Raw genomic sequence first — 72,089 nt, 5'->3', positions numbered from 1 at the left:
CCCCTGAGCAAGATGAGTAGCAAACTCTAAGAACACCCAAACAGACCATATGCATGTAATCAAGAGGGATCCAGGGGCCTTCATAATGATGATTTCCGTCAACTATGTTTTTAAATGATCATCATCAATCATTCATCAAAACATAGTTTGTACACGGGTATGTCATACGCCCGTTGATGTATAAACCAGCTTGTGCACATTTATCATAACCATGGTAGCCATTGTGATTCTTTGTGTTTTTAACAAAGGACCTGGCTGTTGTGTCAATTAATAAATTACTGTGTCCAATTTGAGCTTTAGCTACTTACCATCCAAATTAAAACCCTGCTCAAACTCGCAATGCTATGACAGTCTGACATTATCAGTTGGTGCACCCAGCGTGACAATGACATGAACCGTCAGCGACCAGCTGAGCAACACTTTTCTGCTCCGTTGGTTGCTTGGTACGCCAGGCCGTTCTGTAGCTTTTGTAGTCCGTAGCCTTAATGCACCATAAGGAACTCCTTTGCTGAGCTTGGTTTTTTTTGTTCCACAGAACAAACCTATCACTGGTTCTTTCATGGGAACACGGAGTAGCAGTTCTAGGATGGGCAAGCAACAAGCAAGTGGAGGAAGAAATGGAGGAGTTACAAGAACAAAACTTCCCACACACTGTCTCATCACTTGTACATCATTTTTTTTCAGTCATGAAGGTCTATAAAGTGAGTACAAGTGATGAGACATTGTGCAAGAAGTTTTGGGACAAGAGTTTGCTGGCAAGAGTTGGAACACAAGTACTTGGAAGCGATGATACCATGATAAAATAGGACTGAGACTTATCTTTATTCAGTTCTGTCCTCTGACTGTAACGACAGCTAGCGTAACGTCCTATAATCCATCTTGCTGAATTCCTATGGGTACAGTGTTGAATCATTTGTCACAGCGGTACTCATAACTCCTGCTCTGCTTGGGGGATAATGACTGAATAATTCGAGCTCTTTTGAGAAAAATGTTGCGAGGTGTCCAGGGAGAATGAATGGTTGTTGGGAAAAAAGGCTAGAAATGCTAGCTGGCTGAAAGCCATTTTGTAATCACACTGTCACATCTCAACCCACCCTCTGATGCCTCTCCTAGTTTTCACCTTTTCCCCATCCTCCTCCACATTGGATGTGCTCCCTATTCATTCTGCACTCTTTCATCGTTTCCTATTTTTTCAGATTCCTTCTCTGTCTCAAAACCTATTGGATAAACTAAAAAATGCAGTCATCGAGCTAAGGCTAGCAAGGGAGATAGGGAGGTAGCTAGTGTTTGCACATCTGGGTACTTTAACTTCTATCTTGACTAGTTAGCCTTCTAGCTAACCAATAGCAGTAATAAGTGGCTTATAAATATGCCATTACTGAATATGTTAGCTAACCTCACCAGAAAATGTCCTAAATGTTTTCCAATTTTTTTTATTTATTTTTACATTCAGCGTTAGCCTTTATGGCTAACGCCTCCATGCAGCTTATGGAGAGAACCTCAGGACAAGGTCCGTTCAAGAACCTGGCAACTGCCTTGCGTATTGGCAAAAAAAGGAATTGGAAAATATAACTTGAGACTTTTTTACTAACTGGCAGGGTGTTCTAGTAAGTTCAGCATGTATAATCTGCCAAACAGCTTGTATTTTACGAGCTGTTTGAGCTGGATCAGTGGTGCATTGTGGTGGAAGAAGACTATGGGAATAACCACCGCATCCGGTCTAAAAATTGAAAATGCATTGCAGTTCGGTGGGTACTATACCGAATATATACTGTTTATAACAGTATACCGAATTGAAGAGTGGTGATTCAAATATATCAAACGTCTTTCATGTCATGTTTTATGACAGATGTTATTTTTAAGTGAAAATAAGCATGAAAACTGCTGTATTTTTGATTGAAGTTTGGCATGAGTTTCTCCTCCCTAAATGCCATTATGAATTTATGAACTCGCAACCTGCGTCATTATACTCTACCTTGGTAACTTATTACTACTTTGCTAAAAATATGAGGAACTCAGCACTCATTGGCTCGTTTGCTGGTCTTACTTGTTAGGAGGAACATGGAGGGAGGATATTAACAGCCGGAATGTGCTTGAGGAGGGGCCAGGCCGTGTGTCTATTTTGATTTGTTGTTGTAATCACATTACTGAACGATGGAGGTCAGCCTTGAGTCAGAAAATACACATGGTACCTTTAAGTGTGAGGAGGGAAGAAGGGGAAGGGGGCTGTTCAATGGAGCGACGCATAAGAATTTATAAATGAATGAATGTGATGAATGAATTGATTAATGTATTCCCAGGGAACTCACCATCTCCCTGCTCCTTGTCTTCAAATTCACTGTCCCATAACTTCTCCAGCAGGACCATGTGTGTCAGCTCCATGACGTAATATGTGTGTGTGTGTGTGTGTGTGTATGCATGAACATTCAATCATGCACATTGCGAGGTCATCCACTCCCAGCGGGCTCATGGGCTAAGGTAAACTTTGACTCATTATTTTACCTTCTCCCACATACGTGCACACACACACACACACACACACACACACACACACACACACATACACACACACACAGTCTCTTACCAGTGGGAGGTGAGGGTAGCGGTCTCAGCCAGTACAAACTCAGCCTCATTACTGTACCTTCCCATCAGAACACACTTGACTGGAGATGAATAAGCCGAGGGCGACCACTGAGAGGAAACCATTTACAGTTACACACAGGTCAGCAGGTTCTGACCTCTTCCATAATCTATACCCGTGCATGGGAACGTCTACACTATTAGAACATATAGTAAATAGGCTATTAAGCATGTTGGGATTTGATTTTCCAAGGTCCCCATGTATGTGTGAATAGAATAACAATTAGGGTTATATAAATGTATGCAGCCAACAGTTCAGCATGTTAAGTAGACTGTATGAGAATATGTGAAGGAATATGGATTACTTACATGTATGGATAATGTCTTTAATATTAAAATAATACTATTTTATGTTTCAGTGTTAGTTCAAAGGCACAGGTTGCCGGGAGAAATCCTGTATGTCTAGCTATTAGGAATCCAACATGAAATGGGAAATGCTTCTCATCCCTCGGTCAAAAGTTTCACATTTGCAGGAGAAGACACAATGAGAAAGAGCAAAAATAGCTGAGTTTCCATTTCATTCAACAGATTTTATGTAAATTATGATGTATTGAATTACAAAAGCTGAATGGAAACGGCAAATTTCGATAAGATTTGCTCAATTTTAGAAAGAATCTTGGTCACACTTTATTTAGAAAGTGCTATGGTGAGCTAAAATAAGTTGTCACTCATGTACTTACTGCTGACTTTTTAAGTAGGTCAAACGTTTTGCCGCCTGCACAGTTAGTGGAAGTGGTTATAGTTGAGTTAATCTGTTTCAGCCGATGTCCGTCAGCTGTTTGAAGTTGGCAAATGCTAACTTTTCTTCTCCACTAAAGATAGGCTTAAGCTACGTTAATTTGTAGCATTTAAGGAGCTATATTAAGTTAAAGGTACCTGTTCCATGATGCTAACCAGCTAGGTTTGCTACTATGCAGATTTTAATGAAAAGAGATAGCGAGAGAATCGTATGCTACGTTAACGTTGTCACAAACGTTAGCTTTCAGTTGAGTTTTGACAGTTTGCTAAGCACTCATGCAACAGACACATCTGCACAGTTCTCAAACAAGTGTGACACTTTACGCCCAGACCTGCGTTGTCACCATAGCAACCAATCCTTAAAATTCCAAAGTCAGTGGAAGGACCGTTCTATCCATTCAAGTTCTGTGGTTTTCCCCCTCCACATTGCGGAGGCTGATGCCACAGATGTTGAGCTGCTCAGATAAACTTAGACCACAACCTGTCTTATGTTATTAAGAAGGTGCATGCATAATGGAAGATGAAGGACACACACACACACACACACACAGCTGCCATTTGCAGTGAGGTACTAAAACTAAGCAGTCTGGGAGATATGCTGATGAGCCAGTATGCTCACACACACACACACACACACACAGAGCCTATATTCAGAGGAAGTCATCATAACACCTTGACGCAAACTTCATTGTCATTGTTCATTGCGTCCAGAGATTTTTTTTTATTTACTGTATTTATTTTTGTATCATTTCTACTAGTTTTTAATAAATATTGTGGTGTATAAAAGCCCTTGCTGTCTCAGTGCAGATGGTTGGCAGCACATCACCACCTCCAACAAACTCCACCTGTCAAAATGGCTGCTGTTTGATAGACTACAGCAATATGATTCCCTGCAGAAATCTGCATAATTGTGAGAATTTGCAATATAACCCAGAGGCTTTTATGATTCCTCTGGTAATCTGTTACCCTCCTCTGTAAACAGAATTGTAGATTATAGGAGTGTGTGTGTGTATCTGCAATTTTATACTCCACATAGATACTGTTTATATGGGTTTCTTTCACAGAAACAGATACAATGAGGACAGGCATTTCAGACAGGGCATATTGTAGCATCACATTGCTTGTCACAAAACTCTACGGGCACACACACACACACACATACACACACGCACACACACACACTCTTGATGACTGGAAGCCTGCTCCCTCTGTAAGTAGCAGCGAGCAGGAAATTGCTGTCATTTGTTTTGTTTGTCCCTAGAGGGCCGCGCTCTCGAAGCTTGATCGGGGGGGAGAAAATTCAATTAACAAAAAGTTTTCGCACCGAGCCGAGGGATACACAGCCTTTTTTTGTTCTCAGTTACGCCATTTTAATTTAAACGTCCTCCTCGCTCCCCGCCTTTCTCTCTGATTTTCTTTTCTATATTGCTCTATGGGAACATACTGTGCTCACTCGGCTGTTGTCATTTCTTTTACGGCAGCTCTGAAACCCATTCCCAGCTTCCTCCAGAGTAAGAGCAAATCTTCTACAACATTAACTTCTTTCTCTCTCTTTCTCTCTCTCTCTATCTCTCTCTCTCACTCACTCTCTCTCACACACACACACACACAGGATGGCTTGAAAGCACTTACTCTTTGATTTACTATTTACTTTTTAGAAGACGTAGTAAATTTACAATGTTCTACTTCACTATTTGATCTTACTCTCTCTCTCTCTCTCTCTCTCTCTCTCTCTCTCTCTCTCTCTCTCAGAGTTTAGGCCGCCTACTGTTTTCTGAACACACATGGAGCCATGTATACACATATACACACATTTGCACACACACAAACACACACATGCACATGCAAGCAGCTCGAGTATAATTCTCCATGGGAACCTCAGTCAGTAGCTTCCAGACAACTTCCTGTTTCCCAAGAGATGGATAGGCTAATAAACTGTAAAACAGTGAGTGTGTGTGTGTGTATGTGTGTGTGTGTGTGTGTGTGTGTGTGTGTGTGTGTGTGTGTGTGTGTGTGTGTGTATGTGTGCACGTGTGCACATGTGCATGGCTATGCCCCTGTCTTTGTGTGTGTGTGTGTGTGTGTGTGTGTGCTCACTATGCAGGCCAATGCTCTCTTGTCAGAGAGCAACTGAGGTTAGGGGTTGCTTTACTTGCCCAAGAAAAACATGATGCATTATGCAAGCAACTTTTTAAGGTCAAGAAGCAGAGAGGAGGAAGGAAAGAGAAACAGAAACACAGATTAAAATAGTTGATATGTACACGTAAGATAGTGAAGGCTGTTTCCCACTAGGTTAGTTGGCATGTGTTGAGTATGTCTAGCCAAGCTTGCTAAAGCCCAGCCAAGATGTCAGCTTCACCTCTCTGCCTACAAAACACACAGCGTGCCTACTGAGCCTCAGGAGGGGTTATCTGTCTCTGAGGTCAGACTGAATAGGGCAGAAGTACTTTCACATACTCTGCTCCCTCTCCATCAAACACACTGCAAAACAGTCATTTAAGATTTGTATGTCAAAATACTACTGTATTATCACCTTTAAAAGTTCCATATTCTACACTTCCCAATGTTTTATTTTCTGTCTTGAGGTCCATTCAAAGCTGTGTGTGTGGTGTCATGTACCAAAAACACTCTCAATCCATTTCTACACGTTCATTTTCCAGCATCTCTCTGAGCCTTTCCAAGAACAGGCTGTTTCTGTCGCTGCGTCTTTAAGGCTCATTAATATTAATGACCCCTCTGTTCTGATTGGCTAACCGTTTCAAGAGTTTTGTTAGTCTATTATTTCTTACAAAAATGATAATGAGCGAACCTTTGTGACGCCATAAAGTTACAGAAGTCCAAACGGCTCGTTTTATGATCACAGAGGCAAGGGGAATCCTGTTTTACATGATATAGGACCTTTAATTATATATAATGCAATAGAATACTTAAAAGGTACTTAAAATGTAAATTAAGTTCTTGATTGGCACTTTTTTACAGACTGGTTCCTCCCTATGTATTTTAAGAGTTACTGAATGAACTTGTCAACTTATGGTAATGAATGTCTTTTTTCTTTTTTTTTTCTTTCAAAATGGACATAAAGCATTTTTGGAATGGAACTTCTTGTTTTTACGTTTGCGTGTGCTTTGTGTGAACTCCATGCGTGTCTGTGCAAAAATAGTGCTAAAAACAGCCATCTGTATACAAGCCACATCCTGCCTCTATAGAAAAACCCCCTGCCTATTACCTGACCAACAGTGGGATTGCATGCTAGGACACCAAAACATCCCACCACCTCCCCATCCTCTTCCCAAAGTCACATCATCATCATCATCATCATGAATAGGTTCTGTCCCTACTGCAGTCATGACATTTATTATTGAAAATCTGCACCAAAGGGTTTTCTTGGTGCCTCTGTAAGCAAAGGTGCATACGAAGTGCTGATGACGCTGTGACTTCAAATCTGACCTTCATCACATCTCATCCTCCTCTCCCTCTCTCATCTTTCCAATCTTTCTCCACCGAGTGCAATCTCATTAAACAAGAATCTCTTGAATAATCTGAGTAGGAGATTGTTTGATGAAAAAAAGAGCTGACACTCATCCAGTCATAACACGCGATTCCCTCAACCCGGGATCACAGTTGAATCTTCAGTGGTAATGCATAGTACATTAGGTCTGATAGGGTTCAGTGAACAAAATGTTAGGGGTGTGTGTGTGTGTGTGTGTGGTAGGTCTCACACAGACCTTGACCCTTGAGGGTTGACTCAGAGTGATTCAGAGTGATGAAAATCAAGACTCTACAGCTGTGTGCGTGTGTGTGTGTGTGTGTGTGTGTGTGTGTGTGTGTGTGTGTGTGTGTGTGTGTGTGTGTGTGTGTGTGTGTGTGTGTGTGTGTGCTATCCATTCTTCCTCTCACAAGCTTATTGCATTTAGGTTTCTTCATCTCTTGACATCATGGACAAACATCATATACTACATTTAAACCAATAACAAAACTGATACACTTTTTTTTTCTTTTACTACTGGAAACAGGTTCACAATCTCAATCTCATAAAACCAAATTCATACAGTGAACAAGCTTAAAATATGTTTTAAGTTTGTCCATAAACATGACTTATTGGAATGAGATGTGATAAGGGGTTAATATCAAATACAAACCACCTTTCTTAAGACACATACTGCAGTGTAATTTGCAAAAAAAAAAAAAAATTGCTGATATGAAATTCATTTGTCTAAAGAACAATTATGAAGGTTGAGTGTATCTTTCCAACAAAGTGAGGTTTATATGTAAAATCAGTATGTCTTTACACTGCTTGCACTGAGAAAATATGTTCAAAAAATAATTCAAATATATTGAATTGCATTCAGTCAAATATTGACTTGCATCTGTGACTTCAAATTCAGCATATGGGTGTGTGATTATTTGCTGTGAGTGTAAATTCCATCATGCAAGGTCTCAGGTGTTTTGCAGCAAAAAAAAAGTCTGTATAACAAAAGTCATCAGACCAAAACATTGACAAACTCAACAGGCGCAGAGGGAATGTGTGTGTAGTCTTCTGGTCCAGTGGCCATCACATGCAAAGCTCAGTGAACTGGACTGTGAACACACACAAACAAGTAAACTGCCAAAAATACCATTAGGCATCTCTCACAGTCTTGGGGATGTTTACATGTGTGAAGTGTTACACACTCGACTTACTTCACAGCGGATGTGCTCTGTGTCATGTCACAGGCTGTCAAAACATATCCACTCATACACACACATACGCAAAAATAATCAATGTTATTCCTATATTCCTATTTTTAACTGTGGTTATGGGTATGACAGGGACAAACCTTCACCACCACCAAAAAACACTGTTTATCACAGTGAAGGAGCTTTGAGGGTATTGTGGCTTTTATACAATATGTACCAACATCAGGTAAATATAAAAACAGGAGAGAGTGTTTTATAATCAATACAGGTGGATATTACCTTTCTCCAACAAAACCAACCCAATTAACAATCAATTGGAGTCTGACTTTGTAGACTCCCTACATCTTAGCTGGAGCTTTGACGTCTAAATCAATTTAATTTCAGAGGAGTCTTAACAGTTATCAGCTGAGGTTTGACTACTCGGTTTTTGAAGGCAGATACCGATATTTTTTAATTGAAGCTGCCGATATTTTGTGTCGATATTCAGTATCTATCTCTGTTTTATTCTTTAAAACTAACGAAATAATTTACATGTATTAAATGTTTCCCCCAGAATTGTATTCTTGGCAGAATGGAAAAGCCTCTGAAACAGTATTTAGACCATTAAAACTCTCCATAAAAACAAGCATCATCATCATTTTCATCATCATCGTCATCATCATCATCATCATCAAAAAATATTTATGCCTACTTGTGTGGAATCTGATCAAAGTGTCCCATTAGAATCAATGCATGTTTAGGCTTCCCATAGACAACCACTGTAATATTGATGAATTCTGTGATTTAGGATGATAAGACAGGTGTGTTTTTACGTAAAACTGCATTAATGACATGTTCAGGATCTGAAAGTATAGTTTCTTCTCCCAAATGTGTTTGTAAGCGGAAAAAAAAAAAGAAAGCCAAGAGGATCATGATAGAAGCAGACATGAGGAGAGCAGCACTGCAGTGTGACTCCATTAGATCAGACCTTCACACAACACTGAGGACATGAATCACTAATGAACTGTCATACAGCAGGGGAGCATGATGAGGGGCCTTGACCATGAATGGTAGTGAACACACACACACACACACACACACACACACAGCCATGGTGACGTGGCTCGTGGGAACTGAGGCTCGGCGACGTGAGAACCGACACTGACTTGAGGTCCTTAAACTCTGAACCTGCCTACAGTGGACAGATAGACACACACACACACATACACACACAGATTCCTCATTACTGAAGACATTTGGGGTTGATTGGTCTCCTAGAGCCGGACCTCTGAACCACTCGTTTCTGTCTGTGGTTGTATTTGCTTGTTAACTACCAGAATTACATGATCTTTGCTCACTGATGTATTACAACCCCCCAAAAAAATAATACTTTCAGAGACATTCATATATGTTTTTTTTCCCTTGAATGATAGTTTTAGATATAAATTATGAATTTAAATAGTAAAGATTCATGTCAGCCTGAAAAGGTGGTAAACTCTATTCTGAAAATTAAAAGTACTACAAAGCACACCTTGGGCTTCTTTCTTTGTGAAAGAAATTCATTAGCGACTGGATCTCAAAAATTGTCATCTTAGTAGCTCAGTTGCTTCATTTATTATTTAAAGGGTGTAACAGAATATGCAGAGACTTTATAAAAATGTTAGAAGCCCATATGAGAAGTGTCAGTTCCAAGATAAACCATTGGTTCAGTCATGCTGCCATTCAGGCTAAGTCTTCCATCTTAACAAATGGCAGCTCAGTTATCTTACATGGCTTCTTGTGTCTTCTTCTTCTGTTGACCTTTTACTGTCATGCGTCTCTGCTCACCAAACAAGTCATAAGTCAACAAGCAAGCCAAATGGATTATAAATGTCACACGCTAATGTTAATGAATAAAGATTTGATTGACTGATTGTGATGTGAAGTGTGCTGCGTATGGAACTGGTGTCTTTATTAAGTGATACGGAGCCCCAGGCAAATTTACCCACTGGGAAAATCAAAGTATATCTTATCTAATGAACATTCAACTCTGTCCTGTTTATCTCCTCATGTCATTACGTTTCATAATATGCAGTATTTTCCCCTATCACATCGATGTAATATTGAACTGAAATTGTGATTTAAGAGAACACTTTAGCCTTTAGTCTGATAAGATACCGTCTGATGGGGCTCTGTAAGAGAAGACATGAAATATTAGATTAAATGTTAAATGTTAGAGGTGATGTTAAAGGAATAAAATGACTTTTTGGGAGATTGGCCCGTTGGTCAACTTACCTGTTAGGTGATGACAACATAGACATCAAAATCACCCATGTGTCCCTGGTATGGTGGCCATTTTAGGACATCTTCATCTGACTTTGTCATTTGTAGTTTTGTGTACTTTTGATGTACTTTAGATGGACTTGCATCAGGTTTAGCTGTCTTTTTTGAGATTTAAGTGGACTTGCATCAGGTTTAGCTGTTTCTAAGCAAACTTAGATGAAGTTGTATCAGGTTTAGCTGAACTTTGTCAAACTTATATGGTGTTCATCAGATTTAGATGGACTTGAGTCAGGTTTAGCTGTCTTTTGTCAGACTTATAGGGAGTTATAGCAGGTTTAGCTCTACTTTGTCAAATTTAGATGGCATTAGCTGACAAAGTCCAGCCAAACCTGACACAGGTCCACCTAAATCTGACAAAAGACAGCTAAACCTGACGCAAGTCCATCTAAATCTGACAAAGAATATCTAAGAATGACAAAAGCAGCTGAGTATGTCCGGAAATGGCCACCATATCCTGGTAGATCATTGGTTCTGGTGCTCCATGCTAACACTTAGCATACACTATATGGAGTGTTTACCTGATGACCAGTTAGATTTAGGGATCACAGGTTGATACACTGCCCATGTTCTGACATCATAAAACACACTTGGTAGACAGTGCTTTATCTCATGTGGGACTTCAGAAAATCCTACATGCCATCACACACTGACACATCAGTGTCAGACGGTCAAAGGTAACAAGTTTAGCAGACTAATTACTCCACATTGTTCAAGTCACTCCTATACATTTTGACATTTTGAGAAATTTGAGAAAATAGTAAGAAAGTAAAGAGATTCCAGTACTGAACAGCTTAAGTGTCCCTTAAATACTCATATTCGGTTTGTTTGGTTGAGATTCTGTCTGAGGTATGTCTTCAGTGAACATACGCTCTCCACCGTATTTTCAGCACAGACTCATTATGTATATTTCCTATGTTGCTTTCCGCCTCGACATGCTCGACAGCAAATCAGTGTCAGAGGGTCAAAGGTAACAAGTTCAGCACTGGTGTTGTTAATTACTCCAGATTGCTCTCCCATGCAGCCCTTTGTTTCTTAACAAGTCTGAAAAATGTCACTGCCATTCATGTAATATCTTTACCTCTTTATAATATCAGCAAGTTGTGAGAGAAGTGAATACATCTCAGTATCAATGGGGATATTTCACATATACAGCAGAATAAATGCTGGTGTTGGTTGAATCTTTAGTTGTTTATGTATGCCAGGAGATCAAAACTAAGCCACGGCTTAGACTTCACAAGCTCTTTTGAAATTTAGGAAGGATGTTCCTCTTGGTTTTAATTGGTCCTAGGGGACAGATGTCGTTCTCCCATGGTGAAAGCATTCAGATGCACAGACGCAGCAAAATCTCCTCAGGCAGAGCAACTTAAAAGTCTAATTTTATTGTGCTTTCAATTATTTTATGACTCAGGATAAGAATAATGTTCTTCATGATATTTTGCAAATATATGTAGTTTAGGGTATTTTTTTAATGGTATTTATTGAATGAATTTAAAGACTAAGTCCTTATATTGGTCCCTGATTGGTCTCTAATTCAAATGAGGTAAACCTGCTGAGTGGAGGCTTTCCAGTTTGAATGCTGCAAACTGGCCTGATTGGATGTATTTCTGTAGTTCTTTAGTAAGCAGGACCAAGTCCAGTTGTGAGTTGGTCTGAAACTGCTTGTAAAATTTTTGAAAATGCAATAACTTTAAATTTAACCACTCAAACACAATCAAATTTGAACAATGTCTTCGTTGATTATCTTTGATCATGCATTTATATAAATAGAGGAAATTTGAATTCCCATAATAGGGCCCCTTTAAAGTCTGAAAACTTTAATTAAAATACTGGAATACATTTTGAGCGAATCTCATTCAAGAGCTGAACCGAAGAACAACGACACTGAAAAAAATATGAGCTATTCAGAGCCACAAATCACTGGAATGTGATAACATCATTCAATATTCTCTATGTGTCCACTTGGCCTGTGGTTCACCCCACTGCAAATTCTTTGACAGCCACACGACCGAGTGCCAACAAGATTTGATATCAGCACAACATGAACGACACAACAACAAACTAATATGATGGAACCTCATTTCTCCCCCAATTAAAGGATAAGGCTGGTGTTTTTTAATGCATTGCTTACTGTCAACAAATCCTATGAAAATAACAAAATCAACAATGATTTTGTTTTGCCAACAAGTCTCGTCCATGTAGCCGGTGCCAAATAAAGCCATGTCCCAGCAGCCATAGAACTTCATTGTATTAAAAATACTATTAAAAACCCGTCACAGAGCCATGCCGTTGCTCTGGCAGCATATTTCATCATCGCGATGCACCGGGCCGGCCGACTTTTTCCTCAAACAACTTAATAAGCCGGCTGTAAACACGTTTGCGATCTCAGGAAAGTAGTTCCGTAGCACTGAAAATAGTCCCCGGCGTAATGAAGAATTTGTTGCCATTTGAATTTAATTTGGTAATAACTACAACAGCCTGACTTTTCATGGTAACAGTTAGCGATTTTTAAAATGTAAACTATGTCTTTGTGAGCTGTATTTAAAGGTTTTTAGCTTACAATTGGAGCCAATGACTTCCAGGGAAGTCAGAAAGTAACGGGAGTAGAGCAAACGCATTGTTGATTTTGTTATTTTCATAGGATTTGTTGACGGTAAGCAATGCATTAAAAAACACCAGCCTTATCCTTTAAGTCCCACATTAGTCCAGTCCAGTTTCCCATTGACTGGAACAAAGGTGGTTTTTGTGTGGGACGCCATAATTAAGCATGTTGATCTGAGCATGTCTGACACCTTGCGATTCCCCGTTCCCTTTGTCTCTGAGGGGTTACGCTGCGGTCAGTGCAGTTTATAGTCCTGCAGCTTTGATTTCCCTGAGTGCGGTGAATGAAGTGACTGTTTTGACGTGGTTGTAGGATCAAAGTGCTCACTAGTTTGGATTGGTATCTTCTAGGCTTAGATATATCACACTGATATTCAGTCAGTGATGTCAGTGTTGCCCACCTCTGATATGGTGGATATGATGCAGTTTGTTTAGTTACATATTTATCGTTAGAATTGATCAATGCTACACTGGTTGTCTATGGGAAGACCTTAACCTGAACTGATTCTAATGCAACATCTTGATCAGATTCCACACAAATATGCATGAATATGTTTTATTATCATCATACTGGGTTTCAGTGGAGAGTTTTAGTGTCCCATAATGGTCTGAATGCTGTTTCAGAGGCTTTTCCACCCTGAAAAGAATAAAATCCTGGATGAAACACAAAATCACTGTGATTTTTTAAAATGTATGGCATGAAAATGGTCAAAAATAAAGGTATTGAATATCAGCACAAAATATGATATCATATATTATATCAGCAGCTTCAATCCAAAAACCCTTATTGATCAAATCTTATACTGTAGTCCTGACATTAAAAGTACTGGTGGTATTCTGGTTTGATTTGATAATAGTAGGCTACTTTACAATATTATAGAGGTCTGTTCGCATGACTAACATGTACATATAACAACATATCAATGAAATGTAAACATATATACAGGCAGTCAGTGAAGATAAACTGTGGATTATGTAAATTTATATCCCTACCCTTGATGCCCTGATGTAAAAAGCGCAAATACGTGCAGATAAAAAGCCTAATGGACATCCACTAGCATGGCTCTTAGGTGTGTGGGCTGTATGTTTCCCCCATCTGCAAATAAACACAGCGTGTGAATCCAGTTTATGTGCATTAGCTGGCCTCCTGACAGGCATTAGCATCTGATCTCTAAACCAATACACAGCTCTGGAAATGACTGAGAGGGGTATGCAGCGGGTCAGAGGGGAACACATGTACATGTATGTATGCACATTCACGAGTACACACACACACACACACACACACACACACACACACACACACACACACACTGTCATGTATTCTGTTTGCTGTGATTCCATCTGGGCTGAGGACCCCACTGTGCGGCACGAAGGCTTGTTTGGAGCAGAGGAATATTTGCCGGGTCTGTGGTGTGTTGAAACTATCCTTAGCTATCGTCAAGCTGAGTAAACAGTACAAAGGCATTCCCTGGGTCGCACCGCAGGCCAAGTGTGTGTGTGTGTGTGTGTGTGTGTGTGTGTGTGTGTGTGTGTGTGTGTGTGCACTGCTTTTATGAATGTTCCAAAAGTTTCTCTTTCCCTTCATGAACTTTAATGATGCTAAGTGCAGCATTTTAGCTTCAATAAATCGTTACCACATTAGTATAATTACCGGACCTTCACTGAGAAGACTGGCAGCCTCTACTGGCCTCTACACTGCTTTTTAGACAGGTCAGATTTGGAGGGAAATCTGCTGGATTGCTTTATGGCACAAAACAGGAAGAGGGCGCTGTTCTTCCAGCACAAGCAGAGCTAAAGCTTTCAGTGTTTCAGAGTTTCTGGCAGATGGTGGAAGAAGTGAAAGGCTGACTGGGGGTTATGGGAAATATGGTCTTAGTTTTGAGAAACTGGCACTAACAATACTACTGGTGTGACATACAGACCACCAGTCCATGGTTTTGTTTATGGCAATTATACCAAGATATCTATATAGATATAGATTTAGATTTTATAATGATATATTGATGTTTAAAAATGCTACACAAAGCACCTCTAAAGATTCCTTCAGATCTCTAATCAGTATACCTATGTGTCTATCTGAGTCACTCTGTAGTCCATTGAACTATTAATAAGATAGACAGAGAGGAGTTGTAAGGACTTGCAAAGGTCACCAAATGTCACCCAGCATGGTGTCCTTCACCTGTCCTTTAATAACATTAATATGCATGTGCTTGCACTTTCAACACATACAGTGCCTTAAATCCTGAAATAATACAAGATAGTTACAAGTTACATGCGCGCCTGTTCAATAGTGTTTCACCGTATGTTTTTGCTGCAGTGTGTTTCTTTTTAAACATAAAGAGAGTTGAATGATGTTCTGTATGATTGCGTTGCATTCAAACTGAGGCAGTAGACAATGAAAGGAAAACTGGGTATGATTCACTTTCTATTAGAGAAGAAGAGTCAGGGTTAAAAATTGAAATATTTTGAAACTACATCATTTGCAATTTGGTTGATTCACACATTCCAGTATCATAAGTGTGTTAAGTGTGATTTTTACATTTTTACTTTGGGTTGTAAACCAGAATCATTGTTAAAAAGGTCAGTTTTAGTATTACAATCTTATTAATTTCCAATATGTTTGAAAGAGCCCCATCTTTAAAGCTGAAAAATATGTTGCAATCTAGCTAAAAGTGTATAGCTGGGCAGCCTCAGCAGACCATAATCATAATGTAACACAACACACAAACATGGATTGCCTTTATAATCCGTGCGCACCTGAAATCTTCAGCCCTGTTACTCTGAGATAACCAGAGAAGGGGGGGACATTTCTGCCCCGCTTTGCTTTTCTAGTTAAAGGATAAGATTTAACATTTGTTCTCCTTGATTCAGCGTTGTGTATGAAAACGCCTTATCGTCTCCCCTCAGTACCTTTCAATCCCTCCCAGTCGTTTCCTTCCGAGAGGGAGGGAAAACCCAGCGGGACACCGGGCCTGTTCAACAATGAGTCTGGTTGCTGGAAGGTGGAAATCCACCAAAATGCAAGTGCTTCCCGCCAGGCCAAAAGCAATCAGAAACACTCATCTTTATGAAACAGAATATTACGATGTACACTGAGCAAGCTTTTCATTATGGCAAAAATGTTCGGGCATTGTTTGCTTATTGATTTGCTATTAAAGTGAACTCTATGGAAGCTGACAACAGGATATTGATTCTGAAATTTAAAGGAAGCAGGTTCGTGTAATTAGCTCTCCAATCTGGACCCAATTAAATTGAATTGGGCTGGCACACACACACACACACACACACACACACACATGATTAATGAATACAACATGATGTTTATTACCTGCTTGACCAATCAGGAATCTCACTCCAGTGGCATCAGCAGTGAGTTCAGTTGTTATCTCCAGTTGTTGGTTGTGTGGATGTTGTGGTGTATTCCATTTACTGGAGCACACACACATACACACACACACACACACACACACACACACACGCACGCACACACACACGCACACACACACAGAGTCGTGGACCCCAGGAAGACTAGCAGGCTCTGAGGCGTCAGTCAGTCAGCTAATGGGATCTGAATAAAAGAATTGCCAGCTCATGAAAATGAAAGTTTTGCAACATCATTAACACCGTAGCCCAAGGCATTCCCTTTGCAATCTCTTCTTGTCGGCAGTCTTCCCCCATTAATGTACAACATGCAGTTCAAACACATTGAAACAACTTAACTCAGCACAGTAAAACCCAAAACAATATGAACAATATGATTTATGATCAAGCTTCTCTAGATCATTTGGGAAATTTAAATAACATTTGGAGGGCAGATTCTTTTCTTTTCAGTAGTGACATCTGTATTGACAAGGTCTCATAATAAACCTGAATGCCACTGATATGAGTTTTGAACTCAGATAAACATTTAAGAGATGTGACTTTTTTTTTTATTTTAGTAGGTCAATTTCAGCTGCAAGTTTTCATCTAACAAGCCATGTTATGGAAAGTGAAGGATGGAAACCTTTCCCCCAGTGTCCCAACTGTGTCGGGTGAAGAAACAGAACCAAGTAAAATTGTAATGAAACTGATGGGGTGTCATTGGCACATTGTTTTTGCAATTTCAGCGTTTCAGTGTCTATGTATCTTCTAGGCTGCAGATAGAGTTGGTGATGATTAAGCAACTTTTCAATCCTTCTAATTCCTGCTGCAACTCCGAAATTGGAGGCTCGAGGAGAGGGTGGGGGAGTGTGTGTGTGTGTGTGTGTACCACCCGACACTGCAAACACTGATAATGAGGTGTTTGACAGCACAGGACACATGCAGAGACGCACATACACACACACACACGCTCCACTCCAGTCCAGTCCACTCTCCTCTGTAGATGAACCAATGGAAAGCCCTGAGGCATTTCTGGACTCAAGATGGAATCAGGTTAAGTGGTGCTTGGCCTTGCATGGACACTGAGTAGAGACTGGCCAACATTTGTGCTGTGCTGTGTTTGTGTGTGTGTGTGTGTGTGTGTGTGTGTGTGTGTGTGTGTGTGTGTGTGTGTGGAGTACATTCTGCAGTAGCTTCCAGAATGCATCCTCTAGCTCCATCCTAGACACACACAATTCTTTTTTTGTGTGTGTGAAAATGTGAAATTCTTAATGTACTGTATATATCTGGTCCTGCTCAAGGCTTTTTGAATAGATTTCATGTTTGCTGTCATGTTTGCCCATATAAATTCCTTATCTCTGGCAACATTAACATTAAGCCTCTTTAAAGGCTGTGGGAACCCTGCAAACACACACACAATACATCCACCAACATGGAGAGCATCCAAATTTTTTTTTTGCACAATAGCAATCATGTAATGTATTTCTATATGATAAGAAGCCATGAGGATTCTATCAGATAGCATTAGCCTAGAGAGATGTTTCAGCAAAACAAGCATTAATATTTTCTCTGAAAGGCCTTTTTTCCTAAATGGAGGCCGTTATTAAGGCATGACTCTCCCTCTGCCTGAATGTGTCGCCCTCCATTCTGCTAAAATGTTCGATTTGAGGCCACAGCACGCATTGCATTATATAACGTCATTATGTAAAAAGGAAAAGGGAATGTGGACGTGTGCAGCTTCATGACAGCATTGTAGTCGTGTTATGGGGATTTTTGCCGATGCACTAAAGAATATTAGTTTTGGCGTGTGTGCTTTGTTAGATAACATACACGCGGTGAGGAGTGGGAGGAAAGGTGAGGGGGTGGGGGTGGGGGGGCTTGGTTGGTGATGACATGCAGAAACTGAAGGATGAATTCAAATCCAATTAGCCTGTCTGTAGAAGAGACAGAGATACCAATTTCTCCAGACAGCAGCCTCAATAGACCAGAACGCAATGAAGCCACAGCTTGCGTCTTTTTGGATCTGTTGTCGGTCATGTGTGTGTGAGACTGATGCTATATAATAGTGTCTGAGGGTGGATTTTTCCCTTAAAAAAATAACCGCACACTGATTTTTCAATACATTCCTTGCGATCAGTAGAGTTCTTCTACAGTTTCAATTTGGAAGATCCTTTTCTCCCACATGCTCCTAAAGTGACCTCCATTCCAGCTTGTTGCTCTAAAAGTTCCATCAGCGAATTGAGTGCAAAAACCAATCCCCGACCTGGTAATCGTCTCGACTCTCCTATAGGTGCAGCGCTCCTTTTTACGCACAGGTCCCATTAATCACACACATACACACACATAAACACACAAACACACACCACACCACTCAGCCCTCATTCAAACCTCATTCAGACAGAGTTAAAGAGCCATAGATCCTTGCCATTTAGAAAAGCGAGTGGGGTGGGAGGTGAAGAGGGAGGAATGGGAGAGCAGGGGACTGAAGAGCAAAGATGAAAGAGGCAGATGAAAAGAAAAGAGAAAGAAAGAGGACAAAAGGATAAAGAGGAATGTTAAAAAGCTTGTGAAGCGACAACAGGTGCGTTAAATTTGCAAAGGGATAAAATCAGTGGTATATGTAGATGAGGCAGATGAGGCATATTTCAGTTTTTCACAACAGCTTACACACATATCCTGAAATGATACTCATGATACAGAAAACAAAACCAAACAAGTACAAATACAATTCAAGTAAAAATAAAAATAAAAATAATTTCAAAGTATTAGTCAGGGTTAGGGTTCGGGTTAGGCAAGTAACATGAAAATGTTTGGCCATTGTTTCCACTTATATTGCTTCTGCTGGAGAATTCCCACACAGTTTTTGACATGAATATACGGATTTGGTTGATTATAATGAGGTACCAGTTCCAGGAGAAACATCTCAGTTCTCCTGATATGGGAGAAGGTCATCATATTATTGGCATTACAGGATACCGAGGGACAGGAGAAGAAGACATGTCTTGCTTTCATGTTTCTATATCACACATTTTTGCAAACATTTATTACATTTACCGTGGTTTTTCCCTTCATTGGCACACTTCATAACAGCAAAAGGGTCTTCCTTAATTTGTTGCGTGACACATTTCCCTTTCACTGAAATTCAGTAAGGCATACTGTGAGAATCATAATGGCGTTAGCTAACGTTCTCGAAATGGTGCTGTCAAGCATTTACTAATGCCCCTTGTACTGATCTCAATGGCTGCTAAACTGAGGATGTTGCTATTTTTTTATTCATTTTTTTACTCAAGGTATTGATACTGAAGAGATGATGGACAGTCATCATTGGACAGTATTCGTGTTAGCAACACGTTAAACAAAGTTTATAGGTCTGGCTCTACTAGCCATAAAGTCTTTGACTTGACTCTACCAATGTAGCTAGCTGTAAGATTATTAATAATGCATAATGTAAGTTATGCAAACATTGGGAATAGAACATCATGACAAGTTTACTAAACTCACATGGAAGGCTAGCTAACTTTCGTTAGCTGTGCAAGTCCAGTAAGCCTAGTTTGCTGGACTTAAGCATTAAGCTAAATTAAGGCTTCAGCTCTGTCACTCAAAACCATTAGCCCAAAATTCTACTACTAGCATTTAAGTTAAAATATAGGATGTAACCATTACATTAACCTTGTAAATTTGTAGCATCTTCACAGCTGTGGCACAGATGTGTGGCTTGTTGCCTCTTTTTCATTGTTCTACAGCTCACAACCCACCTGTCTCTATGTATCAGGTTTCACACAGTAGGAGTTTACCTGAGCCAGGCAGAGTTTCAGGTGGGAGAAGTAAGGTTCTTCGTAGCCACCGCTAGACAGTAATCCATGAGATTTATTTTGGTGACATATTTAGTGCCACAGTCATTGCTGTGGTGTTTCTGCACTGCTCTTCCCAGAGATCACCTGTCAGTCAAACAGTGTGTCTAGTACTGTGATGTCGTTTCCCTTGGATTTTCTGTTGATGCAGTTTGAGTTTCTCTTTTCTTTGTCTGTTCAGCCATGGTGGCTATCACTGCTCATGCTAACTACCCAGTTCTTCTATTTATTCCAACTGGAAACGGTGCCATGCCATTGTTCCTACGGCCCATTATTCCGAAACCCCAATAGTCCGAAAACTCCATGCCTGGCTCCATCCACAACCATGGCTTCTGACAGCCTTGACCATAAGCTTGCTCTAACCCTATCCTCAGTGACCCCCATGCCTCAACCCAACTGTCGGACAAATGGGCTTTCGGTCCAATGGGTGGACATTTTTCGGACTATTGGGGTTTCGGAATAATGGGCTGTCGGAACAATGGGCAGTCCCCCTGGAAACGTAAAGCATTTTTCCCAGGAACGACCTACCAGACACCAGGTGTTTAGACAGCAAATATCAAAGCTTTCATGAACCAGTGATAGGTTGAATCAGTTGGCGATAGAGAGTAGTAAAACAGAGATTTATTTATATGAAAATGTCTCAGATTATTACTTTAAGCTTACAGTTTGCTGATACAATTCAGTGTCTGAACTGCTGAGAGTTCTGTTTATGTTTCAGCCGTCCCTTTGGCCTATTGTTGAGATTGACGGCGAGGTCGGAAATTATTGGGTGAGATATTATAGGGCTGGTGTAAACCTAAATGTGGGTAGAGTGCCAGAGTAGTGTAGGTGTAGTGTAGATGAGTATAGGTCTGATCAGTTCTGGGACAACCGCATTCACAGTTGATCCTTCTGGACATGTCACGGACCTACAATCAATCCAGCTCAACCAAACATCTGTGATGGGAGGAGCCCACTTGATAATCCCAGTGACATACAAGCCAGGCTGCCACATAGGGAGGGATAGGTACATCATGTCCTGTGTATTGGCAAATGTTTATTGGGATAGCAACTATCAATATTTTTCAAGGCAAGTCACAAAAGACCACATAATGATGTTCTATCAAATTATGTCGTCCAGAAATGCCCTTGGAAGAGTTCTTGTTAGTCTGAGAGGTCTTGAATTTCATGTCTCAATCGATCTAGCACTTTTTATCTCCGTAATTGATTCTAGTATAAATTATTTTGACAGTTCATTGCCCCTATTTCAGCATAGTAAGTCCCAATGTATCACAGTGTCGAAGCTGATACTTAGTGTCTCTCAAAACATGAATAATCACAAATTGTGTAGCCGAAGTACGGCGATAACACTGTATCACAAGCTCCCGATACAAAAGGCATAATCCCCATTGCTCTGAATTGCTGTGACATGAAGGATGCTATTTTAAATCCTTGGATTAGCGAGCACATCTCCCCGCATAGCGATGCCGCTCCATTGATCTAACCCCCGTGGGTGTAGTGGAAGACTCCAGTTTGACGTTTTGGAAAATGCGCTGCGGGGAACGGCCTTCAGAGGAATCCTAAAAACTAAAACAAGTACAGTGTCGCACTATTTTCCATGCAGTCTGCGTGTTTATATGTCTGTGTGAACTGCATGGAGATAAAGGCCCCAGGGGCTGGAGGGAGCCTTCTGGAGGCCTTATCCCATTGGAGGAGGGGGTGTAAGCGAGGGCTTGGACTGCTTGTCTCCATGTCTCTTTTGTGGCTGTGACTTGTTGTTGCATTTTCCCTGTATCTTTTGTAATTATTCTCACCCCCCTCTCTCTTTTTCTGTCTTTCATGCACGCATAAAACTTCCCTAGTGCCAGAAAATGATTTACTGACACAGATTAGAAGTCAGATTCAGGGAAGAGACATTTAGGTCCAGCTAAAGTTCTGCAGTACAAAGATAAATGGATGTCGTATAGAAAGGAAATGGATTTCTGCTAGAGGTTAGGCAGGAGCAGCGGTTAGTCATGTAGACTTTTGTCCAAATGGGATCTTCAGTATAGTCGGTTTCCCTTTTGAAATCTTTACATGAAGACTTTGAGATTCTTTCTAGATTTGCAGACTTGTTTTTTGGGGAATTTGGCTATTTTTCCTGCTTAACCAGAGTCAGATGACTCATGAATGCCGTTTTTTTTTTATGTCTTTGCGTGCCGTTTGAAGGTATGGGAACTGGGAGCTTAGATTAACTGCTGGACACCTATGGGATCAATTAGCAGCTTCTCTGTGTGGCGGATTGAAAACTTAAGAGTCAAATCCAAACTGTCTCCGAAACAGCAGCGAATTAGCGCTCCATCCAGAGAAAAGTTAAAGTTTACCTTACCTCTGAAGCTAAAGTTCTAGTTCACCCACCTTTGTATTCACCACAGCGCTGGCCAGGACATTCTTGAAACAACAGTAGATATGTGAGACTAATGCACTTCTTTGGTTTCACAGTTTTATTTTGGCCACGTTGTGTTCAAATGTTGAGATCATAAAGCCATTGAGGGGGAGGGGAGGGGAGGGGAGGGGAGGGGCAGACCCACAGCTTCGGACCCCTGAGGACGATCCATTGTATTCTACTAGTTTAGCCAGAGACAGGCAGGATGCAGGCCAGTGGTCAGGCCAAACAGCTTTATCTGTGTGTATACACTGAAAATCTCCACAGGACCTTAAGCCCAAACACCAGATAAAGCCAAACATCCTTCCCAAGAACTGAAAAACAGTAGAGAAAGAAGCTGTGTAAGGCTGTGTGGAGATAAATTAAGAGCTATTGTGTTGCAAACTAGAATACAGTCTCTCTCCTCCATCTCTCTCTCACTCTCATCCTGTCGCTTGATTAGGGAATTCTGAGTTTTCGATAAGGTGGACAGCTAGACACATTCAGTACATGTTATCTATAATTGTAATTTCACTACAATGATAAGGAGTGTAGTTTTTCACAATGCATGCAAAGACCTAGACGTAGACCTAGATGTTTTCATTCATACATTTCTACATGTTCAATTGTTGAAATTACAAGTTGTGCATGTTTATAACCCACATTTGCTCTATTCCTATTTACATTAAATTTTTCTTTTCCGTATTGTATTACTATATAGCTCTGCAAGACCCAATTTCCCCACAGGATCATTAAAATTTCATCGTATCTTAGTCACAGCATCAAGAGAAACAATTGGATATTGGAGCAAATGTATGAGGATAAATCCTCATCTGATATTTGATCATTAATGCCAAGAAAGGGCTGTGCATAGGAATAGAAATATACATTAAATGAATAAAGCTGTCAAAAACTTGTGGAAGAAGACATTGTACACTGTATAGATGAAGTTTTATTCACAACAAGAAGGGTCGTAGCTGTTTTAAGAAATATTTTCTCTGAGATAAATGAATTTTCCTTGATATTATTATTGAAACATGCTGGTAGGATGGAGAAACTTCCAGCGCCAAGCTGTTGAAAAAAGGGTTTATCAGGGTTTAAAGTGCAATAGAGAAAACAGACAGGCCAAGTGTAGACAAACTAACATCAGATTTCTATAAAAGGACTGAAAAGTTCTAGTGAAGGGACAAGTGCAGCGGTGTGAGCGCTGTGTGTTTGCCATCCGCTCGCAGCCTGTTGAGTTTGATATGATAAACGAGCATTAAAACAAGGCAATAAGATAAACATAACCGTGTCGTTACCAAGAGGTCAGCGGCAATTTGGACCCTCGGACCACCGAATCTGCGTCACGCCTGCAGACATCATCGTTCATTTGGACGGGGGAAAGACAATCATGCTGGTAATACAGGCACTTTGTTTATCCTACAGCGTGTCGTTGGCTCTACTGTGTTTTTCCACTCTTATTTCCTGTTCCCCAATGACAAGACGAGGAGGATTTCATGCTGAACCGTGTCCAGAAGAAAAGTCCGCCATGACTTTCCCTTCTTGTGTCACTGCGGCATTCGTCAGATCAGGGTCAAATTGGAGTGCAGATATTTCCAAAGTGTCCCACAAGTGACCATTACAGCACCGTGCAGCTGACTGTGCTGTTTAGACAGTGTTCCTCAAGTGTAAGCACAGTATAATAAGCACAGTAGCATGGGTTTGTGTGTATGTGCATTCACACACACATCTACACACATCTAAATGTTGTGTATGGATGTTGTGCATAGTTGAGTGTGTAGCCATGTGAATCCATGTGAAGTTTTTTCAGGCTGTGCGTCATCGCTCATTGGTTATGCGCATCTTCAATTCAAATAGAATGGGCAAAAACACAAAACAAGCAAAAAAACACGTTGCACACAAGAAAATTAAATGAGAGGTTTTGAAAGCTTGATTAAACTCTAATAATTTGGGCTTCAGAAAGTAAATTCATTGAACTGCAGCAACATTGCCGTCATACTTCCTAAACCGCAAGCGAAGTCACAACTGAGTCATTTTGGTGTGTTGTACCAACATTTCACAAATTCACAAACTCAGAACCATCTGTCAGACAAAGTCCTTGTGTATTTTAGAATAAACGATTTAAACTGCACCACAGAAATATAACCCATCACAGAATAGAAGGATTGTGCCCAGTAGTCGATTTGAGGAGGGATGCGAGGGGATGTCACCCCCCTTGAAATGAAAATTGTCAAAAACCATCCCCACTGCCATCCCCCTTTCATCTCTCTTTATGGCACAAAGACATCATTTAATCAAGAAATGTGTAAGCCACTTATTATTGATATTTAATCATTTTAAAGAATATAGCACATCTGAAGTTTACAGCAAATCCAAGGGCGGGGGGTCACACGCACCTGCATTGATACGGATGCATGTTTTTTTATTGGCTGATGGCACAGCAAAACCTGCAAGGTGGCTATGACACCTTGAGGATATTATTTTGGTGTCATAATGATTATTTTCTATAATTTAGCCTACACTGTTTGAAGTGGGGAAAAGAGAAACAGAGATTAAACAAGAGATTAGATAGCTAGTTGACATTTTAACACCAAAATTATATTAATGAAGAAAAAAAAAACATTAGGCCATACATTAAGCTACATTTCATCCTCAGCGGGATGTTGCCAGGCAACAAAATAAACGGGAAGTCAAGATTAACCTAGTTTGAATTTTGTTGTTGAAGTGGCAGGTAGTCGTTCTCATGTAAACCCAAATAAAATTTGACTAAGGATCACAGGACTTAGAGCACAAAGGTGTTTACAGCGCTAGTATGTGCTGAATTTTGTGCAGTGGCTCCTAATTTGATTACTTCAATGCAGGGACCAACTCCAGTTCTGAGAACAGTGCCTTGGTTCAGGGCATTGGCAGGAGTATCTGATACCTAACATCCCTAACTTGCATGTCTTTTGAATATAGCATTACCTTTGTGCTGTTACAATATAAACAAAAGGGTAAACAGCTGGTCCCCTACCGTCCATGCTGTCGCCACTATCAAATTGTTTGTCTTCATAAGGACCCCACCATCCCCCCTGAAATTTTTGTACAAATCGACTACTGAATGTGTCAATGTATGACTTTCTGATATATTCACATTCTTCAATGACGGTATCAGAGCTACTGAGGGTCTGTGCACCTAGACACTCTCTGTATCAGAGCTACAAAATGATGCGTCACATGCTGAGACTGACTTAATATTTTGGACTGCTGTGCTTTTGCGAACAGGAAAAAAAAGTTGGCGACTACGGTCTCATTTGTTTACCGTAATTATCCTAAGATATCACAATTAATTTGACAATAATATATTGATGTTTAAAATGAGGATGGATGAGGATGGAGGATAGAGATCCCATCTTTCAAACACCTTGTTTTTCTGTCAGTACTCTGGTTTCACTGTCTGAGTCCTCTAAATGATTCAAACTGCTGGACCTGCACTTTGAAACATTTACGGCTTTCATGCTCTATCACAGGAGGGAAGAAATCCCTTTGTCATGAGCACTTTTAACTCATTTAGGTTTCAGGTCTTGTTCAGTGGGACAATACATGAGTCACAATACTCCAGAGCAGTTTGACATTTTAAAAGGTTACTGTAATATTTAGTAGTTAGAATCTTAAAGAACTGCATGTTTATTTTTTTATGTAATTGTTTTATTTCTTTACCAGTTTTATTGCAGTTTTATTGCCGTCTGCATTTAAACTTCTAGATGATATAGTCTAACCTAATGGGATGTATGAGAATAACATCCAAGTACTTTTGTGTTTTTTACTATTTTAAATGTTTTGCTGTTTGATGAAAGTCCTGATGTGTGTGTGTGTGTGTGTGTGTGTGTGTGTGTGCGTGTGTGTGTGTGTGTGTGTGTGTGTGTGTGTGTGAGGATGAGAGCAGATGACTGTATTGTTGTGTTATCTGTTGTATCCTGTTGTATTATCTGGATGTCCTGTTTTTATTTCCACTTGATCAACACAATTTCCCTCAAGGCCTAATAAAGCCAACCGTGTGCCATGTACTTAGCTTCTATGACTTGAAATGTATTGTGAACTAAGGTTTGATGGATATGGGTTTTAGGCCAGCACTGATAATACTGCTGCTTGCTGATATTTTGTACTAATATCTTTAAATTTGACCATTTTTGTGCCAAAAAGAATCCCAAACATTTAAAGTATTCAGTGTTTCCCCCAGAATTATATTCTTGTCATGGTGGGAAAGCCTCTGAAACAGCGTTTAGAACACAGGAAAATACCATGACAATAATAACAGTAATAGGAAGAAGAAGAAGAAGAAGTCTTCAGTCATCCTTGTATGGAAATGGTAAAAAACACAAAAATTGCTACCCAATATGATAATGTTATTGCTGGTTACTACTGTTATAACTGCTATTACTATTACTACTACTACATACTTGTGTGAAATTCAAAATGTCACCAGTGTAGTATTGATCAATTCTACAATAAATATGTAACCAATCTAACTGTGTCATACCCATATATCAGAGGTGGATGACTGACTGGCTGATAAATGGTGTTTAATAAGGCCAATATTGGTCTAACCCTAAAGTGAACAATGTTTTTTTCCTAATAAAGCTGTTTTTCAGAGCATGCCATGGTGGCAAATTTTTATTTTCCATGTATCACTTTTTTGCATAAGTGACATTGCAGGGTGTATGAGGAAGGCGATGCTGTCAGAAATAATCAAGTCAGCAGCAGCAAGGCTCTGACTGGCCAACGACAGTGTGGTGATGCTGAGTTTGCCTTTTCACTCTCTCTCTCTCTCTCTCTCTCTGTCTCTCAGATGACAGGTATTAACAGGTATTATGACTGTTGAAAATGCTGCCCTTGCCCCACGAAGGGTTAATTCTCACGGAGCCTCTGATTGATGGGCAGTCTTTAAATGAATGGCGGCTCTTTTGGCAGCGGTACACCGGGGCTGCTCTTTGTTTGGTCAAGGTTATGTTGACTGTGTGACAAATGTAACTTTATTGTTCCTTTTTTTTTTTTGCATATTAGGTAAAAGTCAATGCTTGAATTCCCATGGTGAGAATTTTTTGATTGCTTAATATAGCAGTCTTTGTTATTCTTTATTATGTAATATACAGTACAACTACAATTCCTTCAGTTATCCTTTTATTTTGGTAAATATTATGATTTAGTAGGCTATAAGTGTTGGAATTTTTAGATTGAGTTTATCTTGTAAATACTAAGCCTGTGATGATTACAAGTAGAAATACTGTACTGTGTTTACCCTTTTTATTTATATATAGATACCAATCAAGTTATAGAAAGAACCAAAACAAAGAAAGAACCAATAAAATTATATCAACTTCAACTCCTGCAATAAAGGCATTCATCCTCCTCATGTGCTCATTGTGCCTGACAAGTACTCCAACTGATTCAGTCCTGCTCTACTCAAACGTTTTAATGATGCCGTTTTTTATAATTTCAGCCCATATACTTGGTAAAAAGCAAAAATTGCTATAAATTCCAAATCTCAGCCACGACTGAATGCCCCTCTCTCTGTCTGAGACGAGCTCCTTTCACTCCGATGGCTGCCTCCCAACATGCATCGAGTATGAATGTCTTGATATGCTTTCAGTTTACATCCTGTCTTCTGAGAAACTGAGTCATCAGCCATCAATGTTCCATTTGATCATTCTGTTATGCACTTACCACTGATACTTAACAAAAGGCATTACTCCATTTTAAGATCTTGCTTGTTTGTTTCCTTTAATGAATGCAATAGCAAAAGCAATATAGAACATGTTCTACATGATCTGTCTAACTACATAAGGCTTTCTCCTTTTACTGTTTTTCAGGATGATATCAGCAAGACGGAGCATTTCAGATCAACATGCAACAAATAAATTCTTCAAAAATAATGATCCTTTTTCCTTTACTTCATATTGTATTAATAGTGTTATTTAAGTGTGAGGTTAAAGTATTCAATCTCCAAGACATGTTTTTATATACACTGATACTGCATTTAAAAATTCGATCAATAATCAATAGCTTCCCTGTTCCAGGGTACTGACAGGAGGCATGACAAGAACACTGATCCCTAGCCCCCCACAAATATGACTGAACAAATGACACAAAAGAAGCTCAGGGCTGTCAATAGCTGATTAGATACCTCAGGGAGCAAAAATACCTTTTTACAAGAATTGCTACAAACAGAAAAACGGTCCCTGGCCAGTTACCCAGAGCTGTCAACAATAACTGATGAGATGAAAAAGCCTGTGGGAGGATGTGTTGTTTATAAAAGGACTCACAACACAAACAGGTTTGGCTTCCAAGATACATCACGGGAGATGGGGATGATGATGGTCTGCTTGGTAGTCCAGACGACAAAGTGACTATTCTCTGCCACATGGAGCTGTCCCAGGACCTGCTGCCAGTAGGGATGGATGTTTTTGAGATTGTATGCCCCCCCTCTCCTCCTGAAGGCAGAATGCAGGGTTGCAGACAGCCTCCTGAATGTGAGGTCCCTCTCCCAGAAGGGGGCACCTCACCTTGATGAGGTCACTGGAACCCACCAAGCCATCAGGAGAGGCACCCAGGATCCCGGACTTAGTCAGCCAAATGTCTGACCTCCATCCCTATAGACCCATGACACCATCACGTTCATTGGCGGCACTCCACTCCACAGCCTGCGCCCCATCCAAGACATGCTGCCCGAGGACCCTGGTGATGAGGGAATGGGTGACGTTTCAACCGCAAAAAACAAACTCGCTGGCCATCAGTGTTCCCTTCCTCAACATCTGCCAGCAGGTCCCATGGTTCCTGTCTGGACTGCCACCTCTTGGTCTTCGGAAACCTTCATAAGAGTAAGGAAGCCGCCAACGTCTTGATGGCTTGCCAGGAGGCAGTCGACTGACAGGTGTTGTAGAGGGTCTGGCCAAACCCCAGGCTCAAGTCAGACAAAGCTGTTGAACTTCCCTTAGAACTGGTCTATGAAAGACGGGTGTTCTTCAGGGTTGAGTCTTCGCTTCAAGGGTAGAGCTGGTGGATAGAGCTCCTGTACAGGGTTAGGGTTAGGGTTAGAAGAAGCCGAGGGTCCAGGTCGGGGCTTTTTCCACTTGCATTCCACATCTGTGGGGCCAATGTTGCGGCTGGCCCACATGGCTAGTGTGACTGCATGGCTGCACTTGTCTGCACCATGGGAACATTCGCATGATGTTGCTGAACTGGACCCAGAGGTGACAGTACAGACCTGTGAAGATCAAGAAGCAGATCCTCACTTAAACAGCACTGCTCCACATGCCCAGATCTAAAGTGGTCCTCCACCCTTCTAACGGTCTTTTTATGTCTTTAAAAAAGCTCATGATTTCGGCAAGACTACACATGATGGTAAGACTAATATCTTATCAAAGCAGGTATCAAAGGACTGCTGGTTAGCTCACTGGTGCACATGCACTACATCTGTCATCTCTACAGCAAGACGCTATATTGAAGATTTGTTTACATTCTATGAAAAACATGCATACGTTCTATAAATGCCTATGTGCTTGACACACCTACCAAATCGCCGTTGACACCCACTATGTTGTTGTGCTATCACCATATTGTAGTGTTTGGTGCTTGGAAAAACAGGATTTCTCAGTACCAAGGTTGAAATATTTGTAACTGAGCATACTTACAGCAACCTTGAGTATCGTCTTCTAAGACTCCCGGGATTCTCTGTTGTGTAATTTGGCGGCTATTGCTAAAATTAAAATCCCTATGAGTCTGGAGAATCTGTGTCAAAAACGCTTCCGGAACTTAATGTCTCAACTCTATAGTGGAAACTCTCCTGTGGATTCACACCAATTCCATCTTCAGGGTAGATTGATGGGGTGGGGGTAGAGAGTCACATACTGTATCTCATAAAAACACTTGACATGGTAAGAATTTACCATGGAAACCAAGCACAAAAGACTAGCTGAGTTACTCTTCACATGACCAGTGAATTGGCTGTAAGCTCAACAAGACATTTCATTTATACTTTAGTCAATTCCTCCACATCTCTGCTGTACCTTTATATGCAATAGCACATACTACCAGGTGTCCTGCACATCATCCAAACCAGAGTGTTCCAATGGGATGGGTACTGAAACAGTGCACAACGGTCACATATGGGCCTAATGTTTAATACATAAGCCGTTTCATCCTAGGTCACCTTGGTGGTCGGTCTATTAGTGCAGGTGATGTGGCCAGGGCAGCCTTTGCTGTAGTCAATGCATTTCCAATAGGGATTTGTCCTTCATGGCCTGTACTTTTCTGTATGAAGAAACCAGAGGAGGTTGTACATGCTCAGTTCTTTGCAATGTGTTGTTGGTAGGCAAAATGTCATCAAGATGAGTCAAAATATCTCCAAGTTGAGTTAATGACAGGCTGTCATCATCTGTCCTTTTATATCCATAGAACAGTTACCTTTTAATGTCATTTAATTGAAGTTATAGCCCAATCTTAAATGGCTCATTTGTTAAATGTAATCCCAATGCCACTGTAACATCACTTCTATTTCCATTTCTGTAAAACAGACAACTTTGGACTGTGGATTTATGCACATTAAAATGTATCACCATAGTCTTATTTCTCCAGCCCACACTGTTGTGTGGGCAAGTCCTACACACAATCTGTTGTTCACTTCAAGCTGTTTTTTCCGTAGAATTACTGACTGTACCAAACGTGTGAAATCAGCCTGAGAATATCCTGTTTTACAAAGAAATTTGAACTCCTACCATTATCCATCCCTGAAACCCCACAGAGAGGGAGAGGCATTCAGCTACTGTACCTCTGACCAACACACATCCCAATAACAATAAGCATGACGGCCTAAAATATACAGTAGGATGATGGACTTGGCCTCATCCTTGACATGCTTAAATGAATTGAAACAACAATTGTAATTAATACAGTACGTTTCCAGCCTGTCTTATTTCCACATACTGTAGCAGTCATGCCCATGTTTTTACTATGTGTTCTATTTCCTCTTATATTCTGTTGTTCTGTTTCATTTGCTATTCAAATCCTTTTGAATATGTTTCATGATTATAAAACTCTATTTAAAAAGTGTCTATTTATGTCTGAGGCGGACTTTGAATGTGAATGAATTATGAAAGTGAGTCAACTTTCTTCTTGTAGGTTGTTGACGAACTGTTTTATGTGAACAAATGCCGTGACTGACCAACACTGGGGTCATTTTGCAGAACTGTTCACACAAATACTGTGGGAATTGGTTGACTTAGCATTAATTATTGCGGTTGCAGTGTCGCAAATTCCTGGAGGGACTGATTCATCTTCCGCTGCTGCACCATCCACCCCCTTTTACACAGAATTGAATTTCTTGTAATTCTTTTTCCTGGTGTTGGTAGGTGAACTTGACAGCTCTGCAGGCAGATTCTCTTGAAGAGTTTTCTGTGGAAAAACAGGGTTTACTGGTATATGAATGATACAGTATTCTTGGGGGCATTCCATTCTGTGTATGTGTATGTATGTGTGTGTGTGTGTGTGTGTGTGTTTTGCTCATTGCATACAAGCACACACCACCAGCTGACCTACAGTACCTGCTCTCCTGTGGATTCACGCCACATCGCTCTTATCACATACACTTTACCCAGGGGGCTATAACACCGCTGTGTGTGTGTGTGTGTGTGTGTGTGTGTGTGTGTGTGTGTGTGGTAGCATGAACCTCGGGCCTTCTGTGTGTATGTAACACATTGTATGCATAGCGGACAGACTGACCCTGTGAAGCTCTTCCAGGCTCTATAAGGATGCTAACTGAAAGAGAAAAGGGCTGCTGTTGCTGCTGTGTTGATTACAATTTATAATGACACTGATACACACACACACACACAAACATAAATCAGACTCTCTAAATTGGTGTGAAGGCGCTGTTTTATTGATCAAAGCTAATGCAGGATCTCCCATTACATCCCAGAATCAAAAGCTTAAAAGCAGTCAATCCCCCTTAATATTCTGTATTATTGCCACTTTTCCAGTCCAGTGAGAGGGAGTCTGAGTTATTTATGTTCAAATAAGAGCTTGCTATTTGAATGCAAGTGCACTGTTTCCCTTTTTGGTGGTATTATGTTGAAATAAATCTGGGATTTCCCCTATTTCCTCATTTTGTTTCTTCCTCTGGCAGAGTGAAGTATCTGAAATGATGTTCAGACTACAACCAAACAGCTATGGAAGTGTTATATTATCAAAGCAGGTGTAGCAGCCAGTGTCGCTCGTGTGCCATCAGCTCACCAGTAAACAGTTCTCACCCTAGTAAAAATGGCTAATTTGACTTTCAATGACTGTACATTTTTGAAATGAAATTTGGCAGTAACATTGCTTATGATAGTGTAAAAAGAAAGTAACAGCAGCCTAGCATGTGCCGCTAGCATATCAGTCAGCTGCAGTTAGATTTCCATATGTAAAGCATATATTTAAACATATTTATGAAAAAAAAAAGGTTCATTTAAACAAATATGGGTACGTACAGTGCTGAAAGAACAGGGTAACTGTCGGATATTGCAAGACGAATGCGAGTACCATCAATAGAACTTGCAGTTCTATTGACGGTTACCTGGTAGTGCGCATGAGTTAGACAGTAATTACAGTTACATCTCCCAGGAGGTATCATTCAGTTTCTTTTATTATTATCAGTACCTTATTATCAACTGCTACCCGGTCCTTACAGGACATTTGGATAATTTCCCAGTGAAGACATTTTGAAAAAGAGCCACATGGATTCTTCTCATAAAAGTCATTAATGTCATGTAAGGACTGGATAGGTAGGCTACTGTAAGGACTGGATAAACTGGAAACTGCAATATCCGACAGCTACCCTGTTCTTTCAGCACCATATGTTACTATAAGGTCGTACTCAAATATGTTCCTAACCAAATATATCATAATACAAAGTGTATTTGTGTCCACATTCAGCATGTAAAAAGCCTTTCTAATAGGATGAAAGGATTTTTGCTTCCTTTCCACCTGTGGTGCGTTGCATTAATATGGAAAATTTGAACTACCAAATTGTCGCCGCCTCTAACTCCATCTTTCCTTTCGTGGCAAAACAATCTGATGAATCACAGAAGTTCCACAGGAGGATAAAAAGAGAGAGAACATCAGGAGAAACTTTACAAAGACTCTCCGGTGTTTTCATCCTCATCCGACAGAAGGTTGGATGAGGATGAAAGAGTCTTCATCTGACCTTCTGTCTTTACCTGCTGCGAGCCCGTCATCCTCCCTGGGATTACAATAAAGACTGAACTCAACTTCTCCAGGTTGAGTTTTCCCTTTTCACGGAGCGACGGGATTATGTTTTGTTGGGTTCACCGTGACTCATCCGCCCCTCGCCTCGTCTGATCCCGTCTCTCCTGGAGCCAGACGAGCATTACTCACCCGTATCTACAGAACTGTAAGGGTGTGATACGGACCGATGGCTCATTTAGTGACTGAACTGATATGCCAGAGTGTGGTTTCATTCTCGGCCCGGCTGTAAATAATAAAGTTCGGCGCAACGGGAAGTACGGGAGCGGGTGATGTCACAGGATATCCTGTTTAGAAACAATTCAACTGGTTTAGTGGTGCATTGTGGGAGGTGTCACGCAGTCGGCAATACAGTAAGACGGGACAACCCATGCTGCGTCACACACACCATGACAATCGGTTAGGCTGGACCATGGACAATTATACAGTGGAGTCAGTGTAAAGCAGCTAGTTTATTATTATAGTACAGTATATAATATATGTGTGTGTGTGTGTGTGTGTGGATGTACATGTGAACGTGCATGCGAAGAATGTGCATCTATGATTGAGCATCTATAAGCGTATGTATGTGCGTGTTTCACAGTGAGGCTGTTTATGCGTGTGTGTGTGTGTGTGTGAGAGAGAGAGAGCATGTGAGTACAAGTGTGAGAATGGGTGTAAACAGGAAGATGGAGCTGGGGGGGGGGGAACTCTGGTTTTAGAAAAAGCCTCCTTTGAAACATGCTTTTGTACTCGCGGAGGCAGGATGCAACACCCAAAATACAACAAGGCAGGACCACGTCACCGGAAAAGTGAAACCGACTTCTGAGGTTACAAAATACCTTGGAGATGCTCTTACGCCTCTCCATGAAACGCAGTAAAAACCATCCACAAGCTTATTTACATAATCCTTGAGTGTCAGTTGGGTTACAGGCCCAGCACTTACCATCCGTTCGTCTAAATGAGTCTGAATTTGTATCCTGTCGTTTTTATCATTATAATGGAGAGCGAAGATCAAGCAAAAATCACCAGAAATCTGTTTGGAAGCCAAATCTAAAAACAAATCAGTGGAGCACTCAGGACCAATGTCCCCTCTAAACTGATAGCTTGCTATCGTGATCATCAAAATCACATTATATCACACTGATCACATAATAATATCTTGAATAATATCTTGTCAGTCATAAGCCAATGCTCCACTTCACTGTATGTATATAAGCAGCTTTTGGAAGTTTTGGTTGCAAATTATATTAGATGCAGGGACTTTGCCATAGCTTAGGGGTTTAGTGAATTGATGTCCCTGCATTTAGATTTGACATACAGATGTAAAATCTAGCAGGTAATATGATACTGAATAGCTAACAATGCATACTTGCATGTCTGATGTATACTTGCATATCTAATGTGAACAGCCAACGATGCATATTTGCACACGCTACATAAATAAATTCATAGATGTGCAAAATGCAAACATCTGTTAAGCTGTAAATCTGTCAGTAGTCAACATCAGATTTCTCTCAAACCAATAGGAGCTCTGCATGACGCTGTATCTTTATCTTCAGCATGTTGTCTTTGTTGTTCTCCTATCTGGATCCTATTCTTTGTTTCATCTCACATACGTTTTTACACATGGAATTCAGTATCTATCTACATGCATGCAGAATTTGCACAGTACAAATGGGATGTAGATTTCTAGTTTGTTTTTTTTTATCTCAAGGAATATTACTGTAACAAGAGCTCACAGGCAAAACCGTCTCCCTTCTTCATATAGAAATCACAATTTCATCTCGCTGTAAAGGCCAGAAAGAATTAATCAGTTCATTATTTTCAAACTGAACCAATTAATTTTTGATGAAAGAGGTTATAGCAGAGCAAGGCCGCTACAGTAACTTACAATATTAATTACTCCTAACATCTTTTCTGTGAGGATAATGAATAAATAACCTGGGGGCGGCTACAAACATAGTACAGTTAATGCAGAGTTAATAGTCTTTAATTAAAATACTTAAAGTAGTGAGAAAAGGTTAAATGGAAGCAGCCTTACCAGATGTTATTGGAAACATGATGCAATATGTTGCAAAAGTTGGACTACAGTCCAGCCGCTGACCTTAGTCTGGGGATTTGGACACACGGAGACAGACACACACACACACACACACACATTGCAAAAAAATCTGCTTATTTCAAGGCTTAAATGAATGTGGTTATGACTTTGTGCAACGACCAGTCTGATCCAACTCAACTGTGTGTGTGTGTGTGTGTGAGAGAGAGAGAGAGAGAGAGTGTGTGTGTGGTAGGTCCTTTTCACCCGATGACACACTCCAGCTGTGCGGTGATCCAGCCAGGGACGGGGGAGCCGGAGACGGGAGGGCAAAGGGAGCGCTGGGCTAAAGGAGAAGGGAGGAGGAGGAGGAGGAGAAAATACAGAGGTGAAAAGAGAGGTGAAACAATAAAAGAGGACGAGAGAGGAGGGGAAATGTCAACACGAAGCGACGAGGAAGAATCGCATCGGATAACAAGGGAAAAGAATGAAAAAGAAAGGTTGGAGCAGCGGGTTTGTGTCGGGAAATGATTTAAAGGGGCAATAGGTCATGTTTTCACTGTCCCATAGCGCTGGGGGGGGGGGTTTGATACGCTTCTTGATCAATACCAATGTGGTTTATAGAGTGGGGGGATGGGAGTGGAGGGGGGGGGGGGCAGATGGATTGCGGAGGGGAGGAGAAGGAGGAGGAGGAGGAGGAGAGTGGGAACTGCAGAGGGTGAAGGATTGGGAGGACGTCCTGTTTGGGTCATGTGCAGCAGAGCTTTTTACTGTGGGAAAGGGAAAGAGTGTGTGTGTGTGTGTGTGTGTGTGTGTGTGTGTGTGTGTGTGTGTGTGTGTTAATATGTGGTAGCGGGGTCTGAGAAGAAGAAGAAGAAGCTCTCTGAGAGTTCTGCCGCCCACTCTTGGGCCTCTTCAAACACACACACACACACGCACACACACACACACACACACACATACACACACACATACATGCACAGCAATGTTGGTCATTAATTAGAGGACAAAAACATGTCACTTGACCCTTTCAGTAATAGGCCACACTGTGTACATTAGATCAAAAAATAGAACCACCATTTCTGTATGTGTGTGTGTGTGTGTGTGTGTGTGTGTGTGTGTGTGTGTGTGTGTGTGTGTGTGTGTGTGTGTGTGTGTGTGTGTGTGTCAGGGTTGTGATCAGGACAACAGAGCAGGAAACACTGGGAGGAAAGTGGGGAAACAGTAGCCTCTAATACAACTGAATGGGAATTTGTGTACACACACTGTAAAAAAAAAAAACTATCTAGTCTAGTTTGGGACAACACACTTTTGTGTTACTTTTCAACCCAATATAATTATTAATAACTTGTGATTTACTGATAAATCAAAAGGAGGGTAAACTATGACCACCAATAAACCACCAACAAGAATCAATTATACAGAGCAGAATTCATTAATTTGTTTTTCCCTTAAAAGTCCCTATCCTCATAGAGTATGTCTTACATCAGTTTGATACTACTTACTATGATGTATACTGTGGATTTATATTATAAATATTTACATCAGCCTATACAGGTGGGCAAACCGTATACTGTAGAGGCTGGTAAACTGAGTTTAGCTGGGTTTACCCTCTACTACATCCCTGTCAATATTAACATACTGTACTGTATGTTGTATCAATATGTGTTATTAACATGTATTGTGTTGAAAAAACAAAAATGTCCTAAAGTAGACACACAGATGTATTGAAAACGACACATGCATGTTAAGATTGGAAAATACCTGAAATCCCAACAAAAAACTGAAAAAGCATATCCTTGGTGTGTGCATGTGTGTGTGTGTGTGTGTTAAAACCATACATCTGTTTGTGGATGTATCAGACTGATATTAGCCTTCTATTGAATACCGGATATTGGACAGTCATTGTCACCCACCTGCGATGCGTTGATATTCTTTCTATTTAATATTTTTTTATATCAGATTTCTCACCACAGAAATCATTCCAGTGTGGTGTGGGAGGATTTTACCCAACAGTCTGTAAAACCTGCAGTGAAACCTGCCTCACTCTGCCTGAAGGAGCTGCTGACCCACCTAGAAGAACTTCACTAGTATGGCTTTCAGTGGAGAGTTTTAGTGTCCCATGATGATCTAAATCAGTGGTTCTCAACGTGGGGTCCGGGGACCACCAGGGGTCCTTGAGGGGGTTCCAGGGGGTCCCCAGCAAATTGATGAATTGTTAAACTTCATTTCATTTACAAGAAGTTAACACAATTAGAGAATGTAGAAGAATGACTGTTTTGATCATAGTTTCTCTATTATCTCTCTACCTACAATACAGATAGTCATGGAATTCTAGACAAAATCATATCTGACAATAAAATGATCTTAGATTTGGGTCCGAGAGAGAAAATCTCATCAAATGGGGGTCCGTGGCCCTAATGTGGACTAAATTAGCGGTCCTTAATATGAGAAAGGTTGAGAATCACTGATCTGAATGCTGTTTCAGAGGCTTTTCCACCCTGACAAGAATATAAATCTGGGGGAAACTCTGAATACTTGTAATTTATTATGCATGAAAATGGTCAAATTTAAAGACATCAGCTTCAATCTTCCAATTTCGAGATTGGTATCGGCCTTCAAAAAACCCCAAAATCAAGTGCTTTGTGCGGGCTCTCCTGAAGCCTTGCCACGGGGCTGACCCGTCACAACACGGCGGCCCTGTGTGGAAGCATGGCACTCTCGCACATCCTGCGGCGCTTTCGGCCGAAAACCACTCGGTCAACCCACTTCCCTGTATTCTTCTGTCAACTCTGGGAAAAAAGCGCTTATATCCTTCCTGCCTCGGAGACCGCGAGGGCGCTGTGAGAAGCCATCCTCGAGAGTCTCCCCCCTTTACCTCGGAATGAACTATTGTCTTTCTCTGTTTGTGTCCCCAAAACCCCTGTTGTTATGCCCCCCCCCCAAACAAAAAGAAAACCCTCTCCTCTGCCATTTCCTGGACAGTGTCTGCTGGAATAAATAATCCCCGATATCTCGCCGTTTTGTTTGTTTAGGCGGAGTCGGCAGTGATATTCTTATTGTTTTGCGGCTTGAGAGTTTCTAGTTCGCAGCTTTGTTCCGCGCTGGAAGCTCAGACTGAGCGTCGACGGCAGTGTCAACATCATTCACCGTCACCCACTGACAGCGCTGACTGTATTGTTTGACTCTTGAGTTTATTTACATGATGCAGCGATCAGATAGAAAGCTGCGCGGCTCGGTTTACTTTGTATTGTTTCATTTTTTGGTTTGGTTATTGTTTGGTTTACACAGACAGATCGCAAGACTGACGTAACTTTGGCCGTTCTGCCGCTTTGTGTGGTGCGAGATAGTATTGTTGTCTTCAAGAAAGCATGGTGTCTGAGTCCTTACACACTCACAAACACACACACACACACACACACACTTGCCTGAATACACTGATGTGTTTTGACTGAAGAATGCGGTGAAGTTCCCAAAGAGCTTTTCCCAAAGGAAGATGTTCTCTATTGTGATTTTCTCTAGAATAAAGCAAAAGTATAATGTCTACTCTGGATTTTCTACATCATCTAGGAACCAGGGGAAAGACAGACACAAGATATAGAATAGAGGAAAACAGAATAAGAGAGAAATATTATGATTTTAATGTAGACTGATAAAGTTGAAGTCATACCCAGGAATCATACCTCATGAAGCCCGGTGGCAAAACACATTTTGTGCTTCAATGTTTTTTTGCTGTAGCTAAATAGATACTTTAAAGATACACAAACATATGAAATATATGATAATAAATATGAAACGGGCCATTCAGCATCACCATTGTGAGTTTAAATGTGTTTTGAGGCTGTAAAAACTTTATTTGTGTGTAGACATGGAAGACAAATAGTTCTATTTTGAGTTTTATGGGCTATGAAAGTTGAGAAAATCTTAATTTGATGCTTCTGTGGCGCACCGCAGGCAAGATAGATAAGAGATTTGAAGTGTCAGCAGTATTGGCTGTTCCTGCATTATATTTTCAATTTGTTCAGTCTGCAAAGTCTGCAAATATTTAGAAGTGAACTAACGAACCAACTAGACGGTATATTACCTGCTTAGTTTGCAGTCATATATAGGGTATATAGAGTATTTTTTGGAAAGGTGCCTCAATTCACTAAACCCTAAGCTGTGGAAAAGTCCCTGCATCTAATATCATTTGTCATCAAACTTCCAAACCTGCTTATATAAATAGACTAAATTTCTGTGGACAAAGTGGAGCAATGACTGATGACTGACAAGATATTATTGTTTGGTCAGTGTGATAAATTATTAGACGTGGGTCACCAAACTATTAGCTTAGTGGGAACACTGGTCCTGAATGTTCTCCTGAAAAATTCTGGCATTTTTTTCCTTCATCGTTTGTCTCCATTTTAGGAGGAACTTAATACAACAGAGCTACTGCTGTGAGACATAGCAAACTGGGGCAGGAATTCTAATTCTAGGTCATTTAATTGCAACCATAAATAGTAAGAACAGTAAATAATTCAACGACCAGATCTTCAAATGGTAAAATGTACACTGTCCCCTCTGGATCTGCCAGTGTAAACTGTTAATGACGGCATATCCTTCCGACAGTGATGAATCTTCGCGCACACACACACACACTTCCCTGATGACAAATCACAGGAATTAAAAAGAGAAATTTTATCACCAGTAGCTGCAACAGAATCCCTGATGAGCTTTCACCACAGCAACAATACATGCAGCGGGCAGGCTTTATTTGCACCCTGGGATCGCTCAGGTGGGCGGGACAGCTTTTGGAATACTTCAAAAGGTGCAAACGTGTTTCCTGGGAAGGAAAACGCGCACGCCCTGCAGTGAAGCGTGACGCTTGTAAGAATGTAAAACATCTGAGGGTCCGTTTTAAGTGGCTTTTTGAAAGGATTTTGAATCAGAGGGGGGTGTTTGATGCGGTTCAGGGCCGTCCCGCTGGGCAGAAGCACCGGGGCTTCTGGGTAGGTTAAATAGGAGCAACGCTACTCATGTGAAAGAAAGACAAGATTGATGAAGGATGCATTAGCCCTGAAACTTAAAGGTGCGGTGTGTAGCATTTTAAACATCAATACATAATTATCAAATTAATTGTGATATGTTGGTATAATAACAGAAAACAAATGAGACCATGGTGGAGACGACTGGTAGCATCTATCTCACTCCAGTTGTAATTTTAGTGCTAGGGATTCTCAAAATTAAGACCACATTTCCCATAAACCCTGTTGCTACCTGCCCCCCTCCTTGGTGTGTTTGTCTTTACTGAAGAGGATAAACATGTTGGAAGTGATCTTTCACTCCTTCCACCATCTGCCGTTGCCAGAAACTCTGAAAGCTTTAGCTGTGTTTGCTCTGGAAGAACAGTACCCTCTAACTGTTCTAACTGTGCCATAAAGCAATCCAGCAGATTTCCCGCCAAATCCGAACCGGTGGCACACAATGTAAAATGTAGAGGCCGCTAGAGGCTGTAAGTCTTTTCAATGATGGTCTGGTTTGTTTACAATAATTATACTAATGTCTCAGAATGAATGTAGTAATGATTTATAGATGTTAAAATGATACATATAACACCTTTAAAGAGGAATTCAAAACAGTTGAGGCCATCTGATTTGAATGTAATGTATTTCACTGGTTTTCATAATATATGTAAGTGTTAAGTAAGGATGGTTTGTGATAAAATCAAAGGAAGACATTTTGAAATCTATATGTGAAGTGGTGCAGTGTAGGCGGGCAGAGGTTTTCGCTGACTTTGGATCAAAGGACTAGCAGGGAAAAGGGTTGCAAAACATCCACAAGTGTGACAATCTATTAGACGAGTTACAGTATGATAAATCTCAAAAGTGTGTTGTAAATCGTTTGTTTTCTTTGTTCTTGCGTTTGTTCACATAATGAGGAAAGTGCCACAGATGACTTTGAGGGAGACTTGAGATTTAATCAAGGTATTTTTTGCTGAGGAGCTCATTCCATAGACAATAATTCAACGGAGACACACAGTGTACGGGTGAAAGCACAGCTAGTGACAGTTTAAGCCGACAAACACACTCCTTCAAAATGATTTTAAAAGCTTTGGAGAAAAAAAACATAAGCAGTGCTTGATTTAGTTCGCCTTGCGGCTGGTGAGGATTTCGGTGCGAAGACCGATGAAGTGCTAAATACATTAAATCAAGCCTTTCCCCTCCGGGAATTGTGAAAATGGAGAGGCAATGCAGATACAGTAGATGGCACTGGTAGAGAAGATAACTGTACATTATCAGGTCTCAATGTCCCCATGTTCATAGTTTCTTTCCATTGAGAATCCCTCTTTGTGAGTAAATACACAATATTTTATTAAACAGTGTCTGATAAGTTATGCTGTTAGAAAACAGTCCCTTGGGGCTCAGTAAGTCACACAAGAAATTCAAGTCCCAAAATATCTTGATCTCAGTGTTGCCTTTGGTGTTTTTGGGTTACATATACAGTACATCCTTTCCAGTGGCAATAGTCCATTCAGTAACCCAGTGATAGGTTAATAGGATAAGACAATTCAATTGTAGAAGGAATACCATCTCTCTCAACTCCAATTTTGGCTTCTTCTTTTTTTTTTGGTCCTTCCAAGCCATCATACAGTATCATTAGAAAGCATTCAGCAAATGGTGGACAGTATATGCTGGCAAAGCAGTCCTCTGGAAGTCTTATTTCTCCCCAGTCAAGAGTTCATTAACTGTCTGTGATGCTTGGTGGATACTTTGGCCTTCCGCAACTATACAGTATTGACTTGACTCCAACGTCCATGGTCCAGATCCGTGAGCTTAAAGGAATACGCCAAGTTTTTGGGAGATTGTCTCGTTGGCCAACTTACCCTTTAAGCGATCAGAACATATAGACACCAAAATCATCTATGTGTCCCCAGTAGATCATTGGCTCTGGTGCTCCATGCTAACACTTTAGCATACACTATGTTGAGTGATAGTAGGTGACTAGCATTATCTCCAAAGTGAGAAAATGAGAACTTCAAGCTCTAAAGCTAAATGGTTAGCAATCTCTAATTATATGCAGCTAAGTCTGGAATTTCGGTGTAGGAGATTGGTCAAATTTACAAAAAACATAAAATTAACATACTATTTTGAACTCGCAGGGACTACTTTCCCTGTTTCCCCGTGGGAAGTGAAGATCGTGGTTGATGGGAGACTGTGTGCAGCTAAAAATCACTGTGCACAGGATGAATATGTGGTTGCTCACCTGAAATAGTTAAAAAATAAACCTGGCTACATCAGCTATATTCAGTTAATTATATACCACTAATTAACTCATATGATCAAAACCACTGACAGCTTTTTTATAAAAGGTAAGTCTTGTTTCTTTGAGGTAACACTAGTGCCCAACTAATTAAGTGTTAGCATGATCTACCGGAGACACATGGATCATTTTGGTGTCTATGTTCTCTGTTACTTAACAGGTAAGTTGACCAGTGGGCCATTCTCCCAAAAACTTGGTGTATTCCTTAAAGATTCAGATCTAGAAGCAGTGTATTCTTTTAGTGGAGAGGTTGAAGACCTTTAACACTGTCCTTCTCCATCCCCTCCTGTCCTCCTACTCTTCCTCCTCCTCCTCCTCCTCCTCTTCCTCCTAAGCCAGGATGTCACTTCTCTTGCTGCACCAGACCACCAGGGCGATCATGGCCAGGGTGAGGAAGACAGGGACAAGGATGAGGATGGTGAGCGTGTCGTCCGGTGGGTCCACCCACACCACCCGCTCTATGGTGCAGTTGGAGAAGAAGTGCTTGTGTATGCGGATGATGTAGCTCTCTACCAGCGGGTTGGGCCAGTAGCAGTTGACGCTCAGGGACTTGGTCTCTGTGCACAGGGTGAAGAGGTGATACTCACTGGGGAGACAGAGGAGAGGGAGAGGAAAAGGAAAAGGTTAGAGGCCAACCAAATTGAGCTGCACTTGAAGGACATTTTGGTTACTTTTCAGACTGTCGCGCTTGCTTTTTTTTTTGTTATGTTTCAGTGTCAGACAATTTTCAGTTTACATTTACAATTACATTTCAACCGATATGTGCTGATATTTCTGGACTGAAGCTGCCGATGGCAAATATTTTGTGCCAAGGTTCAGTATCTTTGAATTTGACCATTTTCATGCCCGAAACATTCCCAAAATTAAGTGTTTCCTCCAGAATTGTATTCTTGTCATGGTGGAAAAGCCTCTGAAACAGCATTTAGTCCATCATGGGACACTAAAACTGCATTGAAACCTAGGATACTACTAGTAATAATAATAATGAACTAATAATTAGAATAATAATGCATATATTCATTGTGTGGAATTCAGGTTAAGGGCTTCCCATAGACAACCAGTGTAGTATTGACGAGTGAATTATACAATAATTATGTAATAAAATAAAATGCATATCATAGTGAAGGTGGACAGTTCCCCATAAAGGCAGCACATCCCAAAATTGAGTCAAAATGATATATTACATACACTGCACTGCAACCATCGCAAAACACAAAACATATTTCAGATAGTAAGCCTTTATCAGAGCATCAGAGGACCTATGCTGTAAGTAATCCATCATTTTGACTCCTATTTGCGAGATGTACTGCCTTTTTATTCCCTTTTGGCATCTCTATGGATTCTGTTTCAGTAGACATATTACAAGTTCCGTACGCGTTGAGCTTCTCAGGCTTAGAGCTCTGCTTCGACTAGCACTGTATCCAAAATGACAAACGACCATCCAACCACCCATAATCCCGCTTTCTCCATCCTAAATCCTCACTCCTCTGAGTCCGGCCTCTTTTCTCATGACATGCACAAGTCATTTGTATGCATAAATAACACCCTCACTGGCTCCAAACCTTTGGAGGAAATATCTCATTTACATAACTTTGACCTAAAGCTATTGACTGTGACATTTTTCTTAAGTGCACAGGCAATCGCAACGGAACCATTACGCTCTATTGCCAGTAAAGCGCACTATAATGCTGCTGTTCAATGGACTGAACTTTACTGCAGTGTGGTGTGGAGCTACAATATTGTCGTGTTTGCTGTAGAGAAAAAGGCCTCATGCACACATACACATTAGCATCGACAATCCACCAATCACTCACACCCTGACTCACTGCCTCGCTGTGGATAACACATTATGTAAAACTGCAGTATATCTTCTAATAGAAAACAGCGACCATTACGACGAGGCGAGCCAGGAAAGAGAGGCCGTAATGTATTTGGCTGTCTCGCTCCGTTGCCCCCTGTACAGTATGTGTAGGTTAGGCTTTGACGTCAAGCCGTAGCCATTGTTTTCGAAAGACCTTCGCTTAAAGCGCCGCAAATCAAATGAGCCCCGCTGTCAGTATAGATAGATGTAGTGTCCACATGGGGCCGAAAGGCACAAGATCCCAGTGATAAGAGAGGTGTGTTGTTGGGAAAAGCTTCCTGGTAAATAAGCAGAAGTATCAAGTTCACGTAAAGAAAAGAAAAACAGAATCATAAATTGAGTTGTTACAGTATATCAGCTTGTAATTCATATTTGTGTGGATTTTGTGAATTTAGAGGCAAGGGACAAGTGGAGGGAAAACACACTTAAACTTAGTTTAAATCTTGAAGACCCTAATTTCATAGTACCAGTGAGTAAAATGAGGATAGGGCCTTTGAAGGAAAAATAAACATGATATTCTGAAAATGTAATTGACTTTTGTTTATATTGGTGGTTGTGTGACTATGATCACTAACTGAAGATCACAGTTCACCCTCCTTCTGATTTACCACTACATCAGTGTCAGGGGATAAAGTGACTGGAGTGAGAATCAAACGGGTCAGACAGAGAATTAGAGAGAAGCAGAGAGCATGAGGGAGAGGGGTGTGAATAACAGAGAGGAAAGAGGCTTTGCAGCAGAAGTGATCAATATGCAACATGCAGGACCACTGAGAATAAAAGGCCTTTGAAGTTGTTTCCCTGATGTAAAACACAGAAGCACACAGGCCTTCAAACTGTCTCCCATGCACGGTAATAGACTGGAACTGGGAGGGTACAAAAAAAAAACTGAAACTGTTTTCAGTTTATTTCCCCACTGAAACTCTAAAAGCTGGCTAAGAGGTCAATTCGCCCAGAGGTTTAACACTCGAAAAGTTTTTCAGCACCTGATAGTGGAAAGATGAGAGGAAAGGAGAGGAAGGAAGAATTTGGCACTAAAAATATATATATATATATACTGTATATGTATAAACCATGTGAACATATTTATGACAACACACACAAACATGCACACATATACACACCCACATGCAGAGATACAGACTAGGGTCCCTTGGTTTTTGAAGTCAGATGCTGATATTTAATTAGATATTGAATATTTTGTGCCAATATTCAACATCTAATTTCACCATTTGCATGCCAAAAAATTACAAGTATTCAATGTTTTCCCCTGATTTTTATTGTTATCAGAGTGGAAAAGCCTCTGAAACAGCATTAAGACCATCACGGGACACTAAAACTCTCCACTGAAATTAACAATTAACTAATGAAATTATTTTAATTTACAGAAAACGACTGACAAATGAAATGAATAAATAAAAGGAAATCAGGTTTCCCCGGACTCTTAATGTAGTTGTTGTCAGGGAGGAACCTCCATCGTATCAGAGGTGGAACGATATCTGATATTAAATAAAAGGCCAACACAAGCCAATATATCAGTCTACTCCTAGCACATACACACATACACACATAGGATTAAAGGAGTGTATCCTCTCATCCTCAAAGCCCGGAAAGAAGAGCATCATTCTATCATTTTGTTTTATCGTGATTTTAACCTCTCACTGTCCTCTTGCCATCTGTCCCTCCATGGCAGGTTGAGTAACACTCCGATAACAACCTCCTCCTAGTTGGATGAACTAAATAAGCCTGGCACTAAATGAGGATTGCTTTTCTAAATGGCTGTTTAGTTGTCATTAGCCGCTGCTGGAAAAGGCTCTGATGACATTAGAGCAGCATCTGGTGTAGGCAGCGACTGACAGCAACTCCACACAGTTAATATTCATTATAAAGGGCCGGATGGACCAAGGACCACGCTGCGTTCACTCCGGCTGCCCTTCCAGTTAGTTGTAAGTGACTTGGGGGCCAAAAATCGATATGCTATTAGAGATAAATGCTTGTCTGAGGTTCATACACACACACGCGGATGCACACCGGCTCTTCCCAGTCCGGCCCGCTCCTCTCCGAGCTCGCATCGGCTCGTTTGAAACGATAACAGTCGTGTTTGCTGAGTGTTCGGCCGGCAGCGATCACCGCGGAGAGGCACGGCTCATTTGTCAAATGGAGGAAGCTCTGCAGGGGTCACTGCTTGTTTAAACACGGGGGGGGGGGGGCCCTCGCTGTCTAAGGCCCGATCCTTCTCGCTCCGTTCTGGTTCCTCTCTTTCTCTCTCTCTCCTTCTTATCAGCCCCTTCCAGCACCCCCCAAGCGAGCTGCTGATGAGAACGTGCATGTTTCCCACACAGTGTCATGTAAATCAAGCATCGGAGACACAACACCCGAACGCGGAATCATTCATCTAATTTATATATATATATATGGGTGCATGCATGCAGAGTCACGATCCCCTTCTGGTTGCCAAGAGCACAACAGAGAAAAGAGAGGGGAAAGTGAGGGTTGCCAGTTCAAATCCTGAGACTGGGAATTCTGGGAGTTAAATCACAACCCCTCTTCTGTTGTGATTTAACTTTACAGCTCCCAGATGTCAGTGCGTGGAACTGAAACAGGGTGTTGCTTTCCCTGAAAAAGTAAAGGTTAAAAAGAAAAAACGGGGAAAGAGGAGGACAGAAGAGGAAGAAACAAAGGGAGGTGAAATGAAGCACGAGGGGGGTCACTCTTCCCGGAATGTTTGAATCCTACATGTAAAACGAGTGACTCAGTGGATGTTGCTTCGATTACCGGAAAAAGTCAAATTTTCGGATTATTTTTGATTTGATTTTAGCCTCCCATGTGTGTGTGTGTTATTGAGCAAGGAACCAGGAGTCATAGCTGATCTCGCTCTCTTTCTGGGTCTAGAATGAAAACAACTTGCTAGATCAACACTGGATCTGTTGGGATTGACTGGTCCCTAAATACAATCGCAAACAGAGAGAGCGCAGAGGCAGGGAGACGACGGCACTCGACAAAAGAGGGGAGATAAAGAGGAAGAGCTTAAAAAAACGTGGGTGGCTTTTAAGCTCTCAAATGTCAAGTTGTCTTGCAGTACTTTCAAACCTCTGTGATCCCCACAGAAGGTGACAATAGCTGCTTCTTTTTGAGAATATATTTGCTGTCAAATTAAAGCCGCACTTGGCATTTTCGGCGTTTTTTTCGGCAACTCTTTGAAATTTAAGGGACTTAATTATGTAAGGTGACGTCAGTAAACTCACCACTTTGTGCTTCAGCCTGATAAGACGGGTGTATTTTTTACATTTTTACCTTTTTACTTTTTTACATAAGAATCTAGCCTAGCGCAGCTTCAGACTACTCCAGACTGTTCACAGGAGTCCAGATGATTAGAAAGCCGTCACACAGGAAAGTACACCGGAGCCTGTTTGAAGCCATAAGTGAATTGGTGCAGTTATTCCCGTGGAGCGTCTCTGAAGCCATGCTGACTGATACGCAGTAAAGTGTCTGTCACTGCTAATAATCCATGTTGGGAATAAACAGGATCGACAGGGATTAATCCCTGATGAATGCAATTACAAGTGAAATGTGTGTGTGTAAAGGCTGTTGTGACTGTGATGTTTAGGGATGAGGGTCCGACAAATATGGCTTTTTGGAAGCTGGTATCGGTATTGATATTGGATTGAAGCCAATAGGCAACATTCTGTGCTGATGTTTCTTCATACATTTTAATGCTCCAAAAATTCCAAGTATTCAGTGTTTCCCCCCCAGAGTTTTATTCTTGTTAAGATGGAAAAGCCTCTGAAACAGCATTTAGACCATCATGGGACACTAAAACTCTCCATTGAAAGCCATTCTAATGAAATAGTTTTAGGTGGGTTAGCAGCTTCTTGGCAGGTTTCACTGCAGGATTTACAGACTGTTAACTAAAATCCTCCCACAGCACACTGGAATGATTCCTCTGGTCAGACATCTGATATAAAAATAATCATAACAATATTAATAATACTGGAGTCATCATAGCGGAGGTGGACGACACTGACAGAGCGATATGGGATTTTTTTTTATTAAATGTGATTCCATTAATCTGGGCTTGATCGTACCTCATGAAGTGCGTGAGGTTACACCAGTACTGTGGATCTATGTGGGCCATGTCCCGCTTGAAGACCTCCCCACAGACCTCCATCTCCCACTGCAGGTGGGACTCGTTGCACCTGGCCGCCATGGGCCGGGGCAGAGTGGGCTCCACGCTCAGACCGTCTGTGGCTGAAGAGGCAGGAAGAAAAGCACAAAGCATTTATATTTAGTATACTGTATTTTTACACATATTCCCATCTTCTTTCTCAGTTGTATATATTGCATTTCTCTTGGTATTTGTAGAATTTCTCACTTATTTCATAGTGCATGTATTTCATCTTTTGCTATTTTTTCACACATTTTCATTCTTTTTTTTTCTTCTTTTCCTCAGTATGTTCTTTTATTTGGCACACCTTCATAATGCTATCAATATTTCTTCATTCATTCCCTCATTTGCTACTATATTCTTATTTCTGTTCTGTTTTTCTTTCCCCCACAGGGATCATTAAAGTTTCATCTTATTTTATCTAATGGACGGATGGATGATGACTGACTGATGGATAGATGATGAAAGATAGATGGATGGATGGTTCTGCTCACCTGACAACCCTCTCATCATCCAGGCATTGACTGTGAAAAGAAGCAAAATAACAGAGGACAGTTAGTGGGGATTGGTAGGAGAACAACCAAGAAGATGATGGTACAGCTTCACACACGATTATTTCTCATTTCTGTATTTATTTTTGCTTTATGTTGTTTATTATGTCCCACGTTTGTTGCTGTTGTGACAAATGAGCTGGTGCCTTGTTCTACCCATCCTCCACCTAAAAACGGCTATTCCCACTAAATGATTACTGGCATGAAAGTTAAAAACAAACACTCGCTAGAGAATATTATTAAAGTTCTATATGATTTTGAGTCTATTGAGCATGAATTTACATTTCAAAATATACAAAATTTCCACCAAATTAAAACATTATTTCTCCCAAGTAGACTAAATCACATCTATCTACTTAGTAACATGTCAAACGCTCTAATTCTTGCACTTCATCTTCTCACACATCACACCACATCCATCCTCCCTCTCTCTCTGTGACCTTTGACCCTCCCAGCTTGCCGTCCCCTCTCCATTCCCCTGATTGTTATGATGGACCGGCGGCCCCCGAGTTGACCCTGTGCTGAATGCTAATATCCTCATTTCTGTGTCTGCAGAGGAAAAAGACTAGCGAAGAGACCAAGGCTGGGGGCACACTACAGGATTATGAGACAGATTTACACTAGATTCTTCCATCCTGACAGCGGCAGGGGAAATCCTGATCAGTATCAAACAATCAATCAAATGTCACATGCAGGGCCAAGTCCTGTAGTGTGTTGGGATCACAGATTTATTCACAGATTTAGATTCACTCCAAGAGCAGAGAGCATCAGTAGCCAATGAGAGCCAAGTTTACAGCGTTTACAGTCTGTTGGCTGGAGATTTGAGGTCCTGATGTCAGTGACCTATCAGGAGTCAGCAAGATAACCTCAGCTAAGTGTGTCATACTGTGAGCTTTTTTATAACTGAGAGACCAAAAATGATGTATGTGATGCAATGCTTTTCCAAAATTTTGCTAGTCCTCTGGTCCAGTGGTTCTCAACGTGGGGTCCGGGGACCACCAGGGGTCCTTGAGGGGGTTCCAGGGGGTCCCCAGCAAATTGATGAATGTTTAAACTTCAGCATTATTCCATTTACAAGAAGTGAACACAATTAGAGAATGTAGAAGAATGATTGTTTTGATCATAGCTTCACTGTTATCTCTCTACCTGCAATGCAGATAGTCATGGAATTCTGGACAAAATCATATCTAGCAATAAAAATATTCTCAGATTTGGGTCCGAGAGACAAAATTCTCATCAAACTGGGGGTCCGTGGCTCTAATGTGGACTAAATTAGGGGTCCTTGATATGAAAAAAAGGTTGAGAATCACTGTTCTAGTCTGTTACCTGAGAGAGAGATAGTGAAAAACAGAGAGAGGGGGAGAGAGAGAGAGAGAGAGACTGACTTAATGAGATCTGAAGGCAGGTATCGCAAAACAGTGGTACACCTCAATACTACAATATCCATCGAATAAGGAAACACACACACACACACACACACTCTCTCTGTCTCCTCCCTCTTCTCCGATGCAGCCACTTGCCCCCTCCACAGTCTCAATCCCCCCCCCCCCCCCCCCCACGCTGTGCACTCAAGCCGCGTGACAGCTCGCTGACAGCAGGCGGCATCACAAAAGGCCAAAGCTAAAAATGCTGCTGAACAGGAAAGGGCCTATCTCCCTTTGAAGTGCCGCACAGTTCTGTCTGAAACCCAGCCCCGCAGGAGAAAGGCTAAATTTAGTGGCTTTAGTGAGGATATAAGGATGTCGAAAGTAGAGCGGTGTGATAACTTCACCTAGGAGTTAATGAGGTCGTACTACAGTATGAAACACATCTAAAAGCAACGCTACATTTCTCCTGACCTTGACTGTGAATGAGGATCGTTGTCTCATCTAGGGTCAGACCGATATACTGATACCGATATTGGCCTTTTATTAAGAATCAGATATTGTCCAGTCAGTGTCATCCACCTCTGATATGATGCATATGACTCAGTTTGATTGATTACATATTTATTAGAATTGTAGAATTGATCAATACTACACTGGTTGTCTATGGGAAGACCTTAACCTGAACTGATTCTAATGAGACACTTTAACTGGATTCTACACAAGCAAACATGAATATATTGTATATTATTTATAAATCTGTGGTTCTAGTGTCCCATGATGGTCTAAATGCTAATTCAGAGGCTTTTCCACCCTGATAAGAATAAAAGTCTGGGGGAAACACTGAATTTTTCATTTTTTGGGATTTTTTTGGCATGAATTTTTAAAGATACTGAATATCAGCAAAAATGTCATCCACTGGCTTCAATCCAAACTTCTCAGTATTGCCCTTCAAAAACCCTCATCAGTCAAATCCTACTGTTATCCATTCATATTTTCGGCAAATGTATGTTTTCTGTTGTAAAATATAGACTGATAAAACTTAAAGAGTAGGTTTTCACGATTGTGTAACCACTGACGAGTAAAAAACAGTTTTGAATATGACGTAAATGAATTGTTTCTGGGAACACCAGACCTTCCAGACAGGTCAGAGCTGAGCTGCACCGCGATGACCTGAATTAAAATTCTAATGGGCTTGCTTGAACCATGCAGAGACGGACTGAGTGGAAAGGTTTTGTTTTGACTGAGGGAAAGGACCAGCTGGGTCAGCGCTGTTCGAAGTCCGGGTCAAAACACAAATGGCTTTTGTAAAAAGGTGGCAGGAGCCATAATGAACTCAATTATCAAGTACAGAGGAGTAAAAAAGACTCATTCTAAAATATGGGAGTAGATTAGATGAAGCTTTAAAGGAAACCTCCACCTTCAGATCTTCTTACACTGTTATGTATCATCAGTCTCAATGCATTCCAGGAGTTATTTTGTGACGAAGAGTTGTAATTTACCTGCTCGTCTTCTTCTACTTCAGTTAGTGATTTCCTACATTTCCCAGAATGCCTTTCACCAACCCCCAGAAAGCGGGTGTGAACTTGCTGCGTTCACTACATGTAGGTGGAGAGAGGTAGATGGGAAGAGCAAGAGAGCGAGAGTTTTCCCAGTCAAGTGAGAGTGGCGGCCCCAAAACACACGCCCTGTGGCTGCATTGCATTATGGTCTACTGAGGCTGCTGTCACTGCCTGACACTGAAACCTGACGTTTACTGTTGATGTTTTAGATGGTCGAACATTTTTCTCCTATCAAACTCACTGGAAATATCTCAACATGATGTCACATCATCTACGTTTGGCCATTTATCAGCAGGAATAAGCAAAATACACCAAACAACAAAATGGACCCAGAAATGCAAAGTGCATCACCAGTTGCAGTTTTTAATGTTGAATGATGAAAGTATGAAAAAAAATACGACTACAGCATTATGGGGGTGTGCTAAATACCAGTAACGGAACATACTGAGATGAAAAAAGTACGCACAATATGAAAATGATGCCAGTTCTGCTTGGAAAACAAACCATGTTCTTCATCTGCTGTTCTGTATTGACTATCGCAAGATATTAAAACCACTTTCAGCTCTCTCTCCAAAAAGCAATTAGAGAATTCGTGAAGAAGTTCAGACAGACTGAAAATCATTTCACTAGATTTCAGAAAATACCCCTCTGTATCTACCAATCAATACAGCAAATATCATGGAAAATTACAGCGCGCTCTAAAAATTGCGCTCTTGGGAAAGTTCCCTCTCTCTGACATCAGCACTTGGCCGTCCGCCCTCTCGTTCCCACAGGTATCCTCTTCCATTCCAGGCTTTCCTAGAAATAACCCACATGCAGGCCAGTCCAAAAATAACATCCAGAGTATTACATCCAACATAAATACATAAGCTGCATACGTAATTTGCGGGCATCAGCGAAAGCAAAATATCCCACATTTACACACACACACTGGGTGGACAGCAAACCCCTGCGGGAGCTTCCAGGAACATTTGAAAATGGATTATATCAAGATGTTTCACAGCTCGTTACATCTCGGTGCAACAGTTCTTAATATGTCAACAGTTCATTTGAGAACTGAGCGCTAGGTTTTGACCGAAATGGGTTTTTAAAGCCGATACCTATACCAGTTTTTTCGGACTGAAGCTGCCAATATTTTGTGCTTTCTTTAAATTTGACCATTTTCATTACTTTTTTTTTATTTTTTATTACAAGGATTCAATGTTTCCCCCCCAGAATTGTATTCTGGTCAGGGTGGAAAAGCCTCTGAGACAGCATTTAGACCACAGGACACTAAAATACAAGGATCATAATAATATCAAGAAGAAGAAAAAGAAGAAGAAGAAGAAGAAGAAGAAGAATGCATACTTACATACACACATATTCATTAACACTTGTGTCTGATAAAAATGTCTCATTAGAATCAGTTCAGTCTTCCCATAGACAACCAGTAGTGATCAATTCTACAATACATATGTAATATGTATTGTAATATCACATCCATCTTATCACTGGCTGATTTCTGATTTAAATATAAAAGGCCAATATTTCTTGCTGATATATTGGACTCTAACCTTACTGAGCACCACTGTGCTTACTACCATACTAGTGCTACTAAATGCTACATTTTATTTCATGGCTTGTCATTTTGGTGCCAGTGTTTGCTTCTATGTTGTCTTCTATGTATGTGGCCTTACCTGCCTTTTGGCTTTCATATGTTTTATATTGTAGTTGTGTAAATTGTGCATGCAATCCAGCTGAGAGTGATCATGTTGTGCAGCAATACTACACATAAAGCTATATATCTAAAAAGATGCTACATATTCAGATATATTTGCCCTGCAGATATTTCATATCTGTTTTTGAAGGCCATTGAATGTTTTAATATGCAGTGTGGCTATTTGACTAATAGACTAACGCTGAATCAGTTGACTGCTTTGGGTGACAGCGCATTCTGCATCATTTGAGACTGCTTCCTCATGCTTGCAGCGATACTAACCCTTTCAACATGTAACATTTATCATTTGTTAGAATAGGAATCTCATCTCCTGCTGACAAATAGACCTACCAAAGAGGCTTGGTACCGATTCTTTGTCTTCTGAGATATTAATAAACACAAGCCGGATGGAGGAACTGATGAAAATAAGTACTCTGCAGAACAGCGGGGGGTGGGGGTGGGGATGGAGGGGGAATTCAGTTTGCACTGAGCTCAGAGCATGAAACTGAATCTACTCTATCTGCCTTATGAACTGTGGGAACAGATAGCACTGACAGAACTGGCAGCAGCGGCGGGCGAGTGTGTACGTGAGCGATCCAGTTTAGTTAGAATTCATACCGGCTTCGCCTCCTCCCCGCCGCCTGACAGTTTGATTGACAGCGACACTACAGATGGAGATTAAAAGGAGGATAGAATCTCCAGCAGAGGAGAGACTTCAACCAACTTCTTCAAGTGTGTGTGTATGTGTGTGTGTGTGTGTGTGTGTGTTGGCGTGTACCAGAAAAGTGCAGAGCTGCATCTATATGTCTTGAAATCAATGAAATGCCACCTATGGTATGTTTTTGCCCTTCATCACTGCTGCTCATCTGTTAAAGAAACTGAATTAAACCACACAGGCGACCGGGTTATTAAATCTTATTCCATCAGTCACAGGCGGATGGATGGTTGTGTATTTGCTAAATACCTCTCATCCAGCTGCTTGGCTATTTCGTAGTGTTTACTGGGCCATCAAGTTCCTCTTCACAGAACTGAGACAGCTGTTACTGAGAAACGACTGGCCGGAGAGTAAAGCAGAGAGAAGTCACACACAGTCGGGCTAATGAAGCCTTTCCTGGCCGCTATTCAGAGAGCCGGTCATGGATCAAGTCCAGCATCTCATGATATAATCGAATCATTTATGACTTTGAAAGGGGAAACTGACTGTAGGTCAGCATCAAAAAATTTCGAACACTATATAGTGCAAGTGCCATATCTTACTGGCAAATTTACATATAAATAGGTTTGTGGGCGATTTATTTATTTTTATGTAAGGCAGCTACAATGTTTGCTTCCCTTGCTTTCAAATCTAAAATCTATGATTAAATTGTGGATGGCTTTTGTTCTGACAGAGGGGAAGGCAATCTTCCTTCACCCCCACTAAAATCAACCCATAAAAGTCTGATATTTGCACAGTAATAACTGACTCTTAAAGGACACATGCAGAAAACATAGGTTTCCCGAGAGTGAAACAATTATTTTTTTCCATCGTGCGTAAAGGAAGGAAATTGCAGGATGTTCATTAGACTCACAGTGGGAGGTTAAAATTAGCGGAGCGCAAACAGCCCGCGCTCATTAGTTTCCTCGAAGCCGCCATATGAAATCGACAACTTCCATCGGTGCAGGATGCTCGCAACCAATAGCCGATAAAATATTAGTTATATATGTCATATTTGTGCCATTACTCACTCGGTGTCACTCGCTCTGCTTTGAACCGACAACCTTCTGCACTCAAACATCTGCCGACTCAAACATTGACTTTGCTCTCCATTAGGCCAACATTAAAGCTATAAATTATGCAAGGCCAAGCGGAGCTATTTTAAACTAGAAGTGAATTACATCAAGCTTTTCATATATACTGTACATATACATGCTGTTGGTGTCGGCTCAGTTGGCACACTGTCATCCAGCGGCTCAAAGGCCTGTTGGGCTGGCAAGATAAATATAGACGGGAGAAAACAGAAGATGAAAGAAAACAGACGAATTCCCCAGCGCTCCGCAGACAGATAAAGCACAGACAGAAGTGAGAGCACTTGTTTAACAACCTCTGTCTTATTTCATGTCTGCCTCTTCATTATCAGGACAGACAGGCAGTGAGTTAGGCTGAACGTGCCTTGTGCAAAGTGTCTGGGGCAGTGGAGAGAGTATTAAAGGGGAAGTTTCTACCGCCCCATTGCACACATTGACCACTGTACCTGCAGGGGGTTGATGTTGTTGTTGTTTTTGATCAATACCAATGACTCAATCATTACTCCACAAGGTGCTGACATTTCTGCCTTTCAAAACTCACTTTCGGAGCAACTGGTGAGCGAGCAACCACAGAACTGAGCGGAGCGGCGGCCATTTTGATACGTACCGCTGGGCTAGCTTCCGTATGAACCGACTTGCGGCAAGTCGCTGAGGTGAGAGGTTTTCCAGCAAGAACCAAAGGAGCTTCTCCGTCTCTTTGCTGCCATGGTTCGCTAACATGCTAATGTTGACTAGAAGAGCTAGAGAGAGAAGTGTCTTTGATAATGCTACGTTAGCTTTGTCGAAAGCAGTTTCTAAAGCCGACGCTAAATGAAGCTCCCGGTTGGTGGGTTTTTAGAGCAGCCATTGGGACGCTAGTAACGGCACGTAAAAATCAAATCCATCTAGTGTCCCTTTGGGGCTAAGGAGATAAGTTGTTACATAAGTTGTGTCGATGTCGCAATTCCTACTGGTCCTACAGAGGTCATAGATTACTTTATGCCCCTTTAAATATGTTATCTGGCCTTGGAATCAAATGGGGATCAATTCTCTTGGTGTAGCAACTTAAAAGACATTAGCAGCAACTGCACAGTATCTGTATTTGCCTTGTAGTCCATTTTGATCATATGGCAATCAATGAAAAGCCATTCTGGCTGCAAATTGGGTATTTGGGAGTCTTTTTAAATAAGTTATTTTACTGCACTTCAGCATATTTCCATGGTTTACATACACACACACACGCACACACACACACACACACTAAACAGGATATGAAGGACCGTTGTCTATCTCTATATCTATGCTTACAGCAATAATGCATCCTGTTTTAAATATTATCTAAGACCTTGAAGAGGGATGAAAGGGATGATCAGGTCTCTTTTTCTCTCTGTCTTGTCCTCTCTCTCGCCATCTGTCTCTCTCTCGCTCTCTCTCTCTCTACACAGATAGGCCGCCCGATCCCCCAGTGTGAAATCAGCTGAGGACTCCAGAGACAGAGGGCTAGAGGAAAGAAGACTGGAGGGCAAGAGGAAAGAAGGGAGAGAGGGGGATGGAAAATAGAGCATAGGAAATAGTGAGGAAGAGAGAGAATAGGGAGAGAGACAGAGAGAAGCAATGTTGTCCCTCCAAATTTTTGAAGTATCACAAAAAATTAAATGTGCATTAGGTGCGTTTGCATGAGCTAGGTTGCCGTGAGCAAATCAGCTCGGTCATTATTTATTCGACAAATTTTTGTTTGCATTTTATTGAATTTTGCCATTTCCATTCAGGTTTTCTATTTCAATACATCATAATTCACGAAAAAAAATACTTGGATGGAAACCCAGGTAGAGACCACAAGAAGGAATATCAGGACCCTTTTCGCATTTTTCAACCGATTCACCCACCAACGAAATAAAGACTGATAGCACTGGAAATGCAAGAATGCTTGAGTTCAAAATAACTGAAGTTACACCAGCAACAGAGAGACAGGCAAGACAAGATGGGATAGAAAATGTAATAGATAAAAAAAAAGATTAGAAAAAAGACAGGCTTTGGTTTTGGATGGGATTTAGAGACTCAAAAAAAACTTCTTGTGTGCCAAAGTCATTTTCAGAAGGCCTTTGAGACAAAGACAAAGAGACCTATTTACAGACTGAGCTGTCTGTTGAAGTCAAAGGCCTTTGTATCTCAGTTCATAGGCCTTGACAGTGAATTGCATTTGTTTTCGTTTTGTACCACACATACTTGGCTTCTGTGCCTCAATCCGCCTCACGGCATCACTGTTAGATGGATCACTCCGGCTAAATTCAGGTCAAAGTAAGCAGAGTCAAACAAAAACCAAGCATACCTAAGTGTTTCTGAAGAAAACTGAGACATAATGAGGTGAATCAAACAAACATTTATACACATCTATAAAAACGACTTGTCCCGGCATTCATGAATAAAACCTTGACCCCTTTCTCTGCTCCGGTACTTTGAAGATCAGATAGTCTGATAGAGCGTTCAGTGTTTGTGTTTGGTTTTTCCCACCATGCCACCCCCTGTGTTCGCCGCCTGCAGAAAAACAATTGAAGCATGGCAGATCAATGAGAACACCGCCTTCCCAGGAAATGTCTGTTTTGCTTGCATTGCAGGAGTCAATGCAGGTCACAGCGAGGCAGGCCAGACGGAAACAAGAAAAACGTATGGATACCCCGTTTTAGAATTGAGGTCAAATGAGAAGTTTGTGAGGCCGTGAACTCTCGAAGTCATGCTGGCTGCTGCAAGCTGGCTATTGATGGAGATTTTCATGTAAACAACCTGGATTTGTGTACATTTGTGTACGGCACATCATTTACTAGAATTTCCAACTCAATATAGGATTGTAACACAGGTAACATACAATAGGTAGACTAGCTAGCAAGCTAACGTACCAATCGAGAAAGAAGAATGCTACGTCCGCATTACTATAAAATACTTTCTCTGACTTCTCCAGTTTTCTCCGCTCAACATTACGATCAGGTTTTTGTTTCTTTGCTCTCCCAAACTCAGTTGTGTCTCTTTCTTCTGCTGACATGATTACTGATTGAGCAGAGAGGAAAAACAACCTGGAACACTCCCTCTACACTCAGTATTGTGTGCTATGTCTCCTGCGTGTTCGTACGTCCTCGTGCACGTGCCTGAAAACTATGTGATAAGTGTTTCTGTTGTTGTTCAGGGAGCCACTTTGCTCATTAGCGCTACTATAGTGGCCACAAACTGATTTGGTATTCTTTAATTTTTGTTGTCTGGAAAATTTTGTTGTCTGGAAAAAAGGCAAATTATATGCGCTGAAGTGTTTAGCTTGTTGCTAGCAAAAATACTACTTAGACTAGAAAACGGTTACAGAAATCAACAGACCCAGTGCCATTAGAGACATACAAAGGTAAAAAATCCTGCATTAAACGTAGACTGTGACAGAGACGATTGTGTGAAACCCCATTCATTTTCCCTACGGAGAAATCGCTATGGAACCGTGAGCCATGTTTGGGCAAGGCTGACGTCATTCGACTTACGAGGTCTATTGAGTTCACTCAAAATGTGCCGGTTCTTTTGATTTCTAATTTGCATAAATCACAGACAAAATCACCACATTTTAGCTTCAAAATTGACTTTTATTGATTAGTATAACATTTGATTTTATTAGTAAAGCAAATGTTATATGACCAGTTACATCTTCCAATGTTAAATGACCAGTTGAAACAAAAGATATTGTATAGATATTGTAATGTATTTTTTTGGGTAGATGCTGACACTAAATGTCAAGGAATAAACTTCAAGAGGAAAAACACATTGAAAAAGCAGAGAAACTGTGTGAAATATACAACAATCTCCAGCTGACTTTAAAGTTAGCTCAAAAACGAGCCTAGCCTGGGAACAACTGGTGAGGTTAGAAACCACAAATATCATAAATCTTCACTGGAGTGAGTTATGATTTTTTTTGCATTAGTGCAACAAATGTTGGCCAATATTTCAATAACTGGACTGGATAGAAATAGACCTTCTAATAATCTGTTTACGTCAAAATCCTAAATCAAGTGATTAAGTGCTAGTTTTTGTGCTGTTCACACACACTTAGAGATGGGAAAATCCTAGTAAAAACCAGAAAACATGAAAAATAGAAAAAAAAATATACATATAAAATGGGATGAAGTAACTAACTGTACGGTTGAAGTACTTGAACTAATACTTGACTTTATCGGTTACACAGAGATGCGGTGTGATGTCAACTAAATCCCTTTACCGAGAACAAAACAAAAGTTGGCTGCTTTTACAAAGAGAAACTTTCTCCTCTCCTTTGTTATTCCCTCAAAGTTAAATCACTTCTCAGATGCGAGGGAATCCACAACTCCTCAAACAATGGCAGAGGCTATCAGACCGAGGTCACTGAGGCAGGTAGCTGAGGAAAAGCTTCTTCTAAAGGGATTTAAACGAAATTCGCTCTCCTTCAGATAAATAGAAAGCCTTTCATCTGGGACGAGCAGAGCCATAGGTGAAAGTGACTGTCAGAAGCTCAGAGGTCCGTTTGCCCCTGGCACCCAGACAGCAGCAGAAGGTGACACACAAAATGGGTCATTGTGAATTTCACGCCTGAGCACGTTAAAGGTGCTAGGTGTGGTATTTTTACATTAATGTGGTAATGATTTATTGATGTTAAAACGAGACACGTAGCACCTATAAAATGAATGCTTGAGAAAAATGAATCACGTCTCAGTGAGGACTATCAGAGACAGAAAGTACACTCATGACATGATTTCACAAGCTTCTCAATTTGACCTGCAGCAATCATTTTTCTATAGCACGGTGAGAGACAACCAGGATAGCTTATGTCTGTCATCCCTGTTATCAAGCTGGCCCTCTGTCATTGAACAAAATGAATGAAATGGCAGCAGAGGGCAGAAGTAAGTGGCCGCCCCTGGCCTAATGTGACAGAACAACAAGGAGAGGATGTAGTTGTGATAGGAACATTGACCTGCCAAGGTCATGTCAGGTCGCAATGCAAAATGCTAGTCAGTTTATGAGAAAAGATGTCTCTAACCAAGGTTTGAGAGGTAAAAACAAATACTGATAGAATCTTGTTAGGTCTTTGTACAACAAAATTAAATAAAATAAAGCTTGTATTGGCTGTAATGCAGTGTGGCTCAGTATGTGTGCTCCAAACCAAAGCAAATCAATTGTTCACATTGACATCTGAGCAGTAATGACAGTGTATGAAAGAATGAGAAGCCATTAGAGTGGACTTACAGGACTGATGGTCCCTGACCTGCACTGATTTATTCATCAATTTATACATCGAAGGATTCGACCAATATAGGTTTTTGAAGTCCAATACCAAAACCGATATTTTTGTATCTTTACATTTTTCCAAAAAATTACAAGTATTCAGCGTTTCCCCTAGAATTTTATTCATGCTGTTTCAGAGGAAAAGCCTCTGAAACAGCATTTAGTCCATTATGGGACACTAAAACTCCCCACTGAAACCCAGACTGATGAAATTCTTTTAGTGTTAGCAGACCCACCTCACCTATTCACTGGCAGGGAAACTCTATGGATTATGACCTTTAACTGAGGAATTAATTGACAAAAAACATTATTGAACAGGTAAATGAATAAGTAAATGTACAAAGAAAATCAAATGTTGTTGCTGGTTTTCCAGGCTGGTTTTCTGTAGCTGTGGTCAGGGAGGAGCCTCCATCATATCAGTAGTGGACACACTGACCGCCTCATATCTGATATTTAATAAAAGGCCAAAATCAGCCTGTTATATATCTGTCTAACCCCAATACTAGGGTTATGGTGTTGAGTTCCACGTTGCATGCTGAGCTATACATGTAGATTATAGAATACCTGCAATTACACTGAAAAAACTGACAGACTTGTTGACAGACAGCACTGGCAGATCATTTTACCGGTTTCAACAAATTTTACTTTTTCCAGGAGAATGTAACTTGTTTCAGGAATTTACTTGGTAAAAGTGAAATTGGATCTGGAAAAAAGTTAAAAACACTGGACAGCTTGTAATTTCTTGCAGTGTATTGCTACACATGAAGAATCATTTGGGATTTTTCTCTTTTCAGCCCTCTAAGGCTGCAAGGCATGGCTCTTTATCGGTTCTACTTTACCATATTCGACAGCAAATAAGCTGCAGGAGCCACTGCAGGACTAATGCAGGATAGATGGAGGATAAATGCCTAATCAATAACTGTCATAACCCAGTAAGTCAACATGAAATCAGTACAGCCATCGGTAGCCGGTGCGACTCCCTGGATCATCTGGGGAAGTCCGACCACAGGAAGCGAACAGAACATACCCTCCGCTCTGTCAACAGCTCCTGCACAGACTGTCTGCGTCCCTCCTGTTCCCTCTAATTACTCCCACAGTCACATAGCCTGTCTGTTTAAACCGGGATTAAAACTTTCATCCACCAATTAAATGCTAATAAACTTTCCGGCGGATCGCAGACGAAGGCGAGCGGCCATGTTTACCTTTGGGGGTTGTGACCATAATCGCTGGGGCGACCGTGTGCTGAAGCCATCTGTCCTGTCAGTTACGCTTCCTGTAGGCCTATTGACGATAAATGTCTAACCTCATGTTAATCAGCTCATACCCAGCAAACATTTTCACGTTGAATAGATGTTGATAGGAAAACCCGTGTGAATTTGTGGATCAAAATGAGCCTAAATATCTTTCTGATATCACTTCAAAACAGCTTCCAAAGCAGTTTTAATATGAGTTTTTACCACCTTAATATCAAATTGTCAAAATTTTGCACTTGTTTGGGCTGACGTTGGACTTGGCTGCCACCTGCATGTCACCCTCTGTCAAATGCTTGCTGGGTATTACAGGTTTTTACAGATTAAGCACTGATGGAAAAGACAGCAAGCGAGGACTTTTAAAGCCTAAAAATCTTTAAAAGCCAAAATTTCCTCAGTCAAGCACAACGACCAGCTGCTGAAACAGGCCTTGGCCGATAAGCCTCGATGAAAAGGCTCAGAAGCTGATGCTCACACATCAGAAAAATTGCCCTTAACCCAGTGAGACAGACAAGGAGACACACCCGACAGACACATCATGAGAAATAAAAAAAAATTAAAAAAAATGCTTTCAGTTTGATCTTCCCTGCGGACAAAAGCAATCATTTCCCCACGCAGATGTCAAAAATCGAAAGGGGAAATGATGTGATCGGCTTCTATTCTCACACAGGCGGAATAAAAACAAGCCTCTGGTGTGGCCACAGTGATTGACTGCTGGGTCATTATTCCGCTGTGCCAGACATAAAGATGATGGGGAATAAATCAGGAACTCTGTGAAGGAGATTGAACAAGGAATTGGGATGTGGGGAACTGAAGTCATTCTAAAGCGGGAAAAGCACGAAAGAGGTGTGAATATTGTCCATTAAAAGGAAAATATTACAGGCATGGGTGCCAATTGGGAATGGCAAGGTATGGCGCTTGCTATACTGAGTGAGTCCAAATTTGATCTTGTAGTTTCTGTTGTTATAATGGAGAGTAAAGAGCAAGAAAAAATCCTTAGAAATCTATTTGGAGGCTAACTAAATCAAACCAGTGTTCTCTCTACTTTGTTGACCTGCGTCTAATCATTTATCACATTGACCGAACAATAATATCTTGCCATTCATCAGTCATTGCTCCACTTTGTCCCCAGAAATTCAGTCTATTTATATAAGCAGGTTTGGAAGTTTTGGCGACAAACGGTATTAGATACAGGGCCACTGCCACACCTCCGGGTTTTAGCGAATTGGCGCAGCCGATTATGTTTCAATCCAAGGTTTCTCAAGGATAAAATTAAACCACAATGGGGAAGGGCATTACTTCTTCCCTTACAGCACAAAATAAACCCAGCTGGACCAAACCAACCTCCCACCCCTCCACCCCCCTCCCATCTATCTTCGGGCGGCGTGGAAGTGGCCCATGCTGTTTCTATCGGAGTGAGAGGCTCCGTGTAGGGGGTGGGGTGGGGTGGGGTGGGGTGGGGGGGGGGGGGGGGGGGGGAGAAGGGAGAGGAAGAGGAGACTGGAGAGTGACACACAGATGTAGGAGACAGAAAGGGGCTCTGGGTACTTGGCAAACAAAAGCAGGAAGAGGGGGAGGGGGGGGGGGGGACTGGACGGCCATGACGGAGACGGACAGAAATAAAATGCCATGGTCAGAGAGAGAGAGAGAGAGAGAGAGAGACTCCACGATGGGGGACTTCCCATAGAGAAATTTGCTTTTTTTTTATTTATTTTTTTTTTTTATTACAACTGTATGGAGAGGAAAGTTACAGCCAAGCTTCAGCTGGATAGGCCCCTATGGAGGAAGCCTATCTGTCTATGAGCTGTCATGAATAGTTTATAGGAGAAGCTTGAGCATGAGCTTTTTGTCAGAGATTGAGCATCTAAATGAAACCGGGGCATGGAAAATGTTTTTTAGAGTTTGCATGTGTGAGTATTTGCATCCTCACACAATTACCAACGCAGGCTGCGGGTTACAGATAAGGAGCATAGATGAGATTACAACACCGTGGATTGGCAGAATCAGCCGACTTTTGAAATTCCCACCTCTTCTTCATTAGTGGAGATAATCAGCGGGGGGGGGGGGAAGCTTAGCAGTGGCGATGCAACGCAGAATTCATTTCATTTCGTTCCATCGATATTGCCCATGCACTGTTCCTCAACTCCGGTCTAGTGTTCAATTCTTCAAAATAAATGCTGAAAATAGGCCTAAAGCGTCTCTGTTTTTAAACTTCTCTGACAAACCACACAAAAAAAAAAAAACTGAACTGAAAACTGAAACAAAACATTTCTTGTGTGGAGCGGCGTCGTGGCAGTCATTCACCATCAGCTTTATACAAGCGCTTACAAGTTGAGAAAAACACCAAATGCCACGGACTCGAGTCGCAGTTGCATGGCTACACACAATACAATGACAAAGCTGTAAATCTAGATGTACAATTGAGCTGAGTCACTTTTTCCTCTGAGGTAAACAAGTTGTTTGAATTCAGACTTGAATCACTGGCAGATACAGGATACCTGGTGCCATAATATAAGATCTCAAAGCAATGTGGATTCACGCTTCACTGTCTCCTTCAGTCAAAATCACAAATAGCCATACTGCACTTTGCCTGTTTAAAATGTCCGATCCCTTTCAAACGAGGCAACAGTAAACATGTCACCCCATGAATTATGCAGTCCCCTTCACAGCCAATCAGTATCAACTACATCACCTTGTTTTGACCTGTAATTGTTGTGCAGCTGCATTCCCCCCCCCCCCAAGTTTCCAATCAGCGGTGTGATGGATGGACGAATCAACAGACGAACAAACAAGTGAATAAATGAACAGATGATTAGGGATCGATCCATAGCCCCACCTGATTAAATCAAAGCCTGATCAGTGGAGTCCGATATCGTGGGTGACAAATGGATAACAAACAAACGAATGATGTAGCGCCAATCAGTGGTGTTCAAGCTGTTTATGTGATGAAGGAACGAATGAAGACAGATCCATAGTCTTTTTCCCCAATTTCACTGTGTGGGACAATAAGGGGGGGAAAAAGCCATATTGCAGCAGAGGTATTGAGCAAAGGGAAGGCTCTATTTCTGTCAGTCGCTCCTGCCTTGGGGAACCCGTCCCAGTGCCAGGGACCTTTGCCTCGGAGCCGCTCAGCCCGCTGCCAACGAGCTGTGAATCTGCTGTCTGAGAGACACCGGGGTGAGAGACGAGAGAGGGGGAGAGAGAGAGAGAGAGAGAGAGAGGGACGGTGTGACAGAGAGGCTGGGTGAAAGGCAGTCAGACAGAGACACAGTTGACAGGGACACAAAATCAATCGCAACACCGAGGCAGACAGAACCGCAGAGAGGCTGCAAGCACAGACGGGAGCTTTAAAGGGGCATTACGTAATCTATGACCTTTATTGACCACTATGAGCAGTGGTGGAAGAAGTACTGAGATCTTTTACTTAAGTAAAGGTAGCAATACAACAATGTAAAGATACTCCATTACAAGTAAAAGTCCTGCATTCAAAATCTTACTTAAGTAAAAGTACATAAGTATTGGCAGCAAGATGTACTTAGAGTATCAAAGTAAACGTACTCATTATGCAAACTGTCCCCATTTAGAGAGTTATATTTTTCATAAATTATTGGAATATTAATACTGATTTATTGACATACATGTACATGTAAGCAGCATTTTAAAGTCTTAACAATTTAGCTATACTTTTGGGTAGTCTAATCTATAACAATGCTATTTTATAGTTATTTTACAAAGATGATCAAATGTTTTAAATATAAAATATTGATCTGAAAAGTAACTAGTAACTATAGCTGTGAAATAAATGTAATGGAGTAAAAAATACAATATTTCCATCTAAATTGTAGTGGAGTATAAGTACAAAGTAGCATAAAATGGAAAGTACAAGTACCTCAAAATTGTACTTAAGTACAGTACTTGAGTAAATGTACTTAGTTACTTTCCACCACTGACTATTAGCCACCAGTGGGAATTGCAACAACATTGATAGAACTTGTCTCCTTCTACACAAGCCCCTTTGCTTCATGATTGCTCTCCATTATAATGATCAAAACTATCATGAAGGCTTGTCTCTCCTCTGAGCTGTTCTGAGTATATTCCCAGTTCCTAGTCTATCATCAGACCTCATCCGAGTTACACGTTCAGTTCAATCCAATTCGGTTTCATTTCGCTCATTACCACCCGTCCTATTCTGTGGCCCAGCGCAGGTGTTTGGCAGACGACCGCCTCCCTGCCACATCTCCCCCCCCATCTCTCCTGATAGAAAGAGACAACGAACCACCATCCTGCTCCAACTCTGCCCTCTTGCTGCTACTCTGAGAAGCCAAGTGCAGCCGTGTGATGGCTTCTGGAAATGAGATCAGATAATGAGCGCTCGGCTCGTCCGCTCGCTGCTTCCTGGGATTATTTGCCACATTAGTACACCTCACTTTCTGCACAGCTGTTTGTGGCATGTATGATATTCAGCGGCTGAGTCATCATCAGTCATCAACAGCTTTTACAGTTTCTTACTCACATATTTTATACTGGGAGTAAGATTCAGTGTGCAGATGTTCTTTTATCGCCTGTTTTTACTTTTTTTTTTTTTTCCTGTATACAAAATGTATTCAGGATGCACACACATTATGCCTCCACAGTTTCCAGCATCTCTTTTCCCTGAAGCTGCAGAACAAGGAATCGCCAGTTGCAGCCCTAAGGGCAAATGAAGTGAGCCTTTGCCTGGAGGCTAAATCTAATAAATCTGGTAGACGGTAAATGAGTGTAGCTCTAACCTCGCCAACCCACTACCACTGCTGTGCCTTTGAACAATCCTGGAGCAGTGTGTGTGTGTACCCCTGGGTAAAAAAAGTGTGCGGACCCTGGGAAAAAGAAGAAAAAGAAGAAGGGAAGCTGATGGAAGAACATCATTAAGTATCTGCTTCCAACGGACGTTACACATGGGACTGGGAACAAAGTTCTCCACTATACCATCAACTGACACTATTTCATGAACTATCATGAGATGGTATCCTAGATTAGAGATAGAAAGTGAGGTAATAAGAGCAATCTATAAAGTATTAACCGGCTCCAAAGTGTGCGGAAGAGCTCAGAAACACACTCGGTGCATCAGTGACTGAGAGTCGGCGGCATTAGACTGCGATATGAGCGAGATGAGCGAGGAGACAAAGTTCAAGCCCCTTCTGAGTCCATGAATCTTTAATGAGGCCATTGAAAGATTAATCATGCTCTTAACACACTCTCTCTCTGCAGTTGAGCCATGGAGGGAGCTCATAAGAAAGTGCTGTCCGTGAATCAGCAAGATTTAAGATAGAGACTATAGGCTTTCTGTAGGAGTGATGAGATTTGATTATAAGGACATATTCATACCAAGCATGTTTGGAGTGTTTACTCCTTTAGTTTTGTGGGTATAAACAGATGGATGTTGACATCTGACAGCCAGCAGTTCCTCATATTTGGAAAGCCTAGCGTAACAAAATGAAGTCCGGACTGATGCTCATATACTGTATAGCTATTCATGTGTTCTGACCTGGTATGAGCACCAGAGAAGAAGAGACAGACATGGTCATAATGCTTAATTTTGATTTGTTTTGAATCCCCCGCTGCCAAAACCTCCAATGGGATGACAGGTTACCAAAACTCCATCCAATAAACGAGCTACTTGTGAGTCATGTGACTTTTGTTTACAAGCCCTGGTTCATTTGTAATTGGGCAGTATGAACCAAACACAGAAATACAAGTCAGTTAATCTCAGTTTCACTTTGAATAAACTAAGATTTTTTGCAAAAAAGACAATCTGCTCCACTATCTTGAGTACTAAACTTCAGGAATGCATAGGTAATAAACCGCGCAGCTTACCATATCTCTGTTTTTAAAAAATAGCATAATATAGGCTATTGAAAGCCAGCCACAAAGAGCCAAAAAGAGCCAACAGCCTGAAATCTCACCCCAGGTCTATGAATAACATTTTATAAAAAGAACTTGAAAAACATTCTTCTGACAACAATGTCTTTTTTCAGAGCGGCAGTGGAACAGAAGAACCCCAAGGCGTTTTCCCTCACTGTGTGTATGAAGAGCCATTATTGCTTGTTTATTGGAGTAAGCAGATGCTTCGCAGTCAGTGGGAATCGTTCTGGGTTTTTTTTTCTGTGTCACAGATGGGGGACCTTACTCCAGTTTCCGGTGCATCAACCACACTGGCCTGAGACGGAATAGGGATGAATAGCAATTGTTGACGATCAGAGTTTGTTTTAGAGTTTTCGGGGCTCTTTTCCGTGCCTGCACAGCGCCCGGTCTCTGACTTTTCTCCTCCCAGTGGGAATCTCTATGGGAAAATCGTTTTAGTCTAGACAAGAGCTAGCAGGAAACCATTGCTCCATGTCTTTACAAGACGTCACACCATGGGAATAAAACCACTCACCGCTTTGATATAAGCAACTGCAGTGAAATCAAACAATCTGTCTTTTTTGACATACAACAAATAGATTCGAATCTGTTTTATCACACATAAATCACGTCCTTCTCCTGTTTTCCATTATGCTAGAATCAGCATTTAAAGAGCCTATACATATAAAGTGCCTCAGGTCAGGAAAGCCAGTGTAAGCTAGTTTTCTACTAGTGGCTGTATGGGCTACAGCTGTTGTATGGCAGGGATCCAGGAGAGTCCGGGCTGTCGGTCTCGGCCAGAAACAGACCGCAGCCTCCTTTCCACAAGCTGGACTTTTTCATTCGGTGGAGGGAATTCCTCGGCCGTGTTCCCCACTTATGTTCCGTCACCTTTATGAAGCCGGGCGGGTCGTCCCTCCAGAGGCTCGAGCGAAACCCCACGCTGCTAGATAAGGGCCTGAATTTGAAGTGTTTTCGGACCGCAGACCTTGAAATTGAGATTCTGTATCCTCTGGGCTTTGGCCCAAGCTGCCCACACAGGAGGAGGCCAGGCAAATTCAATCAGTGTCAGACCAGATAGCACCAAGACCAAACAGCTTTTCCCAAACAGCCATGAGCCTACTTACCCAGCCTGTACTCACTGTCTGTCTGGACTCATCTTCACCACTGTGGAACTGTTACTAAACTCTAGTAGCATTTATTACCAGGCTCATCCACCATCCCAACTAATGGACAGTGGGTACCAAGCTGCCTCTCTTTCTGTTATGAGCCATCTTTTTGTGAACAGCTGGAAAATGACTGTGGCAAATCATTCCATTAAAATTTAATCCTTGCCATCCAATTCCATTAATACTAATACCAATATTACTACTATTACTACCATTTCTGCTACAACTATTACTATTACTACTACTACAACTACTACTACTACTACTACTACTGCTACTAATAATAATAACAGTAGAGCTTATCAGGATTCAGGCTTTGATCCACCTTAATGCCCAGCATCACTCCTGCATCAATACAGAATAGGTCATCCCTACAGCACCATACAGCGTTCTAAATGTCTAACAATATGCAACTAGACTCTATGTCGCAGCACATGAATCCTCATCAATCGCAACCAGGCACCATGAGGAAACATCATTTCATACTTGATTTCATCCTTGTACGACCAGAAAATGAGCCAGATCCAGAAATTCCCATGGCCACCAACTAGGTCAGCTCTGTCCACTGGGGCATGATGCTACACTTCCCATGCAATGCATGTGCTGTGAATTGTGGTTGATCTCCTTGTTTCATCTGCATAGGTTAGCCGCCCTCATGAAGCATTTATATGTATGATTTGCATAATGGCACACACTGGACAGGGACAAGAAGACCTTACATTGAGTGCAAACAGACACATGTATGTAGTTCTATACTGTGTGTACATTCAACTATGTGCATTAAAATTATAACAGCATGACATAGGCTACAGTACTTTGCAGCTGCACATAGCAATACATTGGATCAGTTTAACCGAATTGAAAAATAGCATGAAATAGTTATGAGCGCTGGAGAAGATAGACATGATTCCTGCGACTGTAAAGTGGCACTTTGGCAATAATTTATAGCCTGATAATAAATAATACGAGTAGAAGCATTTCTTACAGACAAGTTTATAGTGGAATTTATGTGTAGGCTACATTTATTTGTAGGTGATATTTCACCCGATAATAAACACAGAGAGATGGATGCATGGGTGATGGAGTTTTGTATGGTATGGATAAGGCTTCAGTCGTAGTTTAGTGCATTCTGCAATAAAAAAATAAATAAAATAAAAACAAAAGCATGACACTCACCCAAAATCCCAACCACAAAAAGTTTCAGTACTGCGAACACATTTGTATCCATCACGATGAGAGAATCCAATCCGACTTTGAATGAAACCTCAGCTGCAGCTCCGTGGAAATGTATATTTGTGGCGAACCATAATTATCCCAAAGAAGCAAGTCCGAGTTCCCTCATGCTTGCGTGTGTCACGAGGGTTTCTGAACGGCTTTTGAAAAACAAAACGGAAAGTGGATCCACAAAGCGTGATTCCTGTCCTCTTGGTGATCGAGTCCACTTCTCAGCCTCTGAGTCCGCCCGACGGGATCCACGGCTCAGCACTGTACTCACACTGTCCTGCATCCTCTATAGGAGGCAGGAGGCAGGAGGAGGAGGGAGGGAGGAGGAGAGGACTGTGATAGGGTTTCTCCAAAGCCCATTGACTATTTTGAATGAATTATTTAAATGAATGACCCTTGCAGCACAAATCCCAGTAATTCTTATAATCTTTAGTTGGAGATATTTCAGAGTGAGATACTGGGGAAATTTAATATATAGGTGTAAAATATAGGTGAGAGTGTCGACCAATAGTAGAAATTAAAAAATAAAACGGTCACAATTGTGATTTCTTAATTTTGATTTTGACTCTGATTTGACTAATAAAGTGAACATTTGCACACGCACGCGCGTACACAACCTCAAAAACAGCCTGTCATATCAGATTTATAATGTAAATGTATATACCTATTGTGTAGGCTATACAATTATGTAATTATAATATACAATAGAATAATTAGGATGTAATTATGATTAGTTACATATTTGTATATAACTATGTAATCATATTCTGCAGCAGCACAGAACCACAGTGTTGTCGGTCAGCCAAACGATTTCTGTAAAGCAACACTGACCTCGTCTGGTTTGTTTTCACGTTGCATGTGTATTGATGACTGACCTTACTGTTATATTACCAGAGAATCACAGAAATTGCAGGTGAATTCTGTAAACATTAACTAGGCTTACAAGTACAAGTAATAAGTAGGGATTTATGGTATAATAGGCTGATTATAATAATATAAAATGATGCAATTGTGTTAGAAGTATCACTAAACGCTAAGTTGTAACATCTAATATTACTTGTTACCAAAACTTCCACACCCACTTATATCAACTACATTTCTGGAGACAAAGTGGAGCAACTATGACTGACAAGATATTATTTTATCAGTAAAATCAATGATTAGCCTACACAA

General features: G+C 41.1%; 1 protein-coding gene across 1 annotated transcript; it reads right to left on the bottom strand.

The window, feature by feature from the left end:
• Positions 1–41,798: 41,798 nt before the first annotated feature.
• Positions 41,799–71,141, bottom strand: LOC139663375 (receptor activity-modifying protein 3-like). The gene is made up of 4 exons (XM_071542025.1): positions 70,869–71,141; positions 49,668–49,697; positions 49,094–49,256; positions 41,799–43,736 (listed from the first exon to the last, which is right to left on the bottom strand). Exons 1-4 carry the CDS (start codon positions 70,918–70,920, stop codon positions 43,481–43,483), a joined length of 501 nt encoding a protein of 166 aa, XP_071398126.1. The 5' UTR covers positions 70,921–71,141; the 3' UTR covers positions 41,799–43,480.
• Between the last annotated feature and the right edge of the window lie 948 nt (positions 71,142–72,089).

Source organism: Centroberyx affinis, unplaced genomic scaffold (assembly GCF_046629955.1).
Source record: "Centroberyx affinis isolate AG114_WGS23_722 - 3 ecotype Tasmania unplaced genomic scaffold, CSIRO-AGI_Caff_v1 ptg003994l_1, whole genome shotgun sequence".
Taxonomy (NCBI): Eukaryota; Metazoa; Chordata; class Actinopteri; order Beryciformes; family Berycidae; genus Centroberyx; species Centroberyx affinis.
Note: the sequence above shows the minus strand (reverse complement) of the source record. Positions and strands in the feature narration are given on the sequence as shown.

Bases quoted from the DNA above. Each gene is read 5' to 3' on its own strand.
- LOC139663375 (XM_071542025.1), bottom strand. From the start codon at position 70,920: ATGGATACAAATGTGTTCGCAGTACTGAAACTTTTTGTGGTTGGGATT. The intron at 49,257-49,667 runs GTGAGCAGAACC...CTGCCTCTTCAG, and splicing joins GATGATGAGAGGGTTGTCAG to CCACAGACGGTCTGAGCGTG. The intron at 43,737-49,093 runs GTACGATCAAGC...CTGTCTCCCCAG, and splicing joins AACCTCACGCACTTCATGAG to TGAGTATCACCTCTTCACCC.